This window comes from Centruroides vittatus, unplaced genomic scaffold (assembly GCF_030686945.1).
Source record: "Centruroides vittatus isolate TY-2023 unplaced genomic scaffold, ASM3068694v2 contig_441, whole genome shotgun sequence".
In the NCBI taxonomy this organism is placed as follows: domain Eukaryota; kingdom Metazoa; phylum Arthropoda; class Arachnida; order Scorpiones; family Buthidae; genus Centruroides; species Centruroides vittatus.
In genome coordinates this window covers 50,070-122,158 of record NW_027122241.1, presented here as the reverse complement: position 1 = coordinate 122,158, position 72,089 = coordinate 50,070, and the positions used below count along the sequence as shown (strand labels likewise).

General features: G+C 32.8%; 2 protein-coding genes and 1 long non-coding RNA gene across 3 annotated transcripts; all 3 read right to left on the bottom strand.

Annotated features, from left to right (window-relative positions):
* Positions 1 to 17,293: 17,293 nt before the first annotated feature.
* Positions 17,294 to 25,909, bottom strand: LOC136977125 (nose resistant to fluoxetine protein 6-like). Its single transcript, XM_067272563.1, has 5 exons — positions 25,839 to 25,909; positions 25,399 to 25,522; positions 23,321 to 23,507; positions 20,906 to 21,048; positions 17,294 to 17,398 (listed from the first exon to the last, which is right to left on the bottom strand). Exons 1-5 carry the CDS (start codon positions 25,886 to 25,888, stop codon positions 17,294 to 17,296), a joined length of 609 nt encoding a protein of 202 aa, XP_067128664.1. The 5' UTR covers positions 25,889 to 25,909.
* A 1,053-nt stretch (positions 25,910 to 26,962) lies between these two features.
* On the bottom strand, positions 26,963 to 27,448 carry LOC136977126 (uncharacterized). Its single transcript, XR_010881040.1, has 3 exons — positions 27,351 to 27,448; positions 27,116 to 27,278; positions 26,963 to 27,042 (listed from the first exon to the last, which is right to left on the bottom strand). It is a non-coding gene; the product is annotated as an uncharacterized lncRNA (long non-coding RNA).
* A 976-nt stretch (positions 27,449 to 28,424) lies between these two features.
* On the bottom strand, positions 28,425 to 41,727 carry LOC136977124 (uncharacterized). Its single transcript, XM_067272562.1, has 8 exons — positions 41,564 to 41,727; positions 36,966 to 37,185; positions 32,048 to 32,156; positions 31,736 to 31,823; positions 29,627 to 29,721; positions 29,333 to 29,506; positions 28,548 to 28,641; positions 28,425 to 28,479 (listed from the first exon to the last, which is right to left on the bottom strand). The coding sequence occupies exons 1-8, from the start codon at positions 41,725 to 41,727 to the stop codon at positions 28,425 to 28,427; spliced, it is 999 nt and encodes a 332-aa protein (XP_067128663.1).
* Positions 41,728 to 72,089: the final 30,362 nt, after the last annotated feature.

Here is a 72,089-nt window from a genome sequence, read left to right as displayed (position 1 = left end):
TTTAGGCGGCGAAGGGGAGATTATTTCTACCCTACGTTCTACGCTTACAATTTTAAAAAATACAAATTAAAAAAAATAGGATAACTTACTTTGTTTCTGAGCTTTTCCCATTTTTTCACGTTTCCTGTCGACGGAAGTAGACTCTCCGGTAGTTGACAATGCTCTTTTTCCCCCTTTCGTTTTAACACTTTTCTCTCTTTTCTTTCACCTTTGTCTTGTTGTTTTCTTTTGCATTTTTTTTTGTCTTTCTTGCTGACATTAAGTGCGGGAGCAGCCAAAATAGTCTCTGGTTCTTTTCAACTAGGTATTTTTTCGTGATTGAAATGTATTTGATCAATGTATGCCTGCCTTTTTAGAAACACCCGAGGAAACTGCCGAAATACTCGTCGTGCACTCTAAACCAAGATAGTGCCGTATGAATGTCAAAAGATTCGCCCATGACATATTGCCACATTTCCTTTGAATGTTCCTTCGAGAGCCGAACTATTCCGCCAGCATTTTCGGCAACGCATCACGCATGATTTCCGGTCACTGCGATAACTCGATTTGCATGTTTGGCCACATTTCTGGCAAAGTCCCTCAGTGTGTTGGAGGCCCAATTTTACGGCAAATTTCGGTCCGCCATCAATTCTTTCGTCTAATCCTAATTCGGAAGACTCTGCTTCTATTAACTGATAAAAAACGTCGCCCAGTAGACTCTTTCTAAAATTCGTCCGACTCCAAATCGCAACTCGACATGACAAACTTGTGAAATATATCTATTCCAAAAATTGCAGAATACGCTTAACAAATTTGTCAATAAATTTATTCCAAGCGCTTATATTTACAATGTAAATTAAAATTATTATTAATAATTACCTTGTAATAGAAAAATTCCAAAAGAAACAAAAACTCAAGAAAATCTTTTTGCACGACAGCACACCTACTCCACTCTCGGGGGAAAAATTTGCATACTTTCGATCACTCGCGATTCTACGGATCGAAGCGCCCTCTACGGATTTGATTAATTGATAACGAAATCCCGACAAATTCCCAGTCGCCATCTTGAATGTAGCAGGAAAAAATTTCCCCATCGTAGTCTAGAATTTCCCCTTCGCCCTCTAAAATTTTCCTGTCACCCTCTAAAATTTCCTGTCGCCGAGTTCGCTACCATAGGAAACATTAACCCATTAGGTAAAGGTTTTCGTTCTATTTCGAGTTTTCGATGTTTCTGGGTGTATTTTTCTGTTTTTTTTCAAGATTTGTAATTTTCTCTTCTAATTAACAAATAATTGATTTTAGTTGCATAATTTCGTTATTTTTCGAAACAATTCTATACTCTGAAATATCAATTTTGTGTTTTTTCGCCAACTTTTTTGGCATTTTTGTTAGGTACAATAATTCCTGTCCCAATTTAATATTGAGTTATCCGAAAAGTAACTTATTATGTAATTATATATAATAATTTTTTACCGAATAACCTATTTATCACCAGACCTTATCTATAAGACAAAGAAACAATGAACCTAGTGTTTTTTCTCCCTTTTAAGTTGCAACTAGCCGTCAGGTTTTTTGTGTTTTTTTCAGATTTGATGAACGTCTGTTCTTTACTGGTTGCTCTAATTTATTATGGCTAACAGGGATGCTAGCCGGGTACAAGTCTAAAGTCGTTGACACTCGTGAATCCGTACCCGAATGTTCAGTCTATTCTATGGTTTTAATTCGTTTTTTTATGCTTCGTATTAGCAGACGTTTCAGCAAGAGGTGAATTGCTTTCTTTTTCTCTTCGTTTATATGAACTTTTTTAACAGTTCATACCCCCGAAGCAGTATCTATTCAATCTTGATCGATGACTTATTCGGTTCTGGTCCAATCCGAAAATTTGTCTGTTACATACCTATCGCAACTAGCCTCTTTTCGCTTAATACTGTGCACTTGCCATTGTACTAAAGATTTTTTCTCATACCCTTCGTCTATTGATGAAAACATTTTTGCTTTAATAGTTTTTAAACTGTAGACATACATAGATATATACAGATTTCGATTTGTCGAACTATTTTCTTTTCACTTCTATACAGTGCTTTAAATCACTTTTTTCTTCGAAGAGATGAACGCCAATATGTGACATTATTATCACCTTTTCCCATTCGATGGCATCAATGTGGTCATACTGCACTTACTAAACGTCTTTATCTCTTTTTACAATATTCTCGCTCACTGCGTTGCACAGTCGCAGACGAACGCGACAGCGATAGCAAAGAACGACTTGGGCAGACATAGGATTGCATTTACGTTTCGAGCGCGTTTACTTCACTGCATGCGAAGGTTGAACTGCGAATAGAATTTATGTCAAGTTCAGCATACGAACTCTGAAGAATTTAAAATTACAGTCGTTGGAAGTATAAATAACTTCTGTACTATAATAATATACTATGTGCACAAATTACATTATAACTTTTAACTTTTTTTACTGTATATGATAAAGCTTCTTGCTATAAACACATACAGAAGCAAGAGATCACACAAGATTTTGTATCGATAACTTTAGAGCTACGACTATTAAGATCAGTTTAGTATTAATAAATGTTTTTTTCTTTATTTGATCTTTCCAAAACAATGAAACAAAATACTTTCATAAAAATTACCTGTACCTATGATTTAAGAGATCAATTAAGTCCTCCATTCTATCGCTTATGTCAAAATCCTGTTAATTGAAATACTGTATCCATGTTAAATAAGGACAGCTAGTTAGGCTGAATAAACTATTACTTCTGCTGCATATATAAAAGGATTGTCGCAATTAATTTTCAGTGTTAATCAAATTCTGAGTTAAGCAAGCGATACCTGTAATTAAATCCTTTATCCAGCAACTCGCCTTTATCTCTGTTTCTTGTAAATACATGTAGCCTTGTATAGAAATCTTATATTTCTCAATTTGTAAAGTAATAGTGATTTTTTATAGTTTAAAATATAGTTTTAAATCATATTACAGAAAACCCTTTTGATATTTTGGATTGGAAGTATTATACTAATAACGTTGGCAATATTTGGATTGCACGATTATATAAGAGAAACCTCACCAAACGACACTATAGTGTATTTACGTCACACGTTTTCTCCATTTGCTTTTACTGTGGCCACTGCTTGGATTTCTATTGCATGCATTACGGGATATGGTGGTAAGTAAAAGAGTTTTGAAGAAATTTCACATAAAATTTAGTTATTGCTTAAGAATTATATTTGTAAATTGATTTACTAATTCATATTAAGAGCCTGATTTCATTACAGGTATCTGTAATCGAATATTTTCATTGCGAATATTTTGTATGTTGGACAAATTAATTATTTGGATCTACATGCTTCATGTTCTAGTTTTAATGTATATTTATGGTCATTTACGAAAAGGTCTTTACGCATCAGCAATAACTTTGGTAAGATTAGTTTAACAATAGAAATAAATAAAAATTCAGCGAAGAGTTAATTAACTTTTCCAGAAACATTCAAAAACTACGCATGTGGAGTTGTCTCATTGTGTTTTATTACGATAAATTTTAATATTTTTAAATATTATAAAGTAGAAAAAATTTAAATTTTGAAGATAGGGATGAGTTTTATAAAAAAAAAAAAAAAAAAATGTAAATGCTAATAACTAGTGAAATCGTCATATTGTACGATCCTATTCGAGACACGACATACAATCTCTCTTCATTTCTTCACCCTCGAGACCTTTAACCACCTCCATTTAGTAGTATGAATTCCATAATAATAAACCTCTCTGTTATAATTTTAAAAAATTTCGACAGAAGAGATGAGATTATTTATCTAATCAGACACCTGGTTTATCGAAATGTGAAATTCATCGTAGGCTCATAGAGATTTATGGATATGATATAATATTGGTTCAGATACGGCCACATTTATCAAATCTATTTATTAGGAAAATCAGCAGTAAATGTTGGCAATTATTTTGAAACCTTGAGTGAACTGTGGTTTTGAATAACTCAAAGTTTTCCGAATTCGTTACATAAGGTATCATTTTTCTCCAGGAAAATACTTGTTTGCATATTGCTAAATAAATACTTGTAAACCTTACAATATATTTTACTTACCTTACAGGTTTAGTTATTCTTAGAGACCTTTTTTTCTGTACAGTCCTATATTTTATTCAACAATACTTGATAAATAGGTGAGAAGAAAATTAATGTCTGAAAATTTGAGAAAATCAAAAAACTTGATTCAGGTGGTGTGGAAATTTTGCATTTATATATTGTCACTAGTAACTAACATTTAGTAAGTTTCTACACCCAGAAAACTTACATGTTAAATTCCTTTCATATAAGGTAAAGTAAGGTTTAGGCACCTAGGTCCATAGATGATAAGAGTAATATGGGAGGACTTTCGTGGGTGCGCCGGGAGGTGGACAGAGTCGCCTCTTTTTTCTCGGCTAACAGGTCAGTGAGACCTGCCCATGTCAAGATGGCGTCTCGGTTTTGTTACACGTCACGCGTTACGCGAGTGGAAAAAGTTGAGGATGGGTCTGACGGTAGAGCGGCGGCGATACTCGAATAAAGGACATTAACAACGTATAATAACAACAACAACAATTTATTAATGCCAGAGCTACAGTTACAATAGGGGCGAGCTACTGTCGCCTAAGTTCGAATATGCGGAGGGAGAATTTACATGAATTTGGGGAAGTCATACCTCGTAATCCTTTCGTTCTTGTGACAGGGTTGAGATATCCTTGGGTATCCTTTCGTTAGACGTCGGGACGCACACACATTAGCCAAGGGACACTACGTAACCGACCTCGAGTCGATCGGACAGACTCTATGTAACTGACCCCCTTTTCCTCTCTCATTGCCCTTTTATCGTCTTGGTCACGTTTCTTGTTTTCACCAACCAGCATTATTCGAATGTTGTTCCTCATGATTCATGTTTTCTTTGTGGGAACCAAACAATAAAATATTTTATTATTATTGCTTTGGTTTTGGCGGGTTCGAATTTTCACACCACCCTGGGTTTTCTAAAATCGTACCTGTCCCTGAAGGGCAGGTTCGATTTTACTCTTGGGAAGATGGCTATATCGTGCTCTTTCTCTCCCTACTTAGTGATTTATCTGGCAACTTTAATTATTCGCGACAATGATTTACATGGCGAATCTACCAAATTATTCCTTTGCGATAATAAAAGATTATTCAGTGCGTGTTACAACAATTTCCTGTGTTAGAACAGACACTTCGGGTTTTGTAAACAATAACAGAGTTTCCGGAAGTAGGGTTGTTCTCCCCGTTGGCACGTGGTGCTGACGCATTTTTCTTTTGTCGTTGGGTACGAGAGTAAAAGTCCAGTCTTAAGTGTTTGTTAGTTTTCTTTTGTTGAAGTAAGTTCGTTGGATGGTGCGATCTTGCTGGCTTGTCCTTTGGAGATAAACAGGAATTTGTCGGTGCGAGTGATTTTTAACTTCAATGGTTGGTTGTAGTCTTAGTCCGTTGAGGCAAGGATGTCGTCCTAGCTGGTACTCACAAAAGTTAATTATAAACAAGTCATTTGAAATGAGAATTCTATTCGTTCTCGGATAGAGATATGCATGTTACAAAAATATAATTGGGGTCTACTCTCCCTCAGGCCGATAGGATGATAAAATTCTAAATTAAGTCTAAATGGAAAAAGCTAATACGTTGTTATAATTCAAAACGTTAAAATGGCTAAATAAAATTCGAATAAATGGAATATTTAATGTAATATATAATATGATATACAGTCAAACCTGTTTTTGTGCGATCTTTTTTGTGCGATTTTTCATTTGTGCGATTTGTTTTGTGCGATTCTTTTGTGCGGTATATGAAAATTTCAATCAAATTGGAACATAATTGACTCCTGTAAAATTTTTTAAAACTCTATCAGATGTTTTCTATGACATCAGCAGTTTTTTCATTTTTTATTCAGTAAAATTTTTTTCTCATACGTTTTTTTCGGTCCCCTCTTATTTTAATACCATAAAAATCATAAATATTATGTTATATTTGAACAGATGCGGTAAGTTAGCTCCCCTCCAGCTTTAGACTGCGGGTGTGAAATTTCACACCTTGTTAAATGAAATAACACTTCCTGCAGCGATATTTATCAAATAAAATCATTTTTTAATTAAATTAATGATTATTTTTAACTTTTTAATGCTAGATTTGTATTTAAGTGAAAATAATTAATTAATACAAAAAATAAAATTCTTAGAAGATTTTTCTCCATTAGGAATTGCAGAAAAAGGCCGAAGGAGTTAAAAAAGCAATTCCTAGTTATTTCGTACGGTTTTGAGTTATTTTTTACATAAGACTTTTTTTATGCGGTACCTATTCACCGCATAAAAAAAATATTTTTTAATTGTGTTGCAAAAACTATTTTTTATAGCCACTCGTGAAGTTTCGTGCGATTTTTTTATGCGTTTTCTTTTATGCGGTCCCTATCCACTGCACAAAAACAGGTTTGACTGTATATAGTTTATGATTATATTAAGGTCGAAAACTTCGAGAGAAGACGTTTGAACAAAGGATCTTAAAATGGCAGTGTTAATAAGTTTCAACAATGGACCGTTGGTGAGGTAGGTGAGGTCGGGTGATATCGCTCAGGGGTGCTTCCTGTAAGGGTGCGTCATTTCCTGGAAGCGGGTTAGCTTCCCTTTCTTGAAAAAAGATTTCTTCTGGTCGAGTTTCTTGTGGTTGTTGTCGACCTGTCGGAGTTTGTCGTCAGCAGTTTGTAATAGAATGGACAATATAGTTAAGGCAAATAAAGAATATTGCAGCACCAAAACAACTAGCAAGTATGGTGATTAACACAGGTAAGTAAGAAGTTGGTGTGGGGGTGATGTCATTCGCAACAAATGGTTGGGATCGTATTTGACGTTGGATAAGGTCCGATCTGCCAACCGGATATCGTAGTCTGTTGATAATTTTAGCATCTCTTGCGTTTGCAGTTCTTAAGACGGTTCTGCAGGAGTTGAATCTCTGTTGGATTGATAATTTGGTCGATTTGTGGGACGACCAATTGGTGTGCCAACTGTAGTGATATATTTGACTGGCCTTGGAAATGTGATGTGAGTATATCTCTGGGCAAATAGCGAGTACATGCATTTGGGAGATTGATGATTCTGGTGTTCTTTAATTTTTGTGTTGTAGATACAAAGGGAGCCTTTTGATGCCTATTAGGGCATCTAATGGTTAACGTGAGAAGCTCGGGAGTGGAATACATCCACGCTCCTGGTTGATCTAGCTTTTTAAAGATCGGCGTATTGTTACTGATGATCTGCCGATTGCATAGATCCTCGACCTGTAGTTCAATTCTGCTGAATAACGCATGTTCACACCTTCGTTGAGGGATATTCAATGAACAGATGGCAAAGGGGATAAGATGCATTAGCGTCAGTGATTAATTAGATTAACGATAAATTTGTTGATAAGCTATCTTCTCCACCTTCTGGGGTACTTTCTCGTTGGTGCCCTCATTGGTTTGGCACCCGGCGCTTAAGGAGGAAGAGGTCCGACTAGTAGCGAGAAAAATAAACCGAGGTATCCGGCTACGATTATGAGTGGGCTGCGACATAACCCAAGGTTGGTTTACTACTGCTGCTGAGCCTAGGCTTCGAAGTGCGTATGGAGGTGTAATCTCCTTTTCTCCTTCTGGATCTGGTTTGGAAGCTTCACTTTTGAGCTTGGATCCTGCTTCCTCACGATCCCTTTCTGGTTTCGTTTCATCGCTGGGATTAGACTGCTCTTATGTTAGTGAAGGGAGTACAGTCGTTAATGCGTCTTCGACGGGTGATGCAACAGGTGGCTGGATGCTTGTGTCCATGTTATCCTGTTGTATTCAGGGTCGCTTAGCCTTTCGATGGGCAGCGGTCCTTCTTTTCGCGCTCCAAATTTGTGTTTCTGTCTGTGCTTTTCATTCGGCGAGAGGTATTCGGTCTGTTCGGGGGCTGTCTGACAGGATTTTCTTTCCTTTCTTGCGGTTCTTATGCCGCTTTCTCCCTTGGCGCGGCTGTCTAGGTGTGCAAAAATGTATCGTTTTCCCATTGGGTAAGATGACTTGATCATGAGCAAAATGTAAAATTAATCGTGCGGTTTCAATGAGGTCTTGCCCCAAGATTCTTTCACACGGGTTTGTGATCTTGGCTCGTACAATGGCAAATGCAATGGCATATTTCTTTCCCCGTAATTTAAATGTAGGCGTCACTGATCCTATAGCGGTAATCGGTTCCCCTAAGCCGCTTCCTAATTTCTGTTGGCGCCTGAATTTTATGAGAGCTTTCCTTTTTAATTTATTTGCTAAATCATTTGATATGAGCGTACGTTCTGCGCTGGTATTAACTTGCATTTTTACTGGAATATTGTTAATATAAATTAATATGATAGGTTTGTGCCTTGAGATAGTTCTAGTTATTTCTATTCTGCCTTTCCACCTCGTCTCATTTTCATCGGACGAATCTGTTTGGAATGGAGAAAGGTTCCTACTCGATTTGGTATAGCCTCACTTTAGCTTAGATACAGGATAAGAGGATCTAGTAGAGTAATTATATCGAGGTCGCTGATCTTGGATGCTTCGAATAATACCTGTCCATCCATTTCAATTTTCTTCCTTACGTTGAGAGCTATCTTGATCATTTTCACTTTCGCGTCTCCTTGGAGATTCATTTCGTTGACGCATAGGAGAAGCGTTACTATTGAGTGTTTCTGCGACCGCGGGCGTTCCGGTTCCTATAGTTTTGATCATTTGGTCGGTCGAGTCTACGGCTAGTATTAACTGGGTGGTATCCTTCTCGCCGGAAAGGCAGGTTATTATGATTATCCTCGATTATTTCACCTCCCTGGAGGGGTTCTAGCATTATTTGTCGATGAGGTTCGAGTTAGACCTTCCTGCATAGCCGACGTTAGTTGGGCTATCTCGTCCTGTGAGGGGGAGTCTGTCACCCACTCGCTATTTTTGACTGTTTGTATAATTCCTCGAGAATGGGTCGTAAGCTGTTCGATTGTATCCTCACTGATCGCTGCATTGAGTGCCTCATCAAAGGTCTCAGCCTCGCGACTCATTACCCTTCTGAGGATCCTTATATGTATTCTGTTAAGAAATTGCGCTTTCAAACATTTATCTAACTCCTTTCTTTGAATGCGCTTAATAATAGCAGCTTCCGTGGTGTGATCTCGATTTCCATGGCGAGTGCTTGAAGCAGGGCAGCATATGCTCGTACGTCCTCGTCCTGTCTTTGTACGCAGGTATAGAATCTACTAAGCCTAAATGAAAAGGGTTCTCACACGAACCGCTCGATCACTAATCGCTTAAATTTGTCAAAGTCGTCTACCTCTTTGATTTGTCAGTCTTTCCGGACGAATTCCCGAGCTATCCATGTGAGTTTGAGTTTGGCAATGGCCAGCATTTGGGCCTTTGACCATGTCACAACTTTAATCACTCCTGCTAAGGAATCGAAAAAATCTGTGACTCTGATGCCTCCCGTTTTTCCGGTAAACATGGGCAGTAACGGAATTATTCCACCCAACCCTCCTAGCGTGAGGGGATTTGGATTTGGGTGAGCTGGTCCTGCCGCGGGTTGCGGATCGCCCTCCATTCTTCCTAATCTTTTTGCTTAGATTGGAACTACATCCGGTACTATTCCTAGTCTTTTTACGTATGATTTAGTTCCCTACTTCGACAGGAATTGTCCTTATTATTCAAGTATCGTCCTTTCCGCTCTATCAATATTTCGAAGGAGTCGAACCCCACCCCTGACACCAATTTGTGAGTGCGCCGGGAGGTGGACAGACTCGCTTTTTTTTCTCGGCTAACTGGTCAGTGAGACCTGCCCACGTCAAGATGGCGTCTCGGTTTTGTTACACGTCACGCGTTACGCGAGTGGAGAAAGTTGAGGATGGGTCCAACGGTAGAGCGGCGGCGATACTCGAATAAAGGACATTAACAACGTATAATAACAACAACAACGATTCATTAATGCCAGAGCTACAGTTACAATAGGGGCGAGCTACTGTCGCCTAAGTTCGGATATGCGGAGGGAGAGTTTACATGAATTTGGGGAAGTCATACCTCGTAATCGTTTCGATCTTGTGACAAGGTTGAGATATCCTTGGGTATCCTTTCGTTAGACGTCGGGACGCACACACATTAGCCAAGGGACACCACGTAACCGACCTCGAGTCGATCGGACGGACTCTATGTAACCGACTCCCTTTTCCTCTCTCATCGCCCTTTTATCGTCTTGGTCACGTTTCTTGTTTTCACCAACCAGCATTATTCGAATGTTGTTCCTCATGATTCATGTTTTCTTTGTGGGAACCAAACAATGAAATATTTTATTATTATCGCTTTGGCTCCGGCTGGTTCGAATTTTCACACTTTCTTATCTTCTGATGTAACCTGATATTAATATATAACATAGAGATAAGTCTAAAAGCAGAAGTAATTTTTGGCATTTTATACGAAAAAGTTACATCGAAAATTAAATGTAAAGTTTTAAAACATAAATAACATTATTAAATATATTTGAAAACAAAAGATATTCTTATTTAATAAATAATAAAATTTATTTGTTTTAATTAATGCATGCATTTTTTCTGTTAGTGGATGTTGTTCCTAATGGTGATGTGCCTAACATTGATAGCATCGTTACTCATGCATTTATTTGTGGAAACACCTTTAAATTATCTTATTGATAAAATAATTGATTTTTTCTGTAAGAAAGAAAGAGTGGACAGAAAGGAAGAATGCAGAATTGATAATTTGCGTGAAAATCAAAACATCGACAACAATGAAGTCTAATAATATCGATTATCTTAATATGATTAATATATTTTAAGATATTATGATACTGATTTGTAACATTATTGTCTAAATGTATTTTTTATACAATGTATTGAAATGTATTTCATAATACAGGTATAACTGTACGAAATTGAAAAAAAAAATTAATAAAATGTATAATAACATTTGCAGTATGTTGTAAAATTAGAATTTGAAGAAAAATTTATGACATTTTGTATAAGGGATTTTGTATTTGCATGTAATGACTAAAATGTATTATCTTCCTGTTTCATCGTTTATTATAGATGTATATTCAAAAGCATAGAAGTAGAAAATATTTTTTCTTATAAAAGAACTAAAATTTCTTTAATTATAATACAAACAGCAGAAGTAGAATTCGAGTAATCAAAATACAAATTATTTGTATATCTGCAAATTACTAGTGCTCAGCAACTCTCGTTATATTTACACTTTATTCTAATCTTAAATATCAGTCACTTCAAGTTTCTTAGATAAGAACAAATTTAACTCCTATATGTTCCACACGTACAAGAAATCATAAAAACACGTCATAGAAAGTTGTTTGTGTAAATTAAAATGCCATTATACCATTGTGACAAGTGAAAATTCTTCCACGCTGCAAGAGTAAGAGAAAAAGAATTGTTTTTCTGCAGTTATTTATCGAAATTCTTTTTTTTTCCTTTCGTTCCATTGTTTCAGAATTTTTACACATACCTGTCCTGGCTTCAGCTATACCACAATAGGAGTTATTGGTTGGGGCTTAATAACTATTATGTAAAATTTCTGAATGGAAAATATGGTTGACATCTTAACACGATTTCTTCTTGATCGGTTTTATAATTGTTACGAGTAAGCATAAAATTGCTTGAAAGAATGAATCGTACAGGAACACAAAACAAACATAGCAAAACAGAGTTTATTGATGCTACAGGATATGAATTTTGGGCACGGAAATTTTAAAGAGGAATCTAGTGTACACAAGCCCTTTAGACACTAGTCGAGACGATTTTATTAATCGAGTCCAATATTAGATGAAATCGTACAGATGTGCATTCAAGTGTTGAACAAAATTAAAGCATTAGAAACATCACAATCCTATAAAATTCTAAACGATAGTTCCGAAATTATTGGTAAATAAAGTTTTTACAATTTAAGTTAATCAAAAAGGTAGAGATAAATATGCTTGAATATTAAATTTTGTAAATCATATATTTTCACAGAAAGACATTCGTTTACGTTTGAAAATTACCATAGTTTAATTTTATACAGTATTTAAATAATTCAGTACTATGTTCCTATATTTGTACAATTCCAAAATACCTACTAGCATCTTTTACAGCATAATGAATAAACAGTTCTAAACAGAAAATCAGTGCGGATATGGTTAAACAATTATTAAATTTTTTGTTATGTTAATAAATTGGTGTGGGTAACCGAGGATAAGGTGAATGTCTTATCCTTTTGCTGGCAACAGGTTGGCAAAACCTGCTTACTTTGTCAGTGGATGGTGCGTTTAATTTCTTGATCCTGTGAGGTTAGGATCAGTTTGTCAGGTCGAGTGGAGGTGGGAGAGAGGGGTTGTCAGTAAGGCATAGGCAATGTACGAGTAATGAACACCATTAACAAGTAAAATCAGAAATTTAATAAATTAACAAATAGACAATTTACAAAAACAAAATCTGACAAAATCCTTTCTAAACTATTTCGTACAAGATTCCTAAACTTGTGCATATAATTTAGAGGGACCGAGAGAGAGTTTACGTCGATTTCGATATCATACCTGTTTCAAATTTCTTTAGAGATTCGAACTAATATCTTTACTTGGGATCCTCTGGCACTAATTAAACGTTTCTGCCAAACTATTAAAAATTCCACGAGTTGCGAGGTGACTGTCCACTAAATTAAGCGTTTGGAGAGATTCTGTCCCCTCAGGGAAGGGGTGAATCGGTCTGGGAAAATTGGTCAGGTGACTGCATGGTGTCGAAGACGAATGTAGCTTTTAACAGGTGTAGGGTCAGGTGTTTCTGGGACAATGCGAAGATGGTGAAATCAGATGTCAACTTGCAATATTATATTCTTGCAATTCTAGATTGATGACAATTGTGTGGGCGAATGTTGACGTTCTTGATGGAGAGTTACCAACTTTTAGCAGTTGTTTTGGATAAATTTTTAACGGTTGTTGGTGAGAAGGGTGATATTCAATTCCTTTTTCCGGCAATGTTATTTTAACGATGGCTTTTACAAAAATTAGAAAAAAAAATATTTCGAAGATATAGGAAAAGAAAATCTTACAAAAGTCCGGATCTCACATTAGTATCATTTAGAAAATAGTTTGATTCGTTAAATTATTGTCATAGTTTTACTTTAACTTACATTTTTTTCTGAAAGTATAAAATCTATGTGCAGGTATTACAAAAATTCGTTATTGTTTGATGTTAGAATTTGTCAGCAGATGAAGAAACTAATCATGTCTAATGTCAAATTCATATGTAATCAGTTAGTGGTGGTTTAGTTGGTGATTTTATTTTAATACACCCTCTTTAAAGAATAGTAAAGAAAATTACAGTAAAACTAAATAACTTAATCATTTAACTACAATAGAATATACAATAGAAATAAAAATATGCTGAAGAATTTATAAATGCTTTACGATATGTCTAGGAAAATGTGAATGAAAGTTAAATGATATATATGAATATGTGAAAGTAGATAGGAGAATATAACATAACTTTAAAAAAATTTTTTTTTTGCAAAATAATTAGTGATTAATTAAGGTAGAGATTTCACGATTATGGTTCATGTAAAATATATTTACAGTACCGCGTCGCACTCTGAATTTAATTCATACCATGAAGTCGTTCAATCTTCGAATCGTACTTCGAACGATTCGATTTTCCCATTAAAAATAGCAGAAAACAAATGAATTCATTCCATCACTTTATGAATGACAGTGTCAAAAGCAGATTGAAAGTCGTGAAAAATAGCATAAAGCTTTTTCTTTTTTGTAATTTTAACTGTATAATATAAATATAGGGGAGTCTATCCACTTTCTGACATGACAACTTAATTCTTTTTTTTTTTTTTAAATAGAATCATTGCAGAGAAATTTGCATATATTGTCAAGGTGATCAGCTATTGGATGTTTTTCATTTGATAGCTAGGTGTACTAACTTAGAAAAAATTTGTGAAAGTATTTTCCGTATACCCATTATTCCGTTTGATAATTTTTTGGACCTTATTGGTAATGCACGCAATTTTGATTTAATTAATTTTGTTCAAAAAATTAAATTATTTTTTAGGTAATTTTTTTTTGTCTTATTGTTTCAGTGAGTCTTTGTACGAAGTGTGGTGTACATTTTGTTTTAATTTGCATATTGAAATATTCGATTTTGCCCAAAGGTGGCATTTGCTTTCTTCTTTTAAAAGTGTGTTCATGGCAAAGAATTTTTGGGAATCTATCAACTTTCTGACGTGACAACTTAATTTTTTTTATAGGTGGGTGTGATTAATTTTTTTTTATATAATGTTTTTTTTTGTTCGGATAGTTCTCCCCACAATTTTGTTTTTCTTTTATATATATAATATATAATATATATATATAAATAAAAGAAAACAAAATTGTGAGAACTATCAATAAAATATATATATATATATTTTATATATATAATATATAATATATATTATAAATGCTTTACGATATGTCTAGGAAAATGTGAATGGAAGTTAAATGATATATATGAATATGTGAAAGTAGATAGGAGAATATAACATAACTTTATAAAAAATTTATATTTTTATATATAATTATATATATATATAATATATATATATATATATATATATATATATATATATATTGTTTAAATGTATATTTTTGATATCGCTTTGTATAATATATTTGTTTTTTTTATGTATATTTTAATTTTCTCTGTTTCAATGTTTGAAACTTATGAATTGTATTTGTATATTAGTTTAGTTTTTAACGTATAAATGTTATGTATCGATTTTTGTATTCCCCGCATCATGTGTTCTTCCCAGTATGACTAAATACATAAATAAAAAATAAATAATTCATCGTTTGAAAGCCATCCAAAAATCGTAGATTCATTAGAATATAGTACTGCCTGAGTGGAATCAAAGTGTTTAAGCCTGTGAAAGCCTATGAATAGCATATAAGCATTTAATTTTTCACATCTAACGAATCGGATTTTTTCATTTCTGAACGATATTTTCTTAATTCGAATAAGCGCTGTTTAGTAGCTGTGTGGATAAAACCATCGAACACTGGTAGTTAGTTAGTCGTGTATTTGGGAATGGCCAACAGGCCGGTTTATATTTTCGGTCAACTTTCCTAAGCTGACCAAAAATATGGACCGGACTGTTTGAAGAATTGCATGTGGTAAATATTCTTCCCTTTTAAGAAAATTAGTTGTATTATTAAATATCAAATAAATTATGTGCTTGAAGATTATTCACGACAGTTCACAAAATCAAGTAAAATAACCCTGAAAATAACAGTAGACATTTAACTTTCTTTCTTTTATAGAAATACAAAAAAGAAATGTTTTCCTTTCTAGAAGCAGTAGAATATTCATAAGTATTCAAAGGAGGGCTAACTTAAAATTAATATATCTTTAATAATTAATAGTGACCTTCTATTAAAATTTTTTCCACGATTGTGTTGTATATAGTTTACAAATATTGTTTTTTAATCATAAATGATTTTAGAAATATATCTATTTGTTGAAACTTTAGAACGTTAATTTTTTTGTGTCAGTAGGAAAGGATTATGTGTACTCTTGTAGTCTTTCTTGGATCCTTCCCTGTTTAGAAGCAATAAAGATAAAATGATATTTTTATATACAGATGTTTCATGTTGACATCACAAATGACGTCATGATCATTAAAAATTGTCTGAAGCCATTGTTTACGTTGTATTTATGTTTACAAGTTAGTGTAACAGCCAAGAATACACACTTGAGAATTACACTTTGCTACATCTGATAAAAATGAATCCAACTCACTGTCAGTCATAAAAGGTATTTCATGGTTTTCTTTTTGCATAAATTTTGGTTGACATCTAAACTAGTTATACGATGATACTTCGAGACTGATCAACTAAAGTGTACTTTCTTTAATTAACGAGGAGCAAAAACACTTGAACGTGAAGGCAATTACTCACTTGCTCTGTCAGTTGATGTTTTTAACATCCGGATTCCAACGTCCACTTCTAAAGCAAACGATACAACACCAACAAGTGAACTTCTGAAGAAAAATCTGCCATGCAATTGTGAGAACTCGGGCAAAATGGGAAAATTTTTTGCTTAATTTACAAAAAAAAAACTTCGCTAAAATTATTCTTCTCATGAGAGCAGGGAGTGATTCTATTTTCACACAGATTTGCTTTCTTGTCCGGAGATGACACATCTCCTAACTGACTGTATCGGGAACATAACGGGAAAAAATCATTATTGGTCTAACTAATCAAGATTGCCTAAAAAAAAGATTGAAAGAAAAGGGGAAAACCCCAAATATAAGAAGAAAGATCAATGATGACACAGGGTTCGTCTGTCTTCAAAGGTATGACGTTTGTGCACCTCTTCTTGGATACACTTCGCCGCCGATAGGCCACTTGTGGGCCGTGGGGAGAGAGTGGTGTCACGTGTAAAATGTCGGATCGGATTTTCATAAAGTTTTTCTTGTTGTTAGAATTTACAATTTTTTCAAATCGAATTTATGTTTTTTCTTCAAAATTTAGCTTTTTGCCATTATATAATAATTAATAAATTTTTTTATTAGTAAAATCTCGTAATAGATGGTACCATATAATAATACATAATTTATGTATTACATTTATATATTATGTACAGTATATTCTCGTGACGTACCCTAACTGTGTACCAAAGTTCAACTAACCGTTTGGGCTCTGCGCTTATTATTATTATCAACCCATCTCGATTATATTATAAGATAAATAAAATTGAATGATCAACTAAAAACTATACCAGAAATTCATTAATATATTATTTATTATTTATATTGTAATAATGTTTTTAATAATTATTATTAACATTTTTTAATTTATCAGTAATTTATGAACTTTTTCCTACAAATTACATTATTTTTTATTTCAAATAATTTATGTAAATATTCTATTAAAAAATATTCTGAATATGATGTTTTGTTCTCCTTATCAATAGTCAACATCATAAAAAATTCCTTCTATAGTTTCTTCGTGTTTTACGACACTAAATACGTATACTTAAACAATACTCAATGAATTTTACACAGTTACAAGATGAGGACAAAATACTATCTCCACTTTTCATCTTATATTTTTGCTAGTGATTCCAGGACATTTGTTATCCATACATGAATCACTTGTTTACGAAACACAACCACAAGACGAAAGTGAACGAGTTTTAGATTTTATTAAAGATATGAATGGAAAAATGAAAACATTAATAAGATCTATAGTCAAGTTCAATTTACCTTATATATTAAAGATGTCCGAAGAGGTGACGTTATCTTCTTCGTGTATGAGTAGTTTAATGCGATTCGTGCAAGATTTCATAAAAATGAACGATTGGACTTTCAGCTGTAAGTATGAAAGATTATTAATCTTTACTTACATTTTACATTTCACATACACTTACAGAAAGTAAATGATACTTTTTAAGATGAAACAAAACTTCTGGTCTAAAGCAAAACTACATTCCTTGTTGTTTATATTACAAATTTCTAAACTTATTTATTTAATTTTGTGAGTATGTTCATAATATTTCTGTAAGATCATCGCCGAAGCTTAGCTCTCTATGTTACATTTAATTGAACTTTAACGTGATTATTCAACTTTCTTTTGAATCTTTTATTATTATATTTTCTTCTAAAAAGCGTAATGTTAACAGTACGAATTTTCATGTATCCTCAGTAATCTTTCTACGGAAAGAATAGACTAGGGAACAACGTCATGCGTAATATTGTGCGAGTTAAAGCAATCAGCTTATTCACTACTGATGGCGGTTTTTTTTTTCGCTTAATTAATATATCAAGTAATATGTGAATTTTACCTTTCTCAATGAACGGAAGCATGACTTTACCGTTAGCTGTGTTAATTAGTTTCTCCAGTTATTATACATAAAAAATGGAAAGTACGGAGATCGGTAAAAACATGATCCTTTAATTTCATTTACCTACGGACTCCAAGGAATTCGAAACGTCGAAAAATGGAAAAAAGTTAGAGGTTTTTTTTCTACATGTATGGATGTGTTTGTGGGGGGGGGGCCCCCATGACTTTCTATTCCCATTTTGAAGCTTAATTAATAACTCCCGTGTCTTTAATTTAGTTTAGTCGATAATTTGTGAAATTTCACAAGGAAGTTTGTATATAGGGGAATTGACGCAATTAAATTTTGGTAATTGAAAATCAAGGAGATAGAGACCAGTGGAGTTTGACTTAATAAAGGTTTCGTTCGTTATTGGCATTTAAATGTTTTTTAAAATCGAACTCATTCCTATTATCAAAACTTACACGTACCATACGTAATTATTTGTGCAATTTACTTGTAAAAAATGATATTTTAATGCTGTATACGCCATTTCTTGTTTTTAGTTGACTGATGAGGGGCAAAAAAAGCCTGAAACGTGTAAAAAATAATACTGTATCAACTAAATAAAGGTGGAATGGAAGCCTTGTAATTGGTTAATAACACGACCTTGTGTTTAACTCTTCTAAAGACAGTTTAGTACAACACGGTTTTACAACGAATGAACAATAAAAATATTAATAATAAAAAATCATAATAGATGGGTTCACACGCAGTTTTAAACGCTGTTGCATGTAAGTTACTCAACTCGTTCCTAGCTTTTTTTTTTTTACAGAATTGGAGAAAATTTAAAACACCACAGCAACTAACTATGCGTAGTAAAGCTGATAAGCAGACATTTCACCAGAAGTATTTTCGTGGTTAATCATGCATAAGTAACTACCGCTCTTACCTTCGATGCATCCAATCAGAAAGCGAAAAGCATGAGTAATAATATTTCTAATAATTATTCTATCATTGTAAAACACAACTATTTATTTAAAATTATCGTATTCGCAATGTATTCAATTCTACGCCAGTTTTGTTATCAAGCCACTCACATTAACATTCAAAAGAATTCTGAAAATTCCAAAATAGTATGAAGTATACATCTACAAGTAATTTTTACTATTTTAAACATATTTAAAAAAACTGAAAAATTATGAGCATTTAAGTCATTTATTAACTGAAAAATATTTTGACGGTTCGTATACAAAATATATACAGTAGACCCCCCATAACACGGTAGATACGTTCCGTGTTATATGAATCCGTGTTGTACGAGTCACTTAAATACATGAGACAATCACAGCCCGGCACATGGGCTGTGATTGGCTCATATATTTAAGTGACTCGTACAACACGGATTCATATAACACGAAACGTATCTACCGTGTTTTAGGGGGTCTACTGTAGTCTTACAATGTTTCCTTCCCATTAAACAAAATGAAAATTTTTAAGTATACATTATTAATATAATGGTATAACATGTAAATACATTTTAGTATATGTTAAATTTTTTCATGTAATATAAGTACTTAAAACATCGGTTAAACACAGTTCAATACAATCAACAACCTGCTTTTTATAATTATATATTTGTCAACATGGACATTAATCATTAACACTACAATTATACTGGTGTTAAGCATTTACATAAGAGTTCTTGTGTAAATGCTTAACACCAGTATAATTGTCGTGTTAATGATTAATGTCCATGTTGACAAATATATAATAAATTGAATAAGGACAGTAAAGCAATAATAATTGCTTTTTATAATCTATGCTTATCAATCGGATTGAACCCGCATACTGATAGATGTTAATTGGCAATTTTCGACTGAAGCTTTCTTTTTTGATCTTGACCGTAACAATTTCAAAGCCAGAAAGTCGAGAGGAGGTTGGATGAAGACATAATAGAAGAAAGATACAATCAGCGAAACAAACAAGACCAATGTGAACAGCATCCACTGAAAATAATAATAATAATGTTAACAATACAATTAAAGTTTGAATGGTTAACTAATACGACTAAAATTGTCATTTTTATGAATTATTTGCTGTACTTATTTTATCGCAAATTCTCTAGCCTTTTAACTTAAAATATAGAATGTTAATTCAATAAATCTTAAGCCACTGGAAAATTATTTACTTCAACATAAATACTTAAAATAAGATTTTAAATTTTATTCAGCAATTTCCATTTTTTTAGTTTTAATCTAGGATTTTATAAATATTTCTTTGATTTGAACGAGAAAATGTTTATTGTGCTATTATCAGAATGCCGAGCCGCATTTTTTATCATTTAAATTTAAATAATTTAAAATATATTATCACAACTTCCAATTAGTAGTGGCTTGCCTGTGACGGCTGGATGGCGGAGCGGTCAAGGTGGTAGCCTACCGCTCTAAGGGACCCGGGATCGGATCCAGGAATAATAATCCCCAAGAATTTTTCGGGGGGGGGGTCCATTCGGATATGTCGGGCCCCATCCCTCACCACCCGGTGGCCCCATTGTTGGCCTAGCCAAACTCATAATGGGTCTTCTAAAAGAGGCCCTCTTAGTGCCCACAGGGCGGAAAGAATTAAAAAAAAGTGGCTTGCCTGTTTAAATTATAATTTTCTTTAACAACACAGCCAAGCCGGTCACCTCCCAGAGAAATTTAAGCTATTTTAATACGGATTAAAATTATGTTTTACGCATATCATAGAAAAAAAATTGTAATTATTAATTTTGAACACTTCATAAAAATTTAATGAAAAAGTTTTCCGATTTGGCACTACTTATTCTCATAAATCAATTTTCCATCACTTAGTTGCGTATTATTCATTAGTCAGAACCAATTTTATTTCTCTATTTGAATGAAAAAAACTTTACTTCATTACGTAAATTCAATGAATGATCTTCATATTCTATTTTAGAACAATTCTAATCTGTCACTTGTTTGTTTAAATGGTGTTTTATAGGTAAATTCATTAATTTTTTTATTAATTTCATTTAAAAAATAGTATGAAATTACCATATTTATCACAGTGAATGTCGTTGCCTTTCTAAGCTGAGCGTAAATATAAAGTGTAATTACAGGATGAAGCACGTAAACCCATACATTCAAACGATCCAAAATGGTGAATACTTTCATAGACAGGAATCTGTTAACAACACCTATAAATAAAATATAAATTCGAAAACTTAAAAAATATATCTGACAGAAGTAACGTTCTATACGTTTACATAATGTAAAAATAAGAATGATTATCGTGATATTCGCACAAGATGTGGGTGTATTTATTATTGAGAAATATAAATTACCAAATTATTAAATATTTTAGATAAATTGAACGATAACCAGTAGTAATGTTTTCCTTGTTACGTGCTGTAAGATGTGGCTTAATTAAACTTTCTATGTATATTATGTTAAAACATATTTCTGTTATTCGTCTTACGAATAATGAATATCGAAAAAGCAATTATTAAATTTCTATAGTAATATAAGTACTACAAAAATATATTAGTTCTTTAAAAATTACTACATTTTATTCAATACTACTCTACTGTTGTAATATTAAAGAAATTATGAAGGTAAATAACTATTGACAGAAATCACAATTTCTTTAAAACAGATAAAAAATATTTCTGACAATATACTGTATTTAATTAAATAAATAAATAGACACCACATAGACGAATTCTGTTTAAGATTGTCCTGTATAAAAAAAAATATTATATCTCGATAATACACTAATGCTACTCAATGCAATTCAATACAATATTCTAGTGTTTATTTGTTGCACAAAGTGAAATAATTTTAAATATACGAAATTATTATATAATTTATTTATGCATATAGAAACACAATGAATTGGTCCTTTAAGCTGCAGTACAAGATTTGTGTATAGTTATGTTAAAACACGTTTTTAAAATGTACACAATAGAGAATGAAAGTGAAACTCGAAGTAGAAAGTTACGTTTAAAACTAGCAGATGACCCCGACGTTTCTCGGGAAAAAAGTAACTATAGCAAAAATTAAGATTATTTAGATTAGAACCGATCTTACTCGTTTTCACCGGGTACAAGAATTATGTCCCCCTTTTCCTAATTAGTGAATTTCTAAAATGATCTAAAAATATTTTCGATTTCTTGCATAAATTCAAAAAACCGCATCTAAAATAGTACACACATTAAAAGCCGAGTTTTTTAGGGTAATTCTTCTCCCTCTCTCCCGCCGGAAAAATTTGGAAAAATCTCTTTTTAGTGTACATTCTCGTGACGTACCCTAACTGTGTACCAAATTTTAACTTTCAACTCCTAACCGTTTGGGCTCTGCGATTATTATTATTGTCATTATCATCAAGCCATCTCGATTATATTATAAGATATGGAATTTCGAATTGTATTTTGCTGTGATGTTTTCATTATGTTTTATGTTTTGATTTCTATACTACTATCTCGACAGTTGTATATACCGGAGGGAAAGTATAACGATCGGTGAAAAACTACTCCCAAAGTTTTTTGATATTTTTGGACTCAGAAAACCTTGAAATGCAGATGAAAATTGGATTTATTTTCTGTATGTATCGATATTTGTGTGTATGTGTGTGTTTGTTTGTGACAGTATTTTCTTCACCCTGTTTAAAGTTAAGTAATTCAATAACCGAAGAGAGGTTTGTTTAATAGGAATATTAATGCTATTTAATTTAGATAATTAAAGGTAGAATGGGTGGTGTCTACCCCCAGCATGGTCAGACTTGGTGACGTTACTTTTACTCGTTATTAGCAATTACAGTTTTTTTTGTAAAATCCATCCCTACGCCAAAAATTAAACTTTTTGCAATTTTATAACAGTTAATAATATGACAAGTTTGTTAAAATAAGAAACACTAACAGATTTTGACAGCGAATATTGCGAATAAAGTTAAAAAAGTCGTTACTGATCTTTTTTTATTTCAAATTAACTTGATGAAATGAATGGTCTTATCCCATATCACAGCTTTATTCTAACACTTCATCCTAAGAGAATTTTGTTGCTATTTCTTTTCATAATCTTTTAACAGTAAATTTATAGCACGTATTTTCATTCAACGATTTCTCAGAATAGTCCGCACTTTTTGTATTGAAGGACCATATTGTGCTCTAGTTGGCCAACAAATGTTTGTATATTCAGCACATACAAACAATTAGCCTATTTCTACTACTTGTAAGTGATATGGCAAGTTTAATTTATCTCGGACATTAGTTAAGGAGTTGTTGTTTAAAACTTATCACAAATTTGATATTTTATTTGAAGTACATTTTAAAACTGTCGAAGATGTATTTGATTCGCTTGTAAATACAATAATTGAAAAACAGTATTTTCTACTTTAACTTTTAAAATGAAAGATATACTCACTCTCTATACTTTAATAAATTTATACATAAAGCTGTTTAATTAACGTACCTCCATATCCAGTTATACAAGCTACACATGTCCAGGAAAGACCAATTATCCATATAAATGGTGACAAAGCACTGTGAATAAAAATAAGAGATTTGTTTGGAGACACTTCAGTGATCTGTTTGTGCAATCCAAAAGTAGAATACATCAATAAAGAAAAGGAAAGTATCCAGAAGATCACACGGTAAATCTGAAATAAACAAAATTTTTTCAAATTAAAATACTTCTTCGTAACAGTTTAAATTATTATTATACCAGCGGATGGCCCCAACGTTTCTCCGGCAAAAAGTAACGATAGCAAAGAATAAGATTATTAGATTATAGCCTATCCTACCCATTTTCACCGAGTGCAAGAATTAGATCCACTTATTACAAGGCTAATTAGAGAAATTTTAGATGGGTCTAAAAATATGATCGCGCAAAAATGCAAAAAAAAAAAAAAAAAACACATTCAATATAGTATAATAGAAGCCGAGTTCTTCAGAGTTATCGTACATAATAATATAATATTAAAATCAGTAAAGAAATACATGGTAAGGGGAGGTAAGGGCCATACAGTAAGACCCCGTTTAACGCAGTCTGCTCGAAGCCTTAAAAAAGCTCAAAATTTACGCTGATTCAAATTATCGCGGCATTTCATTGATTCGTACGGATGTCATAAAAATTATCGACTTCAATTTGGCAAGAATTAACTAATAAATGCACGAACGGAGTATGGAAGAAGTTATGGCTGAAGATATTCATGAATTCTCAACGAGAAGAGTTTATCGCTGTAGCGTTAGATTGACCAAATTGTCAACCTAATGAAACAGCAAGATTAAGAGATGTACTGTACATGAGTAGGATATTGAGGAGTTACTGCAGGTTTCTGTGGAGAGCCTTACCAACGACGACCTTCAAGAACTGGCTGAACAGGAAATTCATGTAAAACTGGAAAACAGTGATTCTAAAAACGAAGAACCCAAAGAATTTCTCTACAGATTTCATTAGTGAAAGTTTGGTAACGATAACCGAAATCGTTGATCAAATTGTAGCGAATGATTCAGAATTCGAAAGGAAGCGTTATGGATGCGATCTTCTGCTACCGACATTTGCTTAATAAAAGAAAAGGAAAGCGACAAATGAAACAACACGAAAAAACAAGAATTTCAGAAGAGCCGAGACCTTCGTCATAAAAAATGAACTTTACATATCTGTATGCATATATTTATTTGTTATTTAACATATATTATTATGCAAATAATTATAAAAATAACTAAAATCAAAGTAAAATCTGTTTATATTTGGTCGAGTCTTTCCCTTTTCTTATTTACTCTGTGTTAAAATGATTTCGTTTAAGGCTGTTTTATTCAGCGCTTTATCGTGTGGGAACGTATTCCCCACGTTAAACGTGGTCTTATTGTATTAGAAATACAGAAGAAATAATAGTTTAGCAAATAAACTAGTGTTTTCAATATTAACCCCAGCGAATCATTTAGAGCCGTTTGATGTATTTCTGGATAAACATATTAAGAAAAGAAAGAGTGAATGTCAATATCCAACTGTTAAATGATGTAAGAACGTTTTTCTTCTGAAACCCAGGACCAGATGATTGCCACTAAACAGGTCAGTGTTAATCCTAAAATCCAGCCTTAAAGAATCCTAAGTTGCCACTCAGATATTCGGATGCAAAACAACTAATATTGTTCATATCCATGTCGTCACTTTTCTTAGAAACGTTTTACCGTACTTTATACGAATATTTTAATTCATTATAATTCAATCACGATATTTTTATATTAAGCTTTAAATATATATATTTATAAATTATTTAGAAAAAGACTAATGATGTCAATAGTAATGGAATTTTAGTTTTGTATTTATATATTGAAGCAGAAACACATGATTGGAAAAAAAGTGTGGTTCGTCAAATTTTGTATTTAATTAATTTCATTAAATAACAACAATTATTTTAAATTTTAATATTTTGACTGATGACTTCGTCACGTTAACGTTAACCTGTAACGTAATTATTTATCTATAATATGATTTATGTTGCAGTAGGTGTAATGCGATTTAGAAAATGCAAGAAATTGACTTACTTTTTTAAACTTCAACTCCATTTTGTTTGCCAGAATATTTCCAATTAATAAACCCGTGCAATAAGAACTGAGGTGAGAATAATACGGTCTTGTATAGTTATTAAGTAAATAAGTATAAAATTTTCTGTAAGGAAAATTCATTAAATTATTATTTTTTGCATATGAAATGCTAACTATATTATAATGTATAAGTTCTTATTATTGTTTAAACGTTTTAACAGACTAATAAAAATAATTTATGGCTTGTTAATATAAAAATTTATCGTGTACATTACATCATAATTCTTTTATATTAATTTAGAACACATACATGAGAATATAAATGTGCTTTAAATAAATTTATCACTTCGCCACATATTGTCACAGTAAGTAAGATTTACATGTAAGTAAATGAAAATATAAAGTAGTTTACTCAAAATATTTAATATCATTAGACATACTCTATGTCAGAAGAGTATCCAATGAAAAGGAAGGTGTCTGTCATCATCATGTAAGTCACGTGTGAAGAAATTCCAACGATAACTAATAGAAATATTACAATTTGGCTATGTTTTGGCCATCTGAAATAAAAATAGAAATGTTACTAGTAAAATAATAAGAAATGAATAAAATGCTTCCAATTTATCTGCAGTATGAGAAAAACAAAACTTTCAGCAAAAAATTCGACTCGTGTTGAAACTTTTATGTCGAAGTAGTTTGCAATTATAACTGTCAACAAGACAGTTATAATTGCAAATTTTTTCGAAATAAATTACGCAGAAAATTATAAAATAATTAGTATACGAAGTGTACACAAAATACGGAGTATAGGAATGAAAGAATTCATAACAAAGTCATTGAACAATGCTGTACATTTTCCGAGAAATGGGCTAGGTATTCGAGTATTTCACATGAAGTTATCATGTGCACACACGACCAATTCGAAACTAAAATCTGGTGTCGTGTAATTTTAATCGCATTACAGTGATACACGGATAAAATTATAATGTAATGTTACCAGTTGTTCTTCAGCATTTGTAATACATAAATTACTATTCCTAACTTTATCCTTTATCAGTATCCATCATCTTAATCAATTTCTCCTCGTATACTCGATACTAGCCCTGTACAAAAGATAAATTGGTAGCATGTACAACTTTATTTCTATTGTCTTTTATTAATTAACTATGGTCCTTGTTTTTGAGAACTCGTATCTGGAAATCTCATTTAGTTGTTGAACTTATTTGATTTCTCCTTTATATAATTTCATCCTAGAATAATCTTTTCTGTTTTATTCGGGTTTTATTTTCGACAGGTTTAACTGAATAACTGTGCATTGAATTACTGGTAAAGGATCATCTGTACATTTTTCATATATTACTAATTTTTATAACATCAGATTTGCAAATATTTTTTGAGAAATATCTTTGAACTTTTAATATTAATTATATGATCGGTATCATATTGAAAGAACCGAAGTTATATCCAATTTTAATTATTTGCAAATAAATCTTGTAATTACTGCTTGACTAAAGCAGTCAATTTAATATTACTAAATAACCATATAAGAAATTTATCTCCTTACCTATCACACAGGAATAACAATGGTGCTGTCATAATCGTTAATTGCAACAAATCACTCATAAACCATAAATGGAACAAAAACTGCAATTTAAAAAAGTACGCAGATTAAAAATATAATAAAAATATCTATCGAAATGAAATTTGGAACAATTACCTTATATGGATAATTCATATAAATGTGAGTATGAAATACAAATTCCCACCAATGTCGTTCTGCAAATTCAGCCTCACGTTTAACCTCTTCCCAATATGGACCATCGCCCAAAAGAGGTAAAATAATCATCGTGGCCACAACACAAAGAACTGGTAGTGTTAACCTGAAAAATTTTAGTGCATTTTACATAAGTAAAAGCTTTTTTTATGCAAGGGTTTCATTTTATTTATTTTACCTGATTGCTCTGTTTATTATGAATTGCACATGTTGCATCTTTGAATTGGCTTTTTGTTTTTGTGGGTAAAATATCAGTAATCCACTAAATAAAAGAAATAAATATAAATCATTTAATCAGGTATTTTATTATACAGCAACTCATAACATCGTAATTGAAATTTACAATAAATTTCACTACTATTACAAATATATATACTAAGTTAGTATTTGCAAGAAGATAAATAGTTATAAAACAGTAACTATGGATGGTTATAATTATAGTATCGTTATAAATAAACACTGCGTACCAAGATATTTAGCAGTCGATATGCAACCGAATTTTGTACGATGACATTTCAGTATAGTTAATTGTGGTCCCCTGATCCTTAGTCTTTTCATATCTGGTCTCGGCTTTCACCTTCGTTCTCGAGATTAAGAAAGAACAGACACACAGCCATCCAGGAAATTTATAGATGTACAATTTTTTATATTTGTATTTTCTGAAAATGATGACTATCATGTTCAACGGCTGATTATAATTAAACGTATGTAGTGGTTTAAACTTCAAAATGAAGACCACATTAAATAGTATTCTTTGCATGAATAACTCTCACAATTGTCTGATTGTTTTGCACAAATATACTGTTAAAATGCTATATTGTTATATTTTCGATCTGAGCTTTTCATCACATGACGTGTAATGTCACGGATCCAAATTTAATGGAAGTTAAAGTGGTAAGTGTTTAAATATACAAAATTAAAAAAACATTTTAAAATAGACAATACATAAAAGTGTCTATTCCCTTCGTCTTTTCTCACACAGATGAAGAAATCAAGAATTTCACACAAGAGTCGGCTTTTTATTTGAAACAACTCTTCCGCATCAATATGTAAAGCTTTGAAATATTTCATTACGCGACGGCACAATTAAAAAGTGATAAATGCATCTGATAAAATTACATTTTAAGCATCTTCTTCTTCAATTTTGTGTGTTAAAATTTATTTGGCCTGGCAACTGTTTTATCAAACGCTAAATATCTCTTCACAGAGCGTTTAATATAAATGCTTTAATTACGGCCACCTGCTATTTGATTTAAGACACATAAAGTGAAGCAAACTTGTTAAAATTTAAATAAAATTGCACGAATCTAAATTGGCGTAATTATCTTAATTTTTTTTTTATTTTTTGAATTGAACAGGTTTGCGTGCATCTTACCTGATTAAAAAAAAACTTTCAATGAATACAAATGATTTTGCAGCAATTTCTCTTGGTATGTAAGGCATTATTTTTGATTTATTTATATGTTTTTCTGCAATAAAGTTTAAAATAATATTTGAAAATTATTTATTTATTAATGTTAAGTTTATATTTTAACACTACGTTAGATACAAGAAACGTCAGTCAAAATATTAATGCTACCGAAATGAAGAAACACAACGTAAAAGTTGGATTGATAGACTTTGATAAAGTTGAGAAAATTCTTAACTAATGAAGAAGTTGTATTACAGATTTTTCTAACAGGAATTTATTTAATTAACAATATAAAATTTTTAGAATTAGACAACATGAAAGTATCAAATTTAGCAAATATATAGTGATATTTGGTGAGGCATTACGTAGCAACATTAGGTTTTGTTATGTTTTGTTTTTGTTTGCTTACGATAAAGCGATCTAACAAGAAGGATATCTTCCAGAACAATTTTCTACAGGAAAAAACTCTTATTTAGGTGTTATGAACGTGCAGGAAACCCGATTATGTTCACATTGTATAAATAGAAACCACTGAACTCTACTTCAGTGGTTTAGTTCACTCGGCCACTGATGGACCAATTGGTAGAGTCAACAAATAAATAAATGCCTCACCAAATTGTCAAACTTATTAACATCTAAGAATAATGTCATAAAATATAATTCTGATATTGGCAAAAGACTTGTCTAGTAAATTATATTTTAGGAGTTCGAAAAATAACAACGTATTGCATATCACAAAACGTAATTACCGAAAGCGGTCGGTATTATTTCAGAAGTTGTCAAAACGTGACCAAATATAATACAATTTAACAGTAAAACTTTGATTCCACTTAACGCTTTTGTCTTCTCGTAAATGCTGCTGGAAAACAGTTTACTTGCAGTGGTGAGTGCGGATATCGAAACGACAATGTCAAATATTCTTTCTATAAGTATGAATTGTTAAATTATTTAATAAAATTGCAAAGTATAAAAATTATCTGCGGAATAAACTTTAAACATAAACATTTATATGTTTCTTCACAAAATATATGCAATTCACTTACCGTTTATCTTTTCCTTGCTAACTATTTGTAATTTTAACAAAGCATCAACGGTTGTTGCTAAGATTACGCAGGTTATTAAAGTGCCAAACATTGTTCTAAAATAAAAATAAATTTTTTGTCAAGAGCTTTGTTTAACTGTCGTACCGTTATCTGAAGAATAGGATATTATTTTCCAATAACAATTAAGAGTGTAAAAAGTGTGAAAACCGATCACTTCTAATAAATTATTTGATTGTAGTTAAGTACAGGAACATTATATTAGTAATTACAGTATGTTTGGAAATATTAATGTAAAGCGAAAAGAATTGTAACAGTTCTTTATTGTTCTATTTTTTAAATAAACCATTTTCACCATTTAAATGATTTATATCTAATAGATGTAAAAGCAGTATTTAATAAGAAAATTGGTTAATGTTACTTATAGTTCCAAGATGGCGGCTCGTCTCCGTTTCCAGCAAACAGAAGAAGGGAAACAGTGGGGACGCACGTTCTAGCCTAACCTATTCTAATAAATTACCATAATTATTACCAACAAAATTATTGGAATAGGTTAGGTTAGAACGTGCGTCCCCACTGTTTCATTGCTGGAATCAAACGAGCCGCCATCTTGGAACCATAGGTAACATTAACCAAAAATTAATTTAGTAAAATATTTAAGTTGGTTCTAAAAGTTCGACACTGAACGCTTAGCAACAATTACTTGATGTCTCGTAATATGTCTCGTAAATTTGAAGCATTCGTAATACATCGTTTCGACGATTTTCAATGAAAGATTTACAGGAATTTATGCTTTGATTCAAAGTAAGCTCCCAGTGAAAGATTCTCGATGACAGAAAACGTTTTTGATAAAAATTTAATAAAAATAACGACAGTCTGAAAAGTACTAAAGATCTAAAAACAACCGCAGCTCAATTCGACTTTAAACCCATTGTGTTCAAGATCTGGTCGAAAACAATGATACAACACAAAGCTGTTTAAATAATTAAGCATTTGATAATCGAAAATCAGAAAATAATCAAATGAGTGGTTGTTGAAGAAATTACTGTATCATACAGGCTGTGTCATCTTCCATATAGGTTTTGGCTTTAAAACAACCAGCATATTTGATTCTCGGATATGGAAGCAGTAGCAAAAAAAAACCTGCAAATCTTTTGCAAAACAGGCTTTAAATAGCTGAAAACAAAAAGGTATGGACAGGTAATGACGTAATAATCAGCAGAGTGTCTTAAATTTTTAGGTAAGATCCCTAAATAAAGCGTTAATCAAATCGAAAGTCGATCGTTCTATCAACCTATTCTATAGATTAAGCGCTAAATGTATTTTCCTTTTTACAGAATTAAAGATAATCCAAAAACATGAAAATAAAGATAATTATCAAATGGAAAGTTTTGAGCATCCTGCAAAAGAATGGATTTTCTGCGTGTTTCCAGAAGTAAAGAATAAAAAATATATGGAAGAGTTTGTTAGATGTAGGAAGAACCTAAATTAAATTATTAAAATATTTTTTTGTGTTTTGCCATTATCTGCAAAGTTTTAAAAATATTTGATCATATTTTGTAAATTTAAAAATTTAAATAACTTTTTCGGTATTTCTGTAAATTATTGGAAAATTTGTTTTCACGACAATCTATCTTCAAACAGTATTAAGAGAGAAACATTTCACTTAAGCTAAGGCATTACAGACAAGAAAGTCAAACCAGTCAAACTATGTCATTAATAGTTGAAAAGTTCATTTAATGAACGTTAAGATTGTAAACCACGTCATGATCTATCACTATTATTTCGAATTATTTGTCATTTTTATATTATGACTCTGTAAATCATGCTTTTCTGATCTATCTGACTCCTTTCAAGAAAAATGTTCAAATTTAAATAACGTGACTTCCGGTTTGCATAAGAAGTTCATATATAGTTAATTGAGGTTTCCTGATGAAAGGATTCCGTAGTTTTTCTCGATTTCATCTATCTAACTATCTTTTCAAGATTTAGGAACGACAGCCAGACGGACAAACGAACGATATTCGGTCAGACAATAGTACATATTTACAGGTCTACAATTTTTCAAATAGCAACGCAATAAGTAAAAAGTGAATAGAAAAAATAACTTACAAACAAATTAGTTGAGATACAGAATATTCTTTTTTGTCTTCTTTCGTTTTACAGAATTCTACTTCAATTTTTACGAAATTTCTTAGTACTAAAAAAACACAGCGTAACGTTATACTATTAAAGATAATTGTCAAACATATTACATATTAACATATATTAACTATTAGGTACTGTTTTATATTTTTATAATGTTATAATAGAAGAATGTCTGAGTCATTAAAATTACATTAAATTTATTTTACAAATGTTTTTAAACGTTTCGTCTACAAACAGTATTTAAAGATTTGGAATATTTTACTGTAAAGAACTTACGCCAATTTCCAATATTTTCCAAATCATTTACACTACAGGAATCTGGAATACAAACATCTAAACGGGGCTCGGGCAATCCGCTTAGCGTTTGAGATATAGAAAAAGGTTTCTGGAAATTACAAGAATTACCATTAATTTTTATGTTTTTGAACAACATTGTTTTAGTTTTATATAAGACTGCATTTTTTAAAATATTGTTAAGAATTAAGAAGTAAGCATTAAGGATTAAGAAGCAGCGATCCCATTCATGCTTTGTTTTTAAATGGTACAAATAATAGGCATTAAACATGCCGATAAAAATTCAATGTAACAAAAATTTTGTTGGTAAAAGTTGTTCTTGAACTGATAAAGGCTTTTGGAATTTTATTGTATGTAAATCGTTAAAGACACTAGCTGCTAAACAGAATCATCTAATAATAAGATAATGTGTAACAATATCAAAACGATTCACACAATTCAACAGTTCCGGAGCTGTTGAGTATTTTTTTGCCTCTACAGTAGTGCTGTTTGGTATTTTTACGTCACATTTAGTAGGTCTTTCATTTACGATCTCTATCGGTACCTGAAATTGAACAATGATAGCTACTCTTTGTTCCAACGCATACGCTTATGTGCCCAAGATGCCTGCACTATAAGGTGAATATTTGTGTTTTTCTGGATTGTCATGACTGACATTCCTTAGATATTAATTGCACTTGAAGCTTAACTGTTTAGGGAGAACTTATTTCCGTTTTTAGTAGAATGTTGTTAGTTTTATTAGGAATATCAGGGTCTGTTTAGGGGTTTCCTCAACAGAAGATTGACATCATTACTTTTAGCGAGCTCGTAGCAGTTTTCACTAATGTAATGGGCATTATCACATAAGACATCATTTTTACCATTCTACACACGAACAAATCGCGGATTAAATCTTGTTTCTACTGTTTAAGTGGATTTCATCGTAAATCAGCATATAAACGATTAATATTAAAAATTATACTGTACTGACGCTGCTTATAAACGTCTGTAATACAATGTACAGAGGTGTCGTGATTGTTATGATGACAGTGAGACATGGATATAGATAGGATTTAAGACAGAGAAGCCTCATTTCTGTAAATAAAATGAGGTAGTTGAGGAAAAATGTTTAGAGAGACTAGGAAGCTCCGCATGAAAAATGGGGATATCGTAAAGAAAGTGTCTGAATAAAAAGGTCATATTAATTAAATGTGGGCAACTTTAAAGTACTTTTTTCATGTTGAAAAAATAATAAAAAGCGAAAAATTATTTATTGCGTCATCGTCACATATCCCAGTTGCATCTTTCAGTCATACTTTTAATTAATTTAATTTAAAATATATGCTTTCCAACTCAAATTAGATTATGTAATATTCATATTGGTAATTTCGAATTTTTGCATTTCTTTCCTATCTGCAGCATACTACAGGGTTCTGTATTAAAGATACTTTTTTTTCTCAGCTTACATAGATAAATTACTCATTAATTTGTCCTCTAGAATAATTGCTTATGCAGATGACATTAAAATTTTATGGAACGAGCCCTCCTCCTTCAAGCTGATATTAACTCTTTACGCTCCACATTTGCTAGTTTTAAATAAATATATAAATAACGTAGTACTGTAGTGCCTTACCTCTATACATCATACTTTTCCGTTAGGTCAAATTGCAGCATAAAAACACCCCGTATGTATGTAACCGAACTATTCTGCGAAAAGTAAATTTCCTCTTCACTTTCTTGTTGGGAATATCACAATCTAGTATTTTAGTTAGACGTGTATGATGCAGTTATTTTTATACTGAATTCTTGTATATATAATTACAACATATTTTGTTACTGTAATTAGTGTCAAAGAGTCCCGAGTATTGGTGTAAACTCTGTCACAGGTTGTACTTTTTTCTGAAGAGGGATCGGTGAAAACTCTGATCCGAAAATTCATTTAAAAAAGTATCTGAGAAGTAAATTGTCTTCTGAGTAATTCTTGAACTCGAGTGAACGTCGGATTCGAAAGAAATTATGTTTCTGTTTATTCGTCCTAAAATCTGTTTTACGTAGTTATAAATGGGTATTACAGTATATTATTCAACAGCATTTGCTGTCAGAAAGTCAACAGATTGTTTGGGCTAGCAAATAATAGCTTTTAGCAGTGGCGTGTCGTCATTGGAAGCGATGGAAGCGCCGCTTCCACCTTCCAATGACCTTTCCTTGTATTTTATAAAATATAAATTTTCATATTTTAACGTACTTTGAATTAATTAAAATTAATATTTTATTATAACTGCATTATGTATCTTTTACAAATTTCTATACTACATGTGAAAAGAAACGATAAGATTGCTATTGTATATTCGAATAATTCAGTGGCGGAAGTAATGTCGAAACCAGGTGTTTCCAATCAGCCAGATTATAGGCATTGGCGCATGCGCTTTACAGAGCACCAACGTCACGGTTTAGCTGGAAGACGCGACACAGGCGTAAAGCGTCCAACTCTATATCCTAGAGCGGTTGTGGGCTGTTAGCCGCCTGCTAGATATTCGGCCACCCTCGCCCGATTATGTGAATCATGAGCAAATTAGATCAACGGCGGGCAACCCCCGGCCCGCGGGCCAGCTACGGTTCGCGAAAAGTTTCTATCCGGCCCGCGAGATCTTTAATAGATTATTAAATTGGAAAAATAACTAATTAATAGTTACTTTTCCAATTCTTTGTAATTTTCGAAAACGATAACAGAAATAAATGTAGTAATTAACTTTTTATTTATTTATTTCATATTTGCAGACTAAAAAAATTACGAGTCACAAGAAGGCGCCAATTAACTACTACGGCCCGCGGAAAAAACGTAAAATTTATTCTGGCCCATGTTATAAAAAAGGTTGCCCACCCTAGACTAGATTTATAACTTAACCCAACCGATAGGAATTTACTGGCATGTTTTTATGATAGTTCTGTATAGTTGACAGGAGTTTTAAAAAAAATCCATTAAAATATTTGATATATTTATTCCGCGTTTATTCTGCTCTCCCTTCTTATATTACTTACGGATTTCAATGTTAAACCGGTGATATTACGATTTAGTATGTCTCATCTGTAAGGGGATGCAGAAAGAACGTGTACAATTCTTGTACAATGTTAAAAAAATTAACTGTTACTTTGTCATCATCTTTACAACCAAATTTAATGAATGAAATGCACAAGGTACAAAAAAGCTCTGGAATTTATTTTCCTTAAATTTACGATTTATGTACCGGTTGTCATAAAAATTTCTTTCCACTTCTTTCCTAAGACTACAGATATTCAAGTACAAAGTAACCGGTTTCGACTTATTTCTATTTAAGAAGTAGTTAAATAATTAAGCAATTAGGGAATTAGTAACATAAATAAAAGAGATGAAAGAGCCGATGATGAAAGAGCCGAAATTTTACTTAAACAGAAGCTTAACTGAACCAATCTCTTGCCGAGTACAGTGGGGTCTGATCTCTTCATAATATTAGATGTAATAAAGACAAATTTCTCCAGTTCAATGAGAGTGACCGAAAAGTTGTAAATTTTGGAAATTTCCGTGAACACTTGGTCCTAAAACGAATTAGTTAGAAAACGAACGACGGACAATCTGTTCAGTTTAACATATTTAGATTTTTACAGTTATGGCGAGAAACGTTTAAAATCTACAACAACCCTGTCGCGTCCTTTGAGATATACTAGTGATGCGACAAAAGAGGCATTTGACATTGACCGGTATCGGCACCCTCGGGATTTGGCACGCACACACTTACCTAGACAGTCTCCGATTTATTCATTAGCCACTCGTAGGGAGTTATTTCACTAAGTGGATTGTTTTAAGATTTAAAAAGTAAAGAATATTTAGTTATTTTTATGTACGTTTCTTCACAAAGTTATATTTAATTATAAGTTTCTTTGAAAGTATATTCATACAACTGAAGAATTTTTTGTACTAGGCATGTATATATTCATCACACATTTTGTTTTATCAAGTAAGTTTTCTGATAATTTTAATTTTAGCCCTTATATCGTGGCTAGTGATTAAAAAATTTATTTTAAAAAAGTTTTGGCTCGAGACCATATAATGAAAAAGAAAACATTATTAAAAGAGAAAGACCAATGCCTAAATTAAATATAAATACGTCAACAAAAAATTTCGACATTTTGACGATAAAATTCATGACGAATGACGATTCTTTCGTAAAATTTAAGCAATTTGGAAATCAAAGAGGAATAGAATTTAACATTGGTAGACAATATAAAATAAATATTGAAAATTATAACGAGATAATTACGATTAATAGATATATCTAAATTAGATAGACGTTATATGTTTTTTCTCAAAGCGAGAATTGGCATTTAGAGGGCGTAGGGAATTTATTGAATCTAATAACGGAGGTAATTATATTGAACTTTCTTATTTATTAAGTACGTCGGATAATCTATTAAAAATACATTTAAAGAAGTATACGGTTTTTACTGGCTTATCGAACAAACGAATACGAACGGGCCCTGACGCGCAATTAATTGATTGCCCCTGTAAGTCGGCTTCTTACAGAAACACAGCTTCCCTATCATCAAATGTCACGGCATGCCACTGGCTTTTAGTATAGGCAACAGTGAACCACCAACTTACTACAGTATTTCTTACAAAGGTCGAAAGTTGTATATGAGTAATTTATTATCGAAGTTAATAAAAATTCACAACAGAAATTAGAATTTGGCACGATGTTTGCATAATTTCTTCATTACAGCATTTTTTTAACGTGGTCACAATATTAAACGATGGTGTGAAATACAACGTTATTGAGAAACTTCATTGTATTGTACTGTGTTTAATTAAGTTAGTTTTGTAGCTAACTGACTTAATTACTTTTGTTAATGAAAAATAACAAATACAAAATTATCGTTATATACTCACAAGAAGATTTTTCAGTAATCGAACGATTGTGATGTCGGACGAAGAAATCATCTGTATTGTATCTTTTCGTAACTTTGGCAATTTCATAAGAACTGAACAGAATTTTCCTCTGATGACTTTATATTCCATGGTTTTAATGTCAAGGCATTGATCGTAATCACCTTGCAACCACAATGTCGCTCGTAAAAATCCGAGGGAAGTTTGCCGATAGAATCCAATACTGAAACAACAAACTGTACTTTAAACATAGAAAAAAAAACATTACAAACGAGTTGCTTAACTTTCCAGCAATATACAATACAAAAAATATCTGTTACGATATTTTATAGAAAACGTTTTTTGTATAATTAATTATCATAAAATGGCAAAAAGCTTAATTTTGAGAATAAAATGTGCGAGATCCGTGGATTACAAGATTAATTATTGTAAAATATTATAACAGAATATTTTATTTCTTTGGTAAAATTTTAACAAAAAAGATGTACATTTTTCGTTTCCAAAAAAGGGAGGAAGCGAACTTCCTTTTTGTTACTGACTAAAAATTACTCATTGTCCTCAGATGCTGAGTCAGTTACCCAGCCATCCCTATAAAAAGGGTAGATTTCCTGCCTTTGCGCGCAGTTCATCAGAGATTTACCGAGACCCGAACTGGCCACATAAGCGCAGTTCTTAAAAGACAGAAATTGCCGTTATAACTAGGCAGTCTTCCACAGTATTGAAAGCGCCATATAGAAGATATAAACCATAATGTATATTGAGCGCATAGAAGATTGACTGTCCCGGTCCACATTATCCATCTCTCAAGTTCCTCATAGAAGACCACGACTACGAATATTACATAATTCGAGGTAATATAATTTAATGTGTATGTAAGCTCTCTCTCTCGTGATTAGAGTAGTTATAAGATATTAAAGATTTTTTAATTTTTGTATTCAGTTCTTTTAAATGTTATTAAATTCTTGTTAACGTTTTTAATATGATGTCATTCTTAACTCGAATTCGAGCAAACAGCCTTTCTACTTACTCGCGACTCTTCCACTCGAAATTCCTCGCGAACGAGTATTAGCGTGCCTAACGCTATAACTAGGCTGGTGTCAGGAAAAACAACTTACAGGGGATCCTCACGGAATCCTGTTTCTCATTAAAGTCTTAGGAAACCATCCTTCGATGCAGAGGGCCAGTTTACGCGACTGGACAGTCGATTAAGTGGTATACGAGTATTTTCCAACTCCATACCCTGGCTAGCCCCTCACAAGTGTATTTCATGAAATAAAAATTGTAAATGCTAATAACAAGTAAAACTCTGCATTTAATTCGACTCTACTCTCAATATGTCAAACAGCCCCGCTATCTCCATATTCTTTTTACCTTTAACCAAAATTTACTAGCGTCCATCCTCCTAACACGCAAAGCTCACGACAAAAAGCATATCATTTTTTTAAGCTTTAAAGAGGATAAACAAAATCGCGCCGTCCTCTCACACATCGATCTATATATATATATACAGAAAAAAAACACCGAATTGTTCTGCATTTTTGACGGTTACGGTTTACCCGAGACCAGAAATATAAAAATCTTGAGAAGTCATTTTTGATCCACCGCCATACTTTTCCTCTGTTATATAAAATAGTGGAGAAAGGATTCTAACCGTTCTCGGTTCTACAAGATTTGTAATAAAATAATTTTTGAATAAACAATTATAGTATTTCTCGTTATACATGTCATCTTTATTATAAATAGTGTCATGGAAACTTGACTTTCGGGCGTTTGAATATGAGAAGTTCGCTTCGAATTTAGACAACAGAGGTGATAGATAATGTGCAGCAATATTTTTCTGAAGAAAAACAGAAAGTATAATCGATATTGCAAGTAATTTAAATAAAACAGCGGACAGACACGACTACCAACATCAGTTGTTCGATGGTAACCACTATTTTGATAGAAGGAATATGTAGTATATAGTTAGGTGATACGTGGGTGAACGAGCAGCACGTTGTATCAAAATGCATTTTATACTGACATATATAAAAGTGAAAATCTGATAATAATAGTTGTTAAAAACAGCTTAGTTTTTAGAATAGGGACGAGTTTGATTTAATAAAAAAGTTTAAATGCCAATTAGGTATAAAATTTTTATTAATTATGTCAACCTAACTCGAGATAATTCACTTTCACATCTTTAATGTTCAAATACAAAAATTTAGTTGTGTCAATTCCCCTATATAAAACCTCTTTTGTAAAATTTCACAAATTTTCGACTAAAGACACAAGAGCTATTTATTAATCTGCAAAACGACGTACAAACTCATATCCTCCACAAACACATCCTTACACATTTGTCGACGTTTCAACGTCTTCCGAGTCAATAAATATTATAAAACTGACGATCACTTTTTGACAGAACGTCGTACTTTCCCTCTGTTGTATATAATAACCAAAAAGGGGTTAGATTTACCTATGGTATACAAAATGGCGGATCGTCTCTAATTTTAGCAAACAGTGGGGATGCACGTTCTAACCTAACCTAACCTATTCTAATAATTTGGTTGGTAATAATTATGCTAATTTATTACAATAGGTTAGGTTAGGTTAGAACGTGCATCCCCACTGTTTCCTTTCTTCTGTTTGCTGGAATTAGAGACGAGCCGCCATTTTGTATACCATAGGTAAATTTAACCCAAAAAAAGTAATTAACACAGCTAACGGGAAAGTCGTGCTTCCGTTTAATGAAAAAAGCGAAATTCACATATCGCCTGATATATTAATTAAGCGAAAAGTGCTGTCATCATGAATGGGCTAATTGTTGAATGTCAGGCGTGGCTTTTTCTCGAATTTCTTCTTTCTATGGATATAGTAGAAAAGATACGTGAAAATTCGTTCTATTTATATTACACTATCCAGAAAAAACAATAATAACAAAAGAGTTAATTTAAAAAGTCACGTTTCAGTTCAGTTAAATGTAATATAGAGTTAAGCTTCAGCTATAATTTTACACAAGTATTACTAATATACTTGCAAAATTAAATAGATAATTAAAGAAATTCATAAATATAATGGAAAAATCTAGTGTTTTGCTCTAGATCAGCGGTTCCCATTAGCGGTTCCCATTTTTCATTAGCGTACCCCGTGACATGTCATTTCTCTAGATTGTACCCCTCATTTAAGAAATTTAGTGAGTAACCGTATTGTTAATTTTACATGTTGTAACTTTAAATTAAAAAAAAAGTAATTTATAATGTCGATAAAAAGAATATATTTATGTTCATACATTTAAAAATCAATACATTTACAATACAAATATAATAACAAATATAAAAATTATAATAAAAATAAAATTGCAGGAAAAAAACTAACTTGAGAGTTAATTTCACATGTTGTAACTTTTGTATTAAAGGAGTTCAGTGTGAGCCTTGTCCTTGTTTATTCTCGCATAATTTTTTTATGTCAGGTTCAACTGATGCGAGGTATAATCTCAAATCTGGATCTGCCTTCAGCTTATTGGGATACTTATTTTTAATATTTAGATAGGAAGAAAAAGCTCTTTCCTCTTAACCTCGCTAATAAAAAATACTTTTTTCAAACAACACGTGGGAATATTGTTGAGAGATAATAATAAACAGCAAGGTTAAGGCTAAAGTTTTAAACGCGAAAACGTGTACGTCGCACGTTCAGCGCCGCTTTCCTGTAAGCCTAGAAGTTTGACAATGGCGTTTGGAAAGTCAGTGGAATCATGCTCGACATTCCAGACGCCATTGTCAAACTTCTAGGCTTACAGAAAAAGCGGCGCTGAACGTCCGACGTACACATTTTCGCGTTTAAAACTTCGGTCTCAACCTCGCTAATATCGGTAACACACCCCACCATCAAAAGTCCATAGCATAATCACTAATCACGCATAATGGTATCCTCACTACTATTGACCGACTGCGCAAAATTTATTGATCTGTTGCATTGTACAATCGGCAGCATAAGTTTTCATTTCTATTGTTGCATTTTGAAATGTATAATAAAGTTTGTGATTGTCGCAAGAAGAGCCGTAACTAGGGTATGGCCAACGTGGCTCTTGCCATAGGCGCCGATTTAATAAAGGCGCCAACGAAAAAGTTTTGAAATAATATGTATTCGAAATTAATAACACAGAAAAACTTCTATAATTATATTTATATAGTATTTATTATCTGTAATTTCTACGAACATATATTTCAGAAATAAACCACCACTTTTATTTTTATTTAATAACAAAAATTAAAAAGACGCCCCATTTTTATTCTTGGCCATAGGCGTCCAAAATCCTAGTTACGGGTATGGTTGCAAGGAACATTTTTACCTAATAATTTTTTAATACTATTAATTTGTGATACATAATATATTATTTTTTCTGCCATAATAACTAACTTTTTTTTGTATCCCTAAACAACCTATCGCTTACCCTTAGGGGTACGCGTACCCCGGATTGGGAAGCGCTGCTCTAAATCGAATGTTTTGTTTCATCTTAAAAAGCATCATTTACTTTCTGTGATATGTATCATAAGAAAACAGTAATATCAAGCATAAAGAATGAAAATGTAAGTGGAAATTAATAATTGTTCAAAACATACTCACAGCTGAAAGTCCAATCTTTCATTTTCATGAAATCTTGCACGAATCGCATTAAACTACTCATACACGAAGAAGATAACGTCACCTCTTCGGACATCTTCAACATATAAGGTAAATTGGACTTGATTACGGATCTTATTAATGTTTTCATTTTTCCATCCATATCTTTAATAAAATCTAAAACTCGTTTACTTTCCTCTCGTGGTTGTGTTTTGTGGTCAAGTGATATATTTATGGATAACAAATGTCCTGGAACCACTAACGAAAACAGTAAGATGTAAAGTGAAGAAAGTATGCTTGTTCTCATATTGTGACTATGTATTTGATTAAGTGTTGTTTAAGTATAGTATTTACAGTCGTAATACACGAGGAAAGTATAGGAAAAATTTTAATGATGCTGACTATTGATAAGAAAAACAATACATCATATTCAGAATTTTAAAGAATAAAATATTTAAACACATTTTTTCAATGAAAAACTATTACAGGTAATTAAAAGTGCATAAATTACTAATAGATTAAAAATGTTAATAATATTTATTAAAAAAAAAACATTATTAAAACATAAATAATAAATGATCCGTTCATTTTTAAAGTGAGCACGTCCATTTTATGTTATTGCTAGATATTTAATTATTTGTATTTGAATGAGTTTAAAAATATTCTTAAGCAGTAATAGCTTATTTTATATTTTTTGTGGTCTTTTTTCATGTAAATTTAATATTCTATAACGGTTATCCGAGTTAGATGGAAAAAATCATAGATTTGGTATGCACTGATTGACTTTCATCATTTTCAAAAGCAATGGATTTGTTGAAAACGTTGATTTTCTTTGAATGAAATATAATTATAGTAACAAATAATTGAATATGTTATTTATTTACTTATTTATTTTATTTTGACATTTCATATTTCTTTTGAAAAGCTACTATAAAAAAAGACAATGAATTCAATTTTATAGGAAGAATTGGATAACATAGGAAAAATATTCAGTAATAAGTTGCATGCATATAATTATATTTCTTAGTTAAGAGGGTACAGATTTTTAAAGTATTCATGATGAATGGGTGCTATATAGAGTAAAAAGTCCATTATATCTTTATTCTTTTCTTTAGTAATAGGCCTAGTTTTCGCACTTAAACCGAAACCCTGTTTTCGTTTAAAATCGAATTTTAAATTGCGAATGTTTTTCCATCGATGTCTCATAAAACAATTTATACGGCGCATTTCTTAAAAATCTTATTCATAAAACATTCAACCAATTGACATTTTCTCCATCAGTATTTCATTTGAGGTTTGGTGTAATAAACTACATTATGATTGCCACATTTCTGTATTAATTTGTAATAAACCTGGGGAACATACAGCAAAGTGGACTGTTTTCAAAATACTTAACTAGAAGTATTTTTGTAATACAATACAGTTCCAAGTTAGAAGTTCGCGGTTTTCAGCAAAACATTCTAGAATAAAAAATTCTTTAGCAATTTTAAACCTTTTTTATTTGTACTTTTCGTGAGACATTTATGGGCTTGGCCGAACTTACGATAGACTACAGAAAAAGACACTATTAATAACAATGGGAGAGAATGAGTAAAGACAATACAGTGATTTCCACTATCAAACAATCTTTATTATCGAGATGGCAGAAAGATATGTATACAATATAAAAACCCTGGTACTATCTATAGAGGAAATATAGTCGAAAATTAAAACAAAACAAATATATTATTTATTTAACCACCTAAAAGAGGTTTGTGGACTGAGAAACAAAGTTGCCATGCCGTTCTATTTCCGACTGTTTACCAGAGTTCAGAATGACCCGGAAAAAATTTAATTTTTATATGTTTTATTTATATGCATTTCAAATCTAACTTTTTGTCGATCGGAAATGCATATAAGTAAAACATATAAAAATTAAATTTCTTCTGGATCATTCCTGAACTGATAGATAATACCCACATTTTTTGTACTTTTTTTCGGGTTATACATCTTAAAACGTGGAGATTTGCAAATCACCCGGAGAAACAAATTTGTCCTATACCAGTACTTTCTCTCGACTTGCATGATTTTACTTTCTTCGTACTTTTTGAAGTAAAAGCACGAGATCTTTACGTATAAGGTACTTAATAGAAAACATTTGCAAAGTCCCTATAGCAAAACTTCTTAAGAAACTTTAGATATGATTAATTTGTTCGTCCTTCAACTAAAATGAATTGCTTACATATTGTCTATTCCTGGCCTTCATTCAATAATTCATTAAAAATTCAGTAAATGACGTACACTGTCATTCATTTATTATTCATAGATTATACAAAGCACAGTGTAAAACATTTAAAAAAAACACGGCAAAAATCTAAGAATTAAAACATAAATTTGTATATATTGTAAACAAACATTGGACCAATAAACAAAAGCAATATAGAAGTGCATAAAAAAATTCTTATTACTTTGCTGACGTATACTACGTTCTCAAAGCCTACGTGAATACGTGTATACAGATGCAATTATTCATTTGTCATTATTACTCACAAAAAAATTCAGTATAAAAAGGTTTATACAGCATTGCATAGTTTAAACATTTTAATGCATTTATAAGATCCGCAGGAATTATTTATGCATCTTATTTTACGTTATTTACATAATTTAATAGAATATATCAGAAGATATTTCTACGTAAATTTAATGAATACATTTTTATAATGTATTTGTTATATAAATAGAAAATAAAGTTATTTTTAAATTTGAATTTCTTATTTTAACAAATATAAACCGATAAGTATAAAACTTTTTGAATATTTAGATTATCTGAAATAAATTTAAAAGATTTTGAAATATATTCTACGATTTATAATTTTATAAAATAACCTTCCAACTATATTTTTTGTTTTAAAATTTCAGCCACTTGACAACAACATATGGAGAAGCAAATTTGTATTTATCGTGTGTATTCATCATGTATTCAGCTGTGACCGACACTATCTTTTGCCTTTATCTCTTTTATACCTTTAATTGCAAACAAAGAAACAAAAGAACAATAGTGTCATGTAATATTCTACGAAATATTTACTCAGATAAAGTTAAAGATAAGTCAGTTTTTTTCTGGCAATTTACTGACTGGCAACTGATTACATTCCATTATTCAAATAAAAAAATAGTTTATTTTATTCTGCGTTATTAATTAACTGCAATGGCCTGGTCTTCTCATTAAAAATATTTTATTAATGATGATGTTATATGCTTTATCGACGAAGATAAGTGCAATGAATAAATAATGCGTGGCCATACAGAAACTGGTTACGAAAAAGTCATGACCATGTTGACACCCAAAACAGCTCGAATAACAACAAAGGTATTAGACCCTTTATCTAGGTGAGTTCAATGACTGATTTCCGATACGGAGATAATATTTGTTGGAAAAATTTTTAAAGCTCGTAATAGATTCTGTGAAAGCTACATAGTTTACTTTAAGAAAAATAAATTCGAAAAATTAAACACTAAGAAAAAACATTGGAACAAATTACAGTCCAATAATCAAATGTTGGCGCCAATTGTTCTCGAACAGCATGCAGAACCTGACGACGAGCCAATATATATTACTTCCCCTCTCTTATATCGTTCCCACTAAATATCTCGAAGATCAATCGCGAGGGAAATAAGTTTGTGAGGACTTCACGCACAGTTCTATGTAGCACACATGGTTTATCGTTGGAAAAAACAATTTCTACCTCATAGGTAACGTTACGTAAGAATTCTGGAGTAGAGATAAATTTTACGTAAATTTTGTAAAATTAATCAATAATTTAATGTAATATTTTAACTCTAAAAGTGACACATTTGTCACCTTTCGCGGAAAAGGGAAGTAAAACTTTTTAAAAAAGATGTTATCGCGCATCTCTGAAAACATTATCAGACATCTTAACAAACACTTGTCATCTGAGTCAGGACAAATATCATGCTGAAAATTTGAAGTACCACTTGGACGAGTTTGGCCTGAAAGGAACGGCCTCATTTTTGACCCCAATTTTTGTGGAACCCGATGCTTTTGTGTAATGTATTAACCAGAAAATCGGCTTCGTGCACCGCTGATCCGGTGATTGCAGCCATGATGTTGCTCAACATGTCGATAAGGATCAATCCACAATTTATCGAATCACTGGATCTGTTAGTTGGTGATGTCTCTAATCCTTAGTTGTATTGATATTGTTTACTACTTTAGATGTTCGTGTGTTCTTACTGTAAAGTAAGCTGCGAAAAAAATGTATAATCTAGATGTTTGCTGCCTAAGGTTTGACATTATGGTGATGTAATTTCTGCAGAATTTATTTTAGACTGAATCGCGCCAGTCGCCTAGAAGCATCTCGAAATTTCGTAAGTTAGCATAAACAATGGTGGTCGATTATTATAAGGGATGTCCATAAACATTAGCTCGAAACTTGTTAATTGTCCAGATCTTTCTCAAACACGCCTGTTGTTACCTATTGGTAGAGGCCAGTCTTGCTGATTCTGAACAAGAACTATACCCACACTGTCGCCGCTTAGTAATTATATGATTCGGCCCCCTTTTCGTGATCATAATGGCCCAAAAATGATTTCACAGTCAAAGCCGATTTCAGTCCATCGGATTTACATTGATAAGATGGCCTTAACCCTTAAAACAGTACAGATGGAAGTCTATCTAGATCCCACACATTTGATTTATATTAAACATATTCTATATTGATATTCTATATATCAATCATTTAATTGATATACAGAATTGTAACCTATTCTTTATACTTTTGTATAAATAAATATATTTAATTTTTTTAAATTCGTTTAATGCCTACTCCCATTTACGGATTTGTAGCTCCCTCATGTAAAATAATACCACTCAGACTAAATTTAAAATAAGACATTCTTCTTATCGCAAGTTAAAACGTGATACAAAACTAACTATTCTAACTGGTGTCAGGCTTTTGAAGTAGACAGAGATTTTGCGATATCTCAGTCTTCTCATCATAAGAATTTTACATCCTGATTATAGTGAGCGGGATCTCACAAAAATGATCTGAGAGACACAAAGGGCCCACGTTGTATATCTAACAGTGAAATTTGTCAGCTTCTGTTCAAGTATTCTGATGATAACCCTGCAGAGAATTTGGAGGTTTCTGACGATGTAATATTGACAGAAGAGGACACTGCTAAAACCAGCGAGCTTGTATATTGTTATTTATTGTAAAAGGGCAAAAACGCTCAATTTTCAGCGTACGGATAAGATTTTTAAAAATGTTCTAAATGTCTATAACAGAAAAACTCGATTAAGTCTGACTCCATTCGAGAAATGACTCATGTCGCACATCAATTTACTTACCACTAGTAAAGTTTAAAACATAAGATGTATACACTATTGGCGGGCGACATGGTGCACCAATAACATCAGATGAAGTTCCGAAAGTTCGATTAGAAATTACCGTTGATCAGGTTCGTCGGAAAGACACCTTGCGACGATTTAAGTGGTTGATGGCTGGAAGCTATCTTCCAATCCGAGTTAACAGAGCCCTAGGCCCCGTTTCGATTCAGGCTTTGATGCGTCCACTCATGTCCTAAACCGATCGTTGAATATTTTCTGCTGCTCACGATCTGTTCGGATAGCGTAATGTCCCCGGGCGAACCTCTTGACAACCCATGTCTATCTGTCCTTTTTCTCACATTCCCAGAGTCAACTCCCCTTTTCCTGTCTTGACCTTTACCCTCCACACTTGTCAGCGATGGGTCGGATGACCAACCGGTGTTTATCTGTCCACATTCCAACAGTCTCTCCCTCAACTGTCTTTTTGTAACGGTGACCATTACCAGTCCAAAACAAAAGGCAGGAATCGTGTCTACTCGATTCCACCCTAACACCACTTGTGTTCTGTATTTAAAAATTTAAAGCCATCAACTCCCCAAGTGTAATTGTTACCGTAACAAATTTCGATTCTTATCCTTTAATCCAGTGTTTCTTAACAGGAGGGCCGCAACCTCTTGGGGGTCCATAAGAAGTTTGCTGGAGGGCCACCAAATTATGCAAAACTTTCTTCAGAATATAATAAAAAAAAATTTATGTATAACTGAACATCATATTGAAAAGTGAAATAAGAGAAAAAAGTTTTCCTATTTAGTTTTTTTTCTTTATTTTTTATTTCTTCCTACATACAACTTTGCTATCTACTTAGCAGTGAGCAACAAATATATTCGTCAAGTGGTGAACGACGTATATATTCGCAAAAAAATTCATATAAAATACCTAAACTATTTCGTGAAGTCGTAAAATTTTCACGAGTAGTTGGACTCTCCGACTTTGTTTTTAAATATCCTTTAATTCTCGAGAAATTACAATAAAAGAGAAAAAATTAAAATAAATTATGAAATTTTAGAGGGCCATCTATCGACCGAAATAGAATTTAAACCTCCCGCCATCATCTGATTAGTTAAAAAAATTAATATTACTAATTGACTCGAGTCAGAAAAAGTAGGTGTGTCTTCCGTAAATCGAGCTATCGCAAGAGCTCCGATGCAACCTGGAAAAGCAACAGCCTACGTTATCAGTCTAATTGTCCTTGTTTGACCTACTCGTAAAATCAACATTAGAGTAAAACGTAGTAAGACGTAGTAATTTGTAGTAAAACAGTCTTCTATAACAGGGCTGTCCAACTGGCGGCCCGCGAGTACATTTTACTATGGATAAATTTATGTTACTAAATTATTATTATTAATATTAAAATTATTTTACTATGTGAAAATAACGGCCACAAATGTTCTCATTAATATATTACGAATATTTTAAAGTTTTCTTTTTAGTATAAATAAAATATTTTTTTTAATTAACATAAACTGACTTTTCATTTATCAACCTTCTTGGATCCCGAAATGTTTGGTGAAGAAAATATGGCCCGCGGGCTATGATAAGTTGGACAGCGCTGTTCTATAATATTCGTAGTAGTTTGTAAAACTTGAATTTCAATTTAATATGTATTATTTAGTATGGAAACATTAAAAATACATCAGTAAGTAGGAAAATTACATAAAACTTTATTTTTTAGTATAATACAATTTACAAAATCAAAAGTTCGTATATCGTAATATTACGGAAAAACTAGTTCAAAACATACAAAGTCAACTAATTTACTTAAACTCAGTTCATTATACAACTGTCGATACTCTTGCCTTCCTCAGTTGTTTCAAATAAAATTCGAAAACTTCAATTAATCCTGTAAATATTTGAATGCCATTAATAATAAAATTATATATTATTATATCCAGCTGAATTTTACATAATTTGTAACTATGATTACAAATATAACTGAAAAATATTTTCGATATAAACACTAGGCCAAAATATTCAAAACAAAATTGTTAAAGTATAAATTTTGGTTACTGTTACCTATGGTTTCAAAATGGTGGCTTGTCTCTGATTCCAGCAAAACAAAAAAAAAAAAAAAAAAAAAAAAACGGTGGGGACACACATTCTAACCTGACCTATTAATAATTTATTTTAATAATTTTGTTGGTAATAATTACAAGCCACCATTTTGGATCCATAGGTAACATTAACCAAATTGTTCTAACATTTTCTGATCAAGTTATACATAATAATACTTTTTTTTATGTTAGTCTTGCCATATTCTACTTTCTATATTCACATCCATTTAGTTTCATCTAATTACACTTAAAATATAAAAATCTACCAAAAAATTAATTTGCTGATAAAAGGACTACTTGCTAATTGAACTTTGTATTCTTGTTTGACAGAGAGTTCTACTTTATAGTACTAAATCGGTAGACATGTCTAAATAACATGCTTATAAACACTAAAAAACAAAAATGTTTCGAAACTACAACTAGAACTATGCACAAATAAATTAGTAATTCAATAATGCATACTTTCTCTAATATCCAAGCATTATGTGCAAAGATCAGTTCTTGCTAATTGCCAAAAATAAATTATTTTGGGTTAATGTTACCCTTGGTGACAAGATGGCGGACGGGGAAATTTTTCTCTACATTCTAGACGGTGACAGGGAAAATTTTTTTCCCTGCGTTCGACGTAGCGGCCGCGTTTCCTGTAACCTCGAAACGGAGACGCGCGATTTCGCGTTTGTGACGCGAGAGAGAGAGGGAGCTCTTTGGAAATGTTGTGACGTAATGTGTTGGAGCCGAGATCGTCGAATTATGCAAATTTCGTTTGCAGGGCGTTTAGAAGACAGTGGTGTGTTGCATGTTCGGTGTTGGCATCGAATTTTTTTTTTTACAATATCTGTTCTTTCCGAATTGCTAAAAAGGTAATTTATATTTTTTACGAGTAAAAACAAAAAAAAATTGCGTTCTTTTTGTTGAAATTTCGTGCACGTCATGGGCGACGTTGATTTGAGTTCGAAGGAATTCTGGGCCAAATGTACTACCAGGAAGTTTTATAAAATGATGGAAACAGATTATTCGGAATTGGGATTGAACCCGGCAATTGATAATGCATTCAAATTTGCGGCCAAATTAGGTATACAGCAGATAGAGTCGACGTGTTCTACGTGCGATAAGACATGCAAATTATATTACAGAAGCGAAAGAAATGAATGTCTTCTTAGATGCAGTTCGTGTGCAGTTAAATATTCGGTGTACGAAGGAACTTTTAAAAGCAAATGTGGTCGTCTGTCCTGGGGATGTATCTTGTCATTCAAATGGCACTACCTATGTCTAGAATGTGGTGCGACGATTTCGGCTTTAGCATCCGGGATATCTCGAAAAGCTAGTGTAGAACCCGAGACAGTTCCGTCTGCACCCGTTCAAAACGTCGATAATAATAATAAGAAGAATTCAAAGAAATCAAAGAAGGGTCGGGATAAGGAAACGTCAACCACCGCGAGTAAAAAAAGAAGAAATAAGAAGTCATCGACAGTAGCAGCCGACGCAAAACAAGGGGGGAAAGAATCTATAATAAACGAAGATCAAAGTTCGAAAGTCGGGAAGAAATGTAAAAAAGGGAAATGACAGACAATCAACGTGAGTAAAAAAATGTTTTTTTCTATTAAAATAGGATTTACAGTAGCTTATTATAGTATAGGAGTTACTAGGTCGCGTTATTACGATACAGTGCGCAACGCGCAGTCTCCATAGAAGACCAAGATGGCGACCGGAAACGCGTTAGCCACGTCGAACGCAGGGTAAAATAAAATTCCCTGTAGCAGTCGTGAATGTAGGGAAAATTTTTCCCGTCGCCGTTTAGAATGTAGGAAAAAATCCCTCTGGTCGCCATCTTGCCACCAAGGGTAACATTAACCTTATTTTGTAACTTGCTTTCTTTAAGGTAGCATATTCTGAAACAAGTTCTAAATTCACAGTAAAATTTCCACTTTTTATCCGTTAAAAACAATGGAAATGTATCGATCCACGTAATATAAATTTATCGCAGTAAACTTCGAAAAAAAATGAGAAACAGAAACACTAAACCGTGTTCTATGAAATCTGGCACAAACTGATGCACATACGATAGACCTAAAATGCTCCTGTCTAATGTCATTATGTGATAAAATGTTTCTGAATAAATGCTAAAAGTTTTAAAAAATTCTTCCATGAAACCCAATAAATTTCATTAATACACAATAACAAAATCTGTTTAATAAAAATTAATAATTTACAATTATAATTATGCAAATTAGATATTAAAATATCATTGTGCAAAATTTCCAGCAATCCATGGGATGACTGTTACATCACATGGCATTGAAGCTTTCCTGATAAACACTAAAAATTTTATATAATTATTTTATTAATCCAGCCAAATTTAAATAATATAAAATGTCTAGATCTATTTAATAAAGAATTATAATGCACTATGACAAATATGCAAATTAGATATGACAAAGATCACTATTGGTAATCTTCCACCAAGCTGATAAATATAGAATGATCATGTGACTGAAAGCTATCACCAAGAAATATGAAGAAATATGTTTAAAATTTAATGTTTGTGTACAAATTAGTGAATTGTAACAAATTTCATCAAAGACAACAGAATAATTTTCAGCTTACATAAAATGTACAATAAATGATTATTTCTTCGAAAAAAGTCGATATACACAAATAAATAATAATTATTTAATAATGCTTTTATCCATTTTAAGTTGATATTGTAAAAATTAAGCCATTTAATTTGTGTGGCTTTTATAATTTAGAGTTTCCAAGTATTTTACTGTGAAATTCAATTTAGTAAACAGAATCAAAGATAAGCTATTAAATATAAACAGCACAATAGAATAATTTTTATGTAAATTGAGTGTAAATACAGGAAAAACGAATTATATCAAACATAGGACTAACAAGCTTACATCTCTAGAACACAGCTTATAATTCATTGTCAATTTCAGCGTGGTTTCTACTTCGGCTGTTTCATCTTGGTAAAAAGTTAATGTTTTAAGTTAAAAGTACTGTACATGTTCTTAGTGAAGAAAGATAAAAGTATCAACATATAATATTCACACATAAAAATATTCATGTATGTTGATATTAAAAATGCATATTGTTTTTATATTTGAAATAATATAAGAAAAACATTAGATATATGAAATACAGTCCATAAACAATTTCTTTCTGTCATATAAATAATGGATTAAACAGGTTTATTTAGAAAAATTCAATATCAAATAACTGACGATAAATATACAGTGGGAACAGTATGCTTTTTATGTGAGAGTATTTGCGTTTACAAATTAACAGAATTTTTAGTTTTTATACACATTATTATGCCATAATCTAAAAAACTATGTTTAATAAATAAGACATACTGTAGAAAGGATAATCAGTCATTGTAAGTATTGTATTGTTGAAAGTTTTATTCATATAGATAATTAATTTTATCAAGAAACATTTTTCCAGAAAAAGAATTGTCGATATTTCACGTAAATATAAGTAAATTTTATTATAATTTAAATAAAAATACATTTTTTCCCAAGCATGGCTTCTTCCCCCATCTTATTCTTACACTTCGATCATTTCATTTTATAATTTGATGTAATAATAATGTTTAAAATAACTTCTAAATAAAATAATAATACGTAGAGTAAGTTAATATATATTGTTATGGTTTTCAGGTGTATTCATAAAAAAGTAAAAAATCGATATAATAATACTTTGTCACATGCTCTATGTGTTAAAGTTTGCAACTGTAATTGAAGATAATATATATAAGGAAACAAATTCTTTATATTATCAATAGTTATAAAAGATATCTTACTTTCACGTAGAAATAGTCATTTGAGTGTATGCGCGAATTAGATAAAAATTAAATAAGTCAGAAGTAACAGATGATCACATGATAGAAGAAAATCGAAGAAACTCTCTAATTCATTTCAAATTTGTAATATTGACATACAAAAATATTTTTATGTGTGTATGTTATATTTCGATACTTTTATATTTCTTCACTAAGAACATTAACTTTTTACCGAGATGAGACAGCCGAAGTAGAAACCACGCTGAAATTGACAATGAATTATAAGCTGTGTTCTAGGGATGTAAGCTTGTTAGTCCCATGTTTGATATAATTCGTTTTTTCTGAATTTACACTCAATTTACATAAAAATTATTGTATTGTGCTGTTTATATTCGATAGCTTATCTTTGTTTCTGTGTACTAAATTGAATTTCACAGTAAAATACTTGGAAGCTTAAATAATAAAAGCCACACAAATTAAATAGCTTAATTTTTACAATATCAACTTAAAATGGATAAAAGCATTATTAAATAATTAATATTTATTTGTGTATATTGACTTCTTTCGAAGAAATAATCATTTATTGTACAGTTTACGTAAGCTGAAAAATTTTCTGTTGTCTTTGATGAAATTTGTTACAATTTACTAATTTGTACACAAACATTAAATTTTAAACATATTTCTTCATATTTCTTGATAATAGCTTTCAGTCATGTGATCGTTCTATATTTATTGACTTGGTAAAAGATTTCCCACAGTGATCCTTGTCATATCTAATTTGCATATTTGTGATAGTACATTACTAATCTTTATTAAACAGATCTAGATATTTTATATTATTTAAATTTGACTGTATTAATAAAATAATTATATAAAATTTTTAGAGTTTAGCAGGAAAGCTTCAATCCCACGTGATGTAACAGTCATCCCATGGATTGGGGAAATTTTGCACAATGATATTTTAATATCTAATTTGCATAATTATAATGGTAAATTATTAATCTTTATTAAACAGATTTAGTTATTGTGTATTAATTAAATTCATTTGGTTTCATGGAAGAATTTTTTAAAACTTTTAGCATTTATTCAGAAACTTTTTGTCACATAATGATATTGGGCAGGAGTATTTTCAGTCTATCGTATATGTGTTAGGCTCAAAGACCGAAATCGCTTATTGAGCGAAAACAACGACCACAATGCGTTGTGGTCGTTTCAAAACGGCCACGAAGCGTAATTCTCATCGTGGCAGTTGTAAAAATGGCCACAACGCGTTGTGGGTAACTCGAAACGACCACAAAGCGAAATTTGTGTCGTGGCTTTCATGATATTTGACCACTACGCATTGTGGTGATTAAGAAAAGCCATAATGTGTACTGAACGTTAGTTTAATGCAACCACGATACGCTGGATAGGTTGTAACTTATGAATGGGCGCATTGCAAATACAGTCAAACCTGTTTTTATGCAGGGGATAGGGACCGCATTAAAAAAAACGCATAAAAAAAATCTCACGAAACTTCACGAATGGCTGTAAATAATAGTTTTCGCAACACAATTAAAAAATATTTTTTTATGCGGTCAACAGGGACCGCATAAAAAAAGTCTCACATAGAAAATAACTCAAAACCGTACGAAATAGAATTTATTGACAACAGATGTCAGCACTTGACTGCATCGTCTGGTCTATCGTCTGTTTTACATATTTTTGTCCAGGTGGTGTTTTGTTGACTTAAAAAGTAAATTATTTTATTTTTCGCATATTCATGCAATAATATTACTATAATAAGTGCATTTATGCTATAATAAGTTTATTTAGCTATAATAAGTCAACGTAAGACATGACGAATCGCACGAGACTAGTCGCCAACTATACCGCACAAATTAAAAATTCGCATTAAAAAAATCGCACAAATAAAAATCGCACATAAAAAGAGCGCATAAAAACAGGTTTGACTCTACTTGCGGAAATTGTATTGTGTTTATTTTTGACCAGTGCTGCTGTTTCTAGAGAATTACCTTTTCTTAGAGTAATTTTAACCTCTCAGATTAATGTTTCGGGTAGTCTTATATTTAGGATAAATCTAGTGTAAAACTACCCTGTGTTCTGATGCTAGTACTCATCGCTGCACGAGTTTCGCTGGAAAAAGTATTAGCCTGAAACCATTCTGTTTTTCCCTATGACTGGAGGGTTTCAGGATAGGACAACAGAAGCTAAAGAAACAATGCGGACTGATGCTAGGTACAGTACATGGGTGTAAACTCTACAGTGATACATCGATTTTCGTTGATAATCTGTCTGAAAATAATTGGCAAAAATCTGAAACCGATGATAACCGAAGTCAACGAAAACCAATGTATTACTGTATATTACACCCGAGTAGGATTTGCTTTTCTCAATCTTCATGCCATTGAACCATTGGCACTCTCCATATCAGATGTAAATTAATATTTCTGATAAAGCCTAAAAATCCTAAGACATTTTAGTTATTAAAATTTTCAAAAACAATGAATTAAGAATTGTTCTGGTTATTATTGCACAATGATAGTACAGGGATCTGCGTCATCGAATCGACTGTCTTATTTTTTCTTATTCGAGCTTGAGCTCGAGTTCGGAGAGTCTTCTCAATTTAGGGTAATTTTCCGCAGTTGAAATTGGTTCGATTGTTTTAGTTAGGGTGCCTAATGTTGATAGTAGAATATGCAGCTTCCAGAAATGTATTAGCGTTGTTATGAGCATTAATCCATCAGGTCTCTCTCTATCAGTTAGGAAACAATAAAAAAGTCTTCTCGATCAACTTTATGCTCGTAATGAATTTACAATTTTTACAGTAACTTTATTAACATTCAGAATGCACCCTCAACTTTATTAACACTTCGCTCAGCATCCATGTTAACATCTGAAAGTAAGCAAGGGTTTATAATGTGTCACTGTAAAAGATAGTGTATTGATAAAAATGCAAATGTCGCTCAAATAACATAAAATGCATGAATGATTAAATGTTGTTGTGAAGTAACCAAGTTAAATAGGTGTATATGGTAAATAATTTTGTTACCTGCGTATATAAGATGATTGAATATAAATAAATCATAATGAAAAAGATAGTTTTATTTTCTTATCATCACCTCGATATTAGTTAACATCCAGAACGTGTGGTGGCTTTTAACCATAATAAATCTGTCGCACAGTGGTTTTTAACTTTAGCAGCTGATTTTTAATTTATCGTGTATGGTATATCAAGTACTTACAAGTATATGTAATTAGACCTTTAGCACTTTTTAGCAAAACAAAAGTAAGAAATGTGTAAATTCTCCATATATGTTATTTATTTGAAATTTTTTTAAGTATGAAAATTAAATTTCTAGGAAAGCTTGTAGAACTAATGTTGTTCGGTATTAAAATTGTAAATAAAAATGTTTCGAGCCTAGAATCCATATTTCAAACGCACGTGAAACCGTGTCGGTAATTGTTGTTGTCTCTTGAACTCTATAAAGTGCAGACACACGAACACTTGGCAATCTTCATCTTAAGTTTATCTTCGTCTTAAATAAATTTAAGATGAAGATTGCCAAGTGTTTGTGTGTCTGCACTTTATAGTGTTGAAGAGACAACCATATTTTAAAGTTACAAACCACCGTGCGTCATATGATCCTGTATCGTGGTTGCATCAGCTAACGTTCAGAATGCGTTATGGCTTTTCTTAATCACCACAACTCGTAGCGGTCAAATATCATGAAAGCCATGACACAAATTCCGCTTTCTCGTCGTTTTGAGTTAGCCACAACGCGTTGTGGCTGGTTTTACAACTGCCACGACGCGAATTTTGCTTTGTGGCCGTTTTGAAACAACCACAACGCGTTGTGGTCGTTTGTGGTCGTTTTTTTTTGCTCAATGAGCGATTTCGGTCTTTGAGCCTAACATATGCATCAGTTTGTGCCAGATTTCGTAGAACACGGTTTGGTATTTCTATGTGTTTTATTTGTTTCGAAGTTCACTGCAATAAATTTATATTACGTGGATCGATACATTTCATTGTTTTTAACAGATAAAAAGTAGAAATTTTACTGTGAATTTAGAACTTGTTTTAGAATATGCTACCTTAAAGAAGGAAAAGATAAAAAATAATTTATTTTCGGCAATTAGCAAGAACTGATCTTTGCACATAATGCTTGGATATAAGCGAAAGTATGTATTATTGGACTACTAATTTATTTGTGCATAGTTCTAGTTGTAGTTTCGAAACATTTATGTATTTTAGTGTTTATAAGCATGTTATATAGACATGTGTACCAATTGAGTGCTATAACGTAGAACTGTATCAAAGACCGATTGAAGGATTTTAGAAGAACTTATATTTTAACAATTTGTTTTGATTATTATGGTTAGTTTTTATGTGTATTGTTGTACTGTAAATTATTTCGTTTTACTATGCTATAGAAAGTAGGTTACACATTGGATTGCTGACGTAAACTGTCCGCTTTTTCATTGTGCAGAGAACCCTCTCAGTGAAGTGTGTTTTAGGGAAGTTATGCTTTTTTTTCCTGATGCATACCAATGATAAATATTGTTTTTAAAATTAAATATTGGACAATGACAGATAACATATGTAATAAATCTGAAGATGAATATAAAAATATTTCTACATTTTTTTATTGCTTTGTTGTTTCTTAAAATTTTACTTATTTAAATTTATTATACGTAAATTAAGATTATTTACCAAATTCTAATATTTTAAACCGCTTCAATATTTCGGTGTAAATTTGAACAACGAATTTTAAAATTAAATAAAGAGATATACTGAAATTTTCTTTTATTTACAATGATTACGTCACTTCTACAGAAAGTACAACACAAGACGATTATCCATTTTTTAGTTTGGGGAGAAAGGCCGCCAAACGTCGTAGTTGTAAACATAACAACCATTAGGTTATCTACTGTCATGGATGAAATTCGTTAAATACCAATTACATTTTCTTGAATTTGATTCGCAAGTTGGAAAAAATCGTCATGACTTAAATGCTTGAAACGTTAAAAAAATTATATAAAATTTAAAATAAATTCAAAACTTTTGAAAAAATTGTAACAGATAAAAAACCATAAAAGAATTTAATATAAATTTGAGAGAAAAGATTTGTGCCAAAACTTACCGCGAAAAAATTCATATATAAAGGAATTATGTGACAATAGAGACTTTTTCTTTACAAGACGTAACTGTTTAAAATTTTTTTTTCAAAACGAAAAACGAGAAAAACGTGTGGGAAAATTCTTAAAAAATTTCCTACGTTTCTTTTCCACAAGTAAGTGGTATTGCCACATCTGAGTGTTCCACTGTTCAAAAGTTAACATCTGCAGCGCTAAGATTTCTCTAAATCGTGAGTGAAATCTACAAATGAAATGTTTCTGCTTGCAGTATGTAGAGGTGAGTTTTGGTACTAGTTATTTTCTGAAATATTTCTTGCATTTTTTGAGTTGTTACCAAACAAATTTAGATTTTCAACTCTGTCCCTAGGGAGCATTGAATTGGAGCAGTTTAATTACGAATACTCGCTACTTTCATTAAGTGATATTTGTGTAATTGTATGCATTTCTTTAAAAATATTGATACGTGATCAAATATAATTTCTTTTTTCTTTAACAGAAAGTATCTAAATATTTTAGTAATGCACTATGAAGGTTGAACTCTTCATACTGCATTAATAATATTAAAAAGAAAAGCAATAAAAACTCCAAAATATCGTATGATAGTAAACTATGTACTCCTATTCAATTTTATTTACAGTGATACTGCGCTGTCCGAAAGTCATCATAACTGGTATTAGGAGATTTCATTTCAAGCAGAAAATATTTTAGTACAAAGTTTTGTACTGAATGTCACCACTATGGCGATTTTGTCGCTGTGAGCAAAATCTATTTTATTTGTATAAGACTGTTTTAATAATGCCAAATTAGCATCTGTGCTCATCAAACGTTGTATGATTTTCGTATATAATTGTATTAATTTTCTTTGGTTTACACGTAGCGATATCTATTGGCAAAACATTTAACAAAAATCATAAAGTAAATATAATTCTTACAACAAAGGATATAATTTTAAAAATGTATATTACATTCATTTAATTACTGCGACAGTTAGTATATAGCACTTACCACTCGGATTTTTTCATTTCTGAACGATATTTTCTTAATACTAATAATCTCGTAGGAATGTTCTGAATTCTTTTAGCTAACCTCTTCATGCTATTTTAGTTTTCCAGATTTCCCAAAAAACCACAGATAATTTATCACTTAAAATTTTGTAACATATATATATGTTACAGTAAAAACCCGTTTTTAGTTAAAACGCGTTTTAACTAGTTGAAACTAGTTCTTACTGGATGTCATTGTTATAACTAGAATTTACTGCTAGTCAATAATGAATTTGAGTTAAAACTAGTTTTAACTAGACAAAACGGGTTTTAACAAAATGGCTTAGTAAAAACTGTTTCGACCAAGGTCATTCAGCTAACACATTCCTATAGTGTATGATTAATTTCGTATCGCTTTAACCCTTTTTTCCCGACATCTTGTTTACGTTTATTTTGCGATCCCTCCTAAGGCAATATAGGTCAGTCAGGCGATATTATTTTAAAAATTCACCAAAAATCAAATTATCATTATATCTATATGAAAAAAATCACTTACATTTAATAAAATCTTTAGTTTCAAATACGATATTTTTCAATACATTTTATTAGAAAAATTTATAAGAAAAAGAAATAATATACAGTCACACCTGTTTTTGTGCGGTCTTTTTCTGTGCGATTTTTATTTGTGCGATTTGTTTTGTGTGATTTTTTTTTGTGCCGTATATGAAAATTTCAATCAAATTGGAACATAATTGACTCCTGTAAAATTTTTAAAAACTCTATTGGTTGTTTTCTATGACATCAGCAGGTTTTTTCATTTTTTATTCAGAAAATTTTTTTTCTCATACGTTTATTTCGGTCCCCTCTTATTTTAATAGCATAAAAACCATAAATATTATGTTATATTTGAACAGATGCGGTAAGTTAGCTCTCCTCCAGCTTTAGACTGCAGGTGTGAAATTTCACGCCTTGTTAAATGAAATAACACTTCCTGCAGCTATATTTATCAAATAAAATCATTATTTAACGATTATTTTTAACTTTTTAATGTTAGATTCGTATTTAAGTGGAAATAATTAATTAATATAAAAATTAAAATTCTTAGAGGATTTTTTCCCCATTAGGTGTTGCAGAAAAAGGCCCAAGGAGTTAAAAAAGCAATTCCTAGTTATTTCGTACGGTTTCGAGTTATTTTCTACGTGAAACTTTTTTTATGCGGTCCCTATTCACGGCATAAAAAAATATTTTTTAATTGTGTCGCGAAAACTATTTTTTATAGCCAGTCGTGAAGTTTCGTGCGATTTTTTTTATGCATTTTCTTTTATGCGGTCCCTATCTCCCGCACAAAAACAGGTTTGACTGTATATAGAAATATCCCAAATTATCCTGTTGAAGATGTAATTATAAGCACTTAAGCTTTCAAATGCCTTTAAATGCTTTTAACTGCTCTGCATTGTAATTCTTCGAAAGTTAATCAAATATATACTTAGTTATAGATTATATATATCTATAACTATGTATATATTTGATTAACTTTCGAAGAATTACAATGCATAGCAGTTAAAAGCATTTAAAAGCTTAAGTGCTTACAATTACATCTTCAACAGGATAATTTGGGATATTTTGAATAATTCATCAGATCATATGCATATGTTCCATGAAAAGATTCGTAAGTAGAAAACTTTCATATGAAAGCATAACTTATTCATCATATTTGTTACTATATTATTAACGAATTGAAGAAAAGTTAAAACGCCACAGCAACTAACTATGCTTAGTAAAGCTGGTCAGCAGTCATTTCACCAGAAGTATTTTCGCGCTTAATCATGCATAATAAACTACCGTTATTACCTTCGATACCTCCAATCAGAAAGGGAAAAACAAGAGTAATAATAGTTCTAATAAATATTCTATCATTTCAAAACACAACTATGTATTTAAATTTATCGTATTCGAAATGTAATAAATTCAACGCCAGTTTCGTTGTAAATTCACTCATTAATGTGAGATCTGAATTTTATCAGATCCACTTTTTTTTTAATAATTCGTCTTAGGAATTTTCCCCTAGTATAAACATCCTGTCGAAAAACGGCCCTGGACGAGAAACTATGCGTCCCGGCCAAATAACCATCAACAATCCTTTGTCTTTAGCTTGTAACCTGAATAGTCTTGCAACATTAGTTTATAGTTACCGTTAGAACGCGTCGCATGTTTTTAGTCCCGGGAACACCTCTGACACAAATCGTCATTCGCTCACGATCACGTGACCGATTTTCCCAGCCAAAGGCTATAAAAGACACTCCTTCCCCCCCTCAGGGGAGTCTCCTATCATCTGCCAGACATAACGCCGTCGCTCGTCGTCACCGACTCGGACCTTCTCCGAATGTCTCCGCGCTCAGTCGCGAATATATAAAACTGTGCTAATTGGATACTAATCTCCCCATCGAGGATATCAAGTGTTCAAGGATATCAACTCTCTAAGGAACTAAAATGAGGTATGAACCGCAAATGTACGCTCTCTCTCGAACCCTACGCAACTTAGGGACTTTAGGGACAAAATTATACTTGTAGTCAATGATGCCAACTTAGTGATTTACCTGTTAAATTTAAAGACAAATCGGCAGGATGTTAAAAATTTTAAAAATAATATAAGTTTACGGGAAATTTAGAAAGAAAACGGTAAGTATGCCCATAGTGGTTAGTGAGTTTAGTGACGAATGAGTTTCGTAGCTTTTAAAAGTTTCATATTTAGAGACTATTCTCCTATCGAGATTCGGAGAAATTCGCTTCATTCCAAGACGCTTTTGCTTAATAGTGCCCAAATAACATACATCGCACCTGGATTATAACTATTTAGGAAATACTTGTTTCAGTTTATAATAGAGCTTTGTTAGTTTTATGGTGAATGTCATGTCTGATTAAAGGTTTTCACAACATCACCTTTAAGTAGTTTGCAGCAGTTTTCCTTAATGTACTGGACTTTGACATACAACATGTTATCTTTGTCTTTCTATACTCGAACAAATCGCCGAATTAGATTCTGTTTACTGTCTTAACAGGATTTTCTCGTAAGTTAGCACACAAACAAGGATATTTACAATTTTATTGTACTGAATCTGCTTATAAACGTATATAATACTAAAAGCCTATGTATGTGATAATCAGTCACTTTACGCGCATAGCGTACACAGAGGCATTGACAGAATATATACATGCTGTTACTTGAATTACATTTTACACTAATATTTAATATTCAAATTAACTGATTACAGCACTTCATTAGCCCAAATATTTCAGGAAATACAAAAGACAATCACGTCCATTAGCACCAAAAATCTTATCGAAAAATCTTTCAACTATTATGTGGAATTGTTTTCACTGTTATTGTAAATTATTATTTATTTAAGTCATTTTCAATATTCTGTTATTATGAAATCTGGCTTACACACACGAATTAGAGTAAGACAAAAGTGGTTGTGTTGAGCATGACACAGTGAAAACACAAATTGCGATTCAGGTGGGCAGACAAAGTGTGAAACAAGTGAACGAGTTTATATATCTCGGAACATTGTTTTAAGAAAACAAATTACAATATATTTTTTAACAGCATTTTGAACAAATCATTTGGACTCGCAAATAATAGCTTTTAATTTAGGATACAATCACCCATAAACTTAATACAGCCCTTCTTACAAAAATCAAAAGTTGTGTATCATTAATTTATTATCGAAGTTAATAAAGGTTAACAAAAAAAAAAATTGAAATTTTCACGAAGTTTGCATTATTTCTTCACTACAATTCTTTAATAACGTAGCTGACAACCGCTCATTTTCTTTACTTTGTGTAAATTAAATAATTTAATTAATATACTGTATAACAATATTAAACGTTAGTATGAAACATAAACACATAAACACCTGCAACACCTTAATTTGTTGCTGAGAAGACAATTTGAATACAAACGTTTAGTATGAAATATAACAATAGCGTAACTCAGTACAATGCAGATTTCATTGCATTGTACTGAGTTATGTACACGCTAACTGACGTAATTATTTTTATCAATCAAAAATAAAAAAATATGAAATAATCGTTATATACTCACAAGGAGATTTTTCAATAATCGAACGATTGTGATGTCGGACAAAGAAATCATCTGTATTGTATCCTTTCGTAACTTTGGCAATTTCATAAGAACTGAACAGAATTTTCCTCTGATGAATTTATTTTCTATGGTTTTGATGTCAAGGCATTGATCGTAATCACCTTGCACCCACAATGTCGCTCGTAAAAATCCCGAGGGAGGTTTACCGATAGAATCCAATACTGAAACAACAAACATAACTTTAAACATTGAAAAGACTTGCAACGAGTTACTTAATTTTCCAACAATATTTAATACCGAAAATATCTGTTGTGATATTTTATATAAAGCAATGTTATATAATTGATTATTATAAAATGTTAAAAAGATTAATTTTTAGTGTAAAATAAATTTTATATATAAAAAAAAATTGTAAATGCTGATAACGAGCAAAATCTTCATTTAATCCGGCCCTACTAGAGATATAAAACACGATTCCCTTATCTTCCTATCTCTTTTACCTTTAACCACCATAATTTATTAGTGTCACTGCTTCTAACACACAATGCGCTCTACAGAATTTCAGAAATTTTCGACAAAAAGCACAGGAATTGTTAAGCATCAAAGAGGATGAACTAAATCGTGACTTCTACACACACTGATATATATAGAAAAAACCCCCGAATTGTTTGAGGGATTTTTCTGTATCTGAGTCCAGAAATGTAAAAATCTTCATGGGTCATTTTTAACCGATTGCCTTTCTTTCGGTTATATATGACAGTGGGAAAAGGATTCTAACTGTTCTTAGTTTTATAAAATTTACAATTTATTAATTTTTGAATAAGCAATTATGGTTTCTTGTTTTACGAAATTCGGGAGGGAGACTGTCGGAGGTATAGCCATCCCCTGTTTAAACATCGTTACAGTATCTTACGCACACTTAGAGTGTGCGTGTAAAATTCATTCATAAAAAATGAATTTTACGCATTGTTACGTTTATTGAGTTTGGAAGTAAGAAGATTGATAATTGGGCCACTCCTAAACATAATTAAAATTCATTCTCATTAGACTGAAGTATGTCGTGAATGTTTTTTTATCTTTATTAAGAACAAGTGAAAAATGAATTGTATGATTTGACACAAAGCGTGTTTAAATAAATGCGTTTACTAATTATAATGAAAAGCACTTGGTTCGAAAAAGTGAATCTGTTTTATGATGATTTTGTGAAAAATCAACAGGAAGAATGTATAATAATAAGTTCGCTTTTACGCTCGAGTAAAGCACTAAAGATTGAACAAAATCATAAAGCATCATTTTTCTTTTTTATCATACCGTGTTTCAAAAATAAATTTAAAATTATTCAAAACATGCAAAATGATGAAAAAACGTCATTTAAATATCGCATATATTAAAACTAGGATATTGTTCCCTTTAAGTCGATATAGTTAGGGTAAATATAGAAAAAAACAATTCTTGTCCCTGCCACCCACGGAGAAAAGATTTATGCAGTAGCCCACACGAGGAGGTTATTTTGAATCTATCCACACTTGAATAATTTCGTGGATTTTTGTCTATTTTTTGCACCCATTATTCGTTACGCCCACGTAATGCTGTCTTTTGCCATTTAAGTTTCGTCTAGTGGACCGAATCCCGTCAAAGCGAATGAACATTGTTACTTCAATCCCACTGTTACTCGAAAACGCAGACATCGCTCCACATTTCTATCGCATTTTTGCATTTTTCATTGCAATTCTCGTAAAATGGCAAAGTTTTAGGAAAATCTGTCGTTACACATATCATCTCTTTTATAAACGGTGTCATGAACCAGGGCCGGATTAACCCACTTTGGGGCTCTAGACATTTTCTTCTTACCGGGCCCCCTCCCTCTCCCACAAGGAATAGAGCACACAAAAATATAAAACAATAAATTAAACGAAACTAAACAATGTGAAAAACTAAAACAAATCTTAAATTTTTATGGTAAATTGAATAATGAAAAAAGATAATTTAAATAAAAGCCAATACAGTTTAAAAAAAGTAAGTATATATACATACGAATAAACTTTATCTAAAAATTTAGAAAAGTAAACTATCTTATTTAAAAATATTTTTAAAACAGACAGTTTGACCAGGCCCTTCAAAAAACCGGGCCCTAGACATTTGTCTCATTTGTCTACGTGATGATCCGGCCCTGTCACGAACGTTATGCCACATGAACGTTCGCTTTAAAATTAGACAAGAAAGATGATATTTTTTAAACAAAAACGGAAAGCAATACCGATAATGCCAGTAAAATAGATAAAACAGCGGACAGACATGACTATCCAAATCACTGGTTCGATGGTAACCACTATTTTTTAAATAATAAATATCTAAATTTTAAAAATTACTTGTCCTGACTGATTGACTGGATAACTCATCATCGCCCAGATGAAACCGCTGAACCTAAAGAGGTGAAATTTGGCACACAGTTAAGGTGAGTCATGTAAACACACACTAAGAAAGGATTTTTCGAAATTCACGCAAACGAAGCCGCGAGAAATAGCTTATCTAGTATATAGTTATATGAGACGTGGGTGAACGAGCAGCACGCTGTATCAAAATGCTGTCAAAAGTGCAACTAATATGAAAATCCGATTGCAAAAGGCAAACGATTAATAATTTCTCATGATGGAAATGAAAATAGTTTTATTCCCAATAATCAGCTTCTTTCGTTTCCAAAGGCAATGATTACCCAGATTACTACAAAGAAATGGATCTTTGAAACTGTTTAAGAATCAACTTATGGACCATTCTTTTAAAAAATGGTCATCCACTGTAGAGACTTCTGTCCAGCAATAATCAAAAACATAAAATGATTGACTTCCTACCTAAACGTAACCGAGCTTTGAAATAATTAAGATGCGTAAGAGCTCCACACTACTCCACGTCATTGAGGAAGATGTTGCATCCGGGGATCACGTAATTCGTTGCCTCTCACTCATTGAAAATTTAATTCTATTGAATTAACATGGGCTGAGTTAACAGCATACGTCACTCGAAATTACACCACATTCAAATTGGCTAATGTATAACAATAGTAGACAAAGCTTCTGTATCAAGTATTAAAGAAATTTAAATAGGATCGATTCATCGCGTAAAAAAATTACAGAAAAATACAGCTAATTCATTGACCGAATGCTATAAAAAAATCTAGGAACTAGTTGAGTAACTTACACGGCGACAGCATTTAAAACTGCTTGTAGAACCATCTGTTATGTTCTTTTATTATTAAAATATTTTTATATTTTTAGTATTATACAATGAAAAAAAAGCTTCATTTTGAGAATAGGGAAATAGAAAAAGGAAAAACTTATAAAGAATAAAAACTTCATAAATTAAGACCGATTTTACTGGAGATATGACACACTCCTCATCTGCTCGAAGCTTAAAAAAGGCTCAAAATTTGCACTGATTCAAATTATCGCGGCATTTCATTGATTCGTATATAATACGATTATTCCTGAACACGAACCAATTAGCAACAGCTTGCAATTGGTCGTATTGCTGTATTTTGCCCAAATTTATGTTTGTTTTGTGCAATTTTGAAAAAAATATATAACATTATAAATGCCATAGGCAATATCGACTCCGCTTGGCAAGAAATAACTGATAAATGCATAAACGGAATGTGAAAGAGGTATGAAGGAATTCTCAACGAGAAGAGCCTCTCGCTGTATCGTTCGATTAACGATATTGTCAACCTAACCGATACAGCAGGACTAAAAGATTTAGATGAGTAGATATTGAGGAGTTACTGCAGGTTTCTAGTGAGAGCCTTACCAACAACGACCTTCAAGAACTGGTAGAACAAGGAATTCATGTAGAACTGGAAAATAGAGATTCTGAAGATGAACCCAAAAAATTTCTCTATAGTTTTTCTTAGTAAAAGTTTGGTAACGATAACCGAAATCGCTGATCAAATAGCAGCGAATGATCAAGATTGTAGGGATCGCAAAAACGCGAAAAAATGGTGAATAATTATAAAGTTCCGAAGTCGGAAAGTTTCAAGAGTCAAACCGTGTCAGGAACATGTGTTGGTGATGTAAACCAGACACGAAAGAAACTCTCCCAAACTTATCCTAAAACAAACGCGACACGATAATGAACGACCGAGGGGATGTCAACCGAGAGAGAGGGAGCTTTGTCCAGGTGCTCGTGTACGAGTGTCGGAAACGGGAAACAGAGGGGGGTAAATGGCCACCGAAGCATCTGGCGGACCGCGTGAGGTCAAAAACGTCAAAGAGAGGGCCATAACGGCCGGAATATACGAGCACGAAACAAAGACTCCGTCAACACCTCTCGGAACTCTCCCGACCCAGATCGGTCTCCAGTTTCGCATAGAAACAAAAGAAATGACCAATCGGGGTAAGGGAGAGGAAGAATAGAACCAATCAAAAGGGTGAAATTCAGGGGGGAAACTCCTATAAAACTCCCGAGTCGCAAGGTCAAGGGGTGGACCCTCCTTCCGTCGTTCTTGGAAGAAGTGCAGCAGTTCTCCTCTGGACCAGTGTTACCTCATAGACGCCAGAACCTACGTCCGCCAGCTGGTGACCCCCGTCCAAGCCACACGTCCAGTGCAATAGACAGTTCGTCATCCCAGCCCCGGGCACGCATCTTCGGAAGACGGACCGCATCCGACTACCGACAACTGGAGATCTCTATCACCACAAGAGTCGATCTAGATCGCAATTTGTACCAATAATATGTAAGTTAACTTAGTAGTTAGAATAAACGGTTTTGTGTAAGACACTTGTCATCTTTGTCTCCTACCGCCACCACCCACATACGTTTTCGACCCTAGGTTTTCCTGACGCGTGATTAACTGTTTTCCCCTGGAAGTCGGCGGTCTTACAATGGTGTCAGAAGTGGGATATTTAATTGCCCCACACAAAAATTTTGAGTAAGTTACGCCGACGAAAAGTTTTTCTAACAAGTGGGTCGAGCGATGGAGGCAGATGCAAGTGTCCCGACGCGACCTCGTGACGGTGGCAGTAGCGGCTCTCTTCCCTCCTTTTCCGCATTTGGCGGGTTAATCCCGACGTTTTCGGGAGAAACAGGGCGTGTCACCGATTTCTTTGACACGTTGGGAGAGATCGCTAGTCTGGCGGGATGGACTCCTCGGCAGTGCCTGAGCATAGCCAAGTGCAAGCTCACAGGTGTAGCCCGAGATTTTGCATGGCGCGACCTCAGCATGAAAAGCATAACGGAGTTCGAGACCTTTCAAAAGCTGATGATCCGGCGTTTTGACCAAGAACCATACTCGATTCGCGTTCAGAAATTTCATACGTGCTCTCAAAAGAGAGATGAGATGGTTCAAGAATTCGCGGTTCGCTTGCAATCCCTCGCTAGCGCGACAAGCATAGAACAAACGGGCGCGAACGAACAGGAGAACGCAATTATCAAACGCTGTCAACAGCGGGAGCTGGACGAAAAATTGCGCGTCCAGTTTTTGCATGGCTTAACGGACAGGCTAAAAAGGCGTGTAATGACGCATGACCCTGCAACTTTCGCCGAGGCCTTAAAAATAGCTATCCGCGAAGAAACGATAGATCAATTGGCAGGAAAAACGCGAAATTTAGTTGCCGGCATCAATGATGCAGTAGAGGGGCGCGACACGCCAACGGAAGAACCCAATTTACGGAGAGAATCGGCTCTCGACGCAAAAATCGCGCAAATTTCGAAACAATTAGCGACAATAGGAAAAAGGCTCGATCAACCGCCCTTGCCTAAGCCAACAAACAATTTCCAAAGGGGAGAACCCTCGCGAACAAATCAGATACAAGGAGCTGATAGAGCAAATGACGGGATGCGAAATCCGCGGCATCCCCCGAGCCCGCAGCGACGCCCACCGCAACAATTTTCCCCGCGATCTCAACCCGCTAACCCGCAAGGACAACCCCGCACGCGATATCCTTGCTACGGCCCCTTTTCAGAACAAGGTCCGATACCCCCTTGGAGAAGGAATGTAGATAGATTATCAAAATTCCGAGCGATAAATCCTAATTGTGCAGAATACGGAGATTATATGCCGACGCCTCTGGATTGGTACAGAGGAAACGCCTTTCCTCCGGATCCCCGGAGGTGGGGAGCGAATCAAGAAGTTTTCGAATGGCAGATACCCGTTAGAAATCGGCCGAACCCCTTTAGATTTAGTCAGTCGGAACAGATACCCTTTTCCCCTACGCGGTTTAGACAATTTGAATACGAAAACAATGGACAAGGTGTTCCGTTGCCCTTTTATCCCCCGCGTTACGGTCTAGGTTGGTCCGGAAGCAGCTTCGATACGGAGCGCGCACCGAACCACGTAGCCGCCCCTCGATTTTTAGCATTACCTGCCCCAGAAAACATGCCCGTGGATAATAAACAAACGCGAGACTCCGACAGAGTCACTTCGGTTGCGTTTAGAGAACGAAATAGCGAAATAAATCGACCGCCGATAGGTCCAGAGACACCCCAATTAGCGGGAATCAATGAATCAAGAGGTAGAGAATTGCCCCCTTGTACAATAATTTGCGAGATAGAAAATAGGAAGGTTCAGCTGACAATAGACACAGGTGCAGCTGTTACTTTGATTTCTAGAGAGCTATTTCCCGATACAACGCGATTGCGGCGAGCGGAGACTAGAATAGTAGAGTTAATAAGTGTCACCGGACACGTTATCGAGACATTCGGAAAGTTTAAGTTAAAATTCCAGATCGGACGTTTGACCTTTTTCCACGATTGTTATTTAGTGCACCCCGAGATTACTACGCCTAACGACGGACTCTTAGGTAGAGATATTATTCAAAAATACGATGTTACGATCTCGGTTAAGAATGCGACGCTTAGTTTCCCTTCAGGAGACACAGTGACCTTTTGGGGACTAGCCGAAATAAAAGAAAGCGACGATAGTTCCAAATTAAATGAAAGCGTCGAAATTAAGAGCGAGAAAGCAGGCGAAAAAATACGCGTACCGTCAAAAGACGATTTAAATGTAACTGTAAGTAGCGATAGAGAAAATAGAACTATAGGAGACGCGAAAACGAAAAAGAAAAATAAATGCAAGCGAAAAACTAAACGGGAGAAGTTAAAACAAACAAAGGTTAATAGTTTAGAGCAGGGAGAGAACAGCTCTCCTAAGGAAGTGACGTTAGCCGACGATTACGTCATTCCCCCGCGGTCAGAAGTCATTGTGGAGGGGAAAGTTCATTCCCCGTTGACAGGACAATTAGGAGTTGTTGAACCGACACTCCCCGAACGAGAAGGCGTGTTTGTTGCCCACACGTTAGTCAAAACACGGAAGCAGGGTAGAGTACCCGTCAGAATAATGAATGTAAAAACACAACCGATTAAGTTAAACAGAGGAAGTAAGTTAGGAACTTTTCTCTTAGCGGAAGAGGAAACAAAGGAAAGCGCGAAACAAAATAAAATGACGCGATCAAATGAAAACGAACTAACTAGAGCTCAATTTGCGAATTTATTTAACTTTAGCGAAGTAGGAAAGGATAAGCTGACACCTCTACTAGATTTATTATACAAATATAAGCATGTATTCGCGAAGGACGATTTCGATTTGGGTTATTGTGACTTAGTAGAGCATAAGATAGATACTGGAAATAATCCCCCAATATGTCGTGCCCCATATCGAATTCCATATGCCCAGAGAGAAATAATGGATGAATTAGTGGATAAAATGATAAAGAGCGGAGTGATAGAGCCCTCCAGCTCTCCGTGGGCATTCCCGGCTTTGATGGTCCGTAAATTTGATAAAAGTTATCGAATGGTGGTGGACTATCGCCAATTAAATAAAATTACCCAGTTAGACCCTTATCCGTTGCCCCACATCCAGGAATCACTGAGTTTGCTGGGAAGAGCGCGATACTTTTCTTCTATGGATACCCTAAGTGGATTCTGGCAGATTCCCCTGAGCCCTGAATCCAAAGAAAAGACGGGGTTTAGCACTCCGTCGGGCCATTATCAATATAATCGCCTTCCAATGGGAATCGCATCAGCTCCTGCGACATTCCAAAGGATGGCAGATTTAATATTAAGCGGCTTGAAAAACAAGATTTGTCTCGTCTATATGGATGACATATTAGTATTTAGCCCAGATTTCGAATCGCACTTGGAACGATTGGAGTTGGTACTCCAGCGACTGGCGGCAGCTGGATTGAAGCTGAAGCCCCGGAAATGTCAGTTTGTAAGGCGACAAATAAAGTTTTTAGGACACGAAGTTTCAGAAGATGGTATCCGACCGGATCGGTCAAAAATAGAGTGCGTTAAGAATTTTCCTCAACCCCAGAATGAGCGAGATGTTAGGGCATTCTTGGGTTTGACAGGATATTATAGACGACACATGTCTCAATACGCAAAAATTTCAAAACCCCTTTCGGATTTATTAAAGAACGACGTAAAGTTTCACTGGAACCAGGAACATGAAACCGCGTTCGAGAAATTAAAGGAAATTTTGACTACAGCACCCTTGCTTAGGTCCCCAGATTTTAACAGCCCCTTTATATTGGCAACAGATGCTTCCAACACAGCGATAGGTGCAGTGTTGTCACAAAAAGATGAACGTGGAGAGCTTCCCGTAGCGTATGCAAGCAGATTGTTAAAATCAGCCGAGAAAAATTACAGCACAACAGAAAAGGAATGTTTGGCCGTGATTTGGTCGATCAAACACTTTAGACCCTATCTTTATGGAAGAAAATTTACAATTATCACAGATCATAGACCCCTTAGGTGGCTTATTAACGTTAAAGACGAAAGTTCGAGACTTAGTCGATGGAATTTAGCATTACAAGAGTATCAGTTCGAAATAATTCATAAACCAGGCAAGGCTCACACAAATGCAGATGCGTTAAGCCGAATGCCCGTAGCGAAAATTTGCGAGATGCAACCTATATATAGTAAGGTACAAATAAAGGAACAACAGTTAAAGGATCCCTTTTGTAAGCAAATTAGACAACAGTTAATGGGAAAATTGTCCTCCCGTGAAACAAACGTAGACTTCGCAGATTATTATTTAGACGCAGACGAAACCCTTTATCATCGAAAGGAAAACCCCGAGAGAA

Coding starts and splice junctions, on each gene's coding strand:
- LOC136977125 (XM_067272563.1), bottom strand. CDS start 25,888: ATGATGATGACAGACACCTTCCTTTTCATTGGATACTCTTCTGACATA. Junction 23,508..25,398: donor TGGAGTTGAAGTTTAAAAAA/GTAAGTCAATTT, acceptor TGTTTATTTCAG/ATTTACCGTGTGATCTTCTG. Junction 21,049..23,320: donor TTGTATAACTGGATATGGAG/GTACGTTAATTA, acceptor TTTTATTTATAG/GTGTTGTTAACAGATTCCTG.
- LOC136977124 (XM_067272562.1), bottom strand. CDS start 41,727: ATGGATGGAAAAATGAAAACATTAATAAGATCCGTAATCAAGTCCAAT. Junction 32,157..36,965: donor GATTACTGAAAAATCTTCTT/GTGAGTATATAA, acceptor TGTAATTTCCAG/AAACCTTTTTCTATATCTCA. Junction 29,507..29,626: donor TAGCAAGGAAAAGATAAACG/GTAAGTGAATTG, acceptor TCATACTTATAG/AAAGAATATTTGACATTGTC.